The sequence below is a fragment of the Macrosteles quadrilineatus genome, unplaced genomic scaffold (genome assembly GCF_028750875.1).
Source record: "Macrosteles quadrilineatus isolate MER2022 unplaced genomic scaffold, UCM_ALF_1.0 Scaffold_2__2_contigs__length_208266976, whole genome shotgun sequence".
NCBI lineage: Eukaryota > Metazoa > Arthropoda > Insecta > Hemiptera > Cicadellidae > Macrosteles > Macrosteles quadrilineatus.
Genome location: NW_026542595.1, coordinates 123,986,885 through 124,047,832, shown reverse-complemented (window position 1 = coordinate 124,047,832; position 60,948 = coordinate 123,986,885). Strand labels below are relative to the sequence as shown.

Genomic DNA, 60,948 nt, shown 5'->3' with positions numbered 1-60,948 from the left:
GGTCTAGCACCTTCCGTTCATTTTAATTACACCCAAGAACCCATTTTCTATAAATTTAATTATGTTCCTGCTACTTATATAAGGACTAGTGTTTGGATTTAGTACACACAATACATTTAGTAGATCAGTGAATTTAGTAGAAATCAGGTATCTGCCACAAATAGATAGTGTAGGAAGGGAATGATCTAAACGTTACAAACAGATAACCCTGGAATGGTAGAGGGTTTCATCTTCGCAAATGTCTGTTGTATTACAGCATTTTGTTCATCATACAGATCATTCTACTTTAATCCTTATACTGCAATATAAGTATATACAGTTCATGTAATGGAATTGTTTACTATGTATTCATTATATTTCATAGGAATCCAACAACGTAAGGTATGATTATTGAAGGTCTATTTAGTTGTGACCGATGATTAGTTACCACTCATAACCATTGAATTAAAATGACATTTAATTTTTATTATTCGTTTAAAATTTAGCCAGGAATTGTGTTCCAGATGACTTCAGGTTAAGTCTAGAAGGGAATCGTGGCATTTGCACTCGATAAAATCCATAATAGTCCAGTCAATAAAGGGATTGTAGAGGACATGGAGAGGGGGAAATTTTTTTTCTGCGGGAATGTGTTCGGGGTAGTTAGAAGATAAAAATACCAAAAGTCCCCGCCCCTGGCCCTGCTGCTTCAGCGGGGGGAGGGGGGGGGGGAAAGACCCCATTTTTTAGTTTTTTACTTCTACACTGAAAACCGTTCATCGTACGGAAAAAATGTAAATTATAAAAAGAAAGATGATGAAATTCTCTGCAAGAATGGTCATATTCATTTCTTCCGTATATGCATTGGTTTAAAGGATATTCTCAAAATAATATAAAAATTCTTAAATAAATTGATTTTCACGCGTTTTTTATCAAATAAGTTTATATAATCCATTAGCCTGTTGTTGTTTCACATCAATCAGGATAGAAAACAGGTTTTCGAACACTAACCTATATAATATAATATATCAATCGTATATATTGTGTTAAAAATAGTTTATATAAATTTAAATAATTCATGTATATTTGTCATGGAAACAAGTAATTTTGGCATAATTATTACACTAAAAATTAAAAAGATTATGTTTGTAGCTATATTTGTCCAGGTTTATTTATAACAATTACCGAAACCAATATTATTGTTCATGGTCTGGCTCACTTGGGACGAGAGGGTCCGACTTCTGTCCCAAAAACTGGTGCCATCTGGAACTGAAAACCACCATCTAGGACATCTCCATCATTCAATTCTTGTTTATTAGACTCAATATTGGCTATCGAAGTGAGAATTCGGTGTAGGCCTGTATATTCTTTCTGTGGATTTGTATAAGTTAAAAAAATTATCAAGATTTAAAGGATTGTTAACGATTCTCACGCATAAGGTTATTTGGCAAAGGGGATCTTGAGTGCGATATGTGATGGATAAGTGAGGTACGTGGATACATATTACCTTGTAAGGTAATTCATTGTTGTTTTTGACGGATATAGCAATTCAGAAAACAACATGAAGATGACAGACCAAGAAAGACGCTACAGATTGAAAAAGTCAGTAGTAGTGGTGGTCCCAGGATTTAATTTCCGGGGGGGGGGCCTCCGGTGGTTAACCCCCCCCCCCCGGAAAAAATGTGGAATTTGAAGCACAATAACGTATTTTTATATGCATTTGAGCTCTAAAATATCTTTAAGCTAATAGTATTTTTGTTAGCTAGTAAAATATTTTGGAGAGGATATATACCTCCCCCCCCACTAAGGGACCGCCACTGGTTAGTAGATATTCATTTGAACAGAGGAACCGATATTATAGTAACCAGGAACAGTCAATCAAGTATTTTGCAAATGTACTAAAGATTATAACAGTGCCAGATGTGCAAGTTGTGCATGCAAGAAAATGTCCAATAATTGTTCTCCGTTATGCCAGAACTGCTAAGGGAACTTTTTACATGAAATGCCTATTCTGATGAATGAGGAAGATGAAGAGTATACAGGCCTACACCGAATTCTCACTTCGATAGCCAATATTGAGTCTAATAAACAAGAATTGAATGATGGAGATGTCCTAGATGGTGGTTTTCAGTTCCAGATGGCACCAGTTTTTTGGACAGAAGTCGGACCCTCTCGTCCCAAGTGAGCCAGACCATGAACAATAATATTGGTTTCGGTAATTGTTATAAATAAACCTGGACAAATATAGCTACAAACATAATCTTTTTAATTTTTAGTGTAATAATTATGCCAAAATTACTTGTTTCCATGACAAATATACATGACTTATTTAAATTTATATAAACTATTTTTAACACAATATATACGATTGATATATTATATTATATAGGTTAGTGTTCGAAAACCTGTTTTCTATCCTGATTGATGTGAAACAACAACAGGCTAATGGATTATATAAACTTATTTGATAAAAAAACGCGTAAAAATCAATTTATTTAAGAATTTTTATATTATTTTGAGAATATCTTTTAAAACCAATGCATATACGGAAGAAATGAATATGACCATTCTTGTAGAGAATTTCATCATCTTTCTTTTTATCATTTACATTTTTTCCGTACGATGAACGGTTTTCAGTGTAGAAGTAAAAAACAAAAAAATGGGGTCTTTCCCCCCCTCCCCCCGCTGAAGCAGCAGGGCCAGGGGCGGGGACTTTTGGTATTTTTATCTTCTAACTACCCCGAACACATTCCCGCAGAAAAAAAAATTCCCCCTCTCCATGTCCTCTACACCCCCCTTTTGAGCATTCATTGACTGGACTATAAGTGATTGGCGGGATTTGAACCCAGGACTTCAGGGACCAAAATCCCGCGCTCTTCCACTAGACCAACTCGCTCATTCAATAGTGAAAAAGTGGTTATCGTGTTTCATTCAGAGCTGGTGGAATTTAAATTGTGAACATCAGCTCTGACAAACAGCTTCATTACTGTAAGGAGCTTAAACAATCGACGTGGCGCTTTTGTGTTTGTGCTATTGTTTATTTTGATTAATTGTTTTGTATCCTTTCACAAAAGTACTTTTCAAAAGATTATTACCGATTTAAAGAAAGATGAGGTGCTTTCTGTGGATATTATATTCTTACTGCAATGGTTATTGCTAGTTGACACGCTAAGGAAAGTGGTTTTAGATTTTGCATTTTTTTTAGAATTTAAATAGTCACTAAACATGTCATGATAAGACCTAAATCCAGAACGTATTTATTTTTTCGTTTTTATTCCTCCAGAGGTAAAAAAACAATCCGTTAAAATCTATATTTATTAATAGGCAAATACCACTCACTCATTGATCACTATGTCTCATAAACTACAAATCGTAAAAACTCAGAAATAGGCATGGAGATTCCACTTAAACTCTAGATGTGCAATATGAGGACAGGCAAAACATTTAGTTAAATATACCATGTAAAACCACAGTTTTGGACTAACTGGTTATGCGTAAAGTATAACCGATACGAAAGTTAAAACACTTAAACATGGATTATTACTAAATTACATAATGCTTAAAAGAAAAAAAATTATGAATAATAATATTTTTGTCAATAAAACTAATCTTGGGAAACTATTCTTACATTTGGTTCGAATTGTTCTTGAACGATATAAAATATCCATAAAAAACATGTTTCTCATTTAACTGTATTTCATGGCTTCTGATTTTTAACAACCATTAAACATTAAAAGTATAGTTCTATACGATTACACGAATAATGTAACACATAAGATAAACAGTCAAGTTAAATCAATGTATACGATACAGATTGTAGTCAAATATACAACTATCATGTAATGGCTGCAAATAATCGAGTTGAAATCGATGGTCTCTGTACATGACATCGAGGTGGTGAAATATGTTGGTGACGCTAAGTTATAAATGGATATTTTATATTTGCACACTTATTGCATATGTGCTAAAGATTATCTATCACCTATATATATATAAAGTATCCTGGATTTTAGGATGATAAATATAGTTTATTTACGTATTAGACTACAACGATTTTCTAAATGTAGGATTTGAAAAGTGTGACCTTGACTAAAGTTAAACATTGTTATTGTAATAGGTAATCCATTACAATACTTTATATTGCTCAAATTAAAGAACCTCTATTGGTGATGTATTCATGGGTTTACCTTGAATTTATTTCCTATAAATGTTAACGTATTTTAACATGTTATATTTGTTAAATGTTTTGTTAAAGAAAGGTTTATTATGTAACTTTAACACGTACTATATCATAACACAATTTTTATCAGATAACATTTTAAATTTTACCTTTTGTTAATACACTAGTAAAAACATTTTTCATCTGGGCAAAATCCTGACTTGAATTAAAAACTAGCAACGTTCAGAATTGAAAGTGAACACACTAACTATTCGGTATAAAGTGGCGAAAAGACAGTTATAATAATAATTGACAGCCTTCACAGTTAATAAAAACAATGTAAAATTGTACAAATGAGTTTCAATCACGTGTTGCCAATCTATCAATTTAATGTTAAGGTAAATACATCTTGGTTTACACTATAAAATAATATTAAAATACAAGTACAAACATGGTGACTGGTTTTCGTCCCTCAATCATTATATTTGTTTCACTATAAAAGTTTAAGAAATATTATAGGCATTTACACTACTACATAAAACTAATTTAAATAGACAACTGAAATACTATTTTCAAACCATTAGGTAATTTATAATAAACAAAACAACAACTTAAATAATGTAACAGGTATTCACGTTCGAGATATATTTGGTTTCAAAATAGTCTTATTTTCTTATCCCGGACCTGTTTAACCCTGTTGTAAATATAGTCAATGTTTTCTCTGTCAATTCCGTACCATATGAGCCTTACAAGCTGTCGTATCATTCCAGGACTTGGTTTTACATCTGAAAAAGGAAGATAAGGGATAAAAATACACGAAGCCACATTTGTAAACGTTTTATTCGCTATTATGAATACATAATGGACTCACGTCTATTATCAAGAGCCTTTTAGCGTTAAGTTCTTACCTTACGTGAAATTATTTGTTAGTTAAAAAAAGTTTTTTTTTTACTTTAAGCATACTGAAAGACTTCAATAAAGCTAGCCTAGAACTCAAAATTTTTTGCTATCCTGATCAATCTTGTGCATGAACTATATATAAAAAAGAAATTTATTAAATCATGGCATCCTCTAATACAAGGCCGTAGCGAGACAAAAGTGGCAACGTTGCAGCCCAGGCCTACCTAAACAGCTGTTGCACTAACTCATAAGATCATCTGCACAATGTTTTTGTTTACACGTTTGTATTACCATGGTAATAGACCGGCCTTTGCGACGTTGCCACACACCAACACCACGGACTTGTATTCCAGAAGGCTATGTTACACTTTGTCAAAGTGTTTGCTTATACATTAAGGGATCAATGGTAAAATTGCAGTTTTAACATAAAATACACATTATGTGACGTCTAATAAAATCCTATAAATCTATTATTTGTGTGGATACAGTTTCACTTGGTTCAGTTTCACTAGGTTCGGGGTCGAAAATCTTTTCTAATTTTAAAGGAGTGTCTCTAATCTGCACAACCTCATAATCTTTCTTGATGTACTTCTTTTTTACACCGAGATAAATAAGTTTCTGTAACGTCTTGACTGTTTTATCGGCTGGTTTCTTTACTGAAATATGAATTATGTATTAAACATACAAGGAACAAGTACCTACTTATATCCTATTCCGCCAGCTAATAGGCGAATGACAAGAGCCTTGAATGGCGTCCATACTTATATCCTTAGGATATAAGTAGGGACGCCATTCAAGATTCTTCTCATTCGGGTATTATCCTCTGGGTAATAATATGATGATTTGAGTGTCCAATCGAAATCGATCACCACTTACCATCTTTTAAATATATTTACCTTCTTGTGTGTTAACAGTATGAGCGTAAATATATGTTTCAAGTGTTATTAGACGTAGCTTTTATTTACTTTCCGGAATTTTTATGTTCTAATTATTACAAATACATTATGGGATAACTTAATGTTTTGGGACCTGAATTCGGTTCGTGTTGGGCTACCACATGGGGATATGGTTTATACGCCTTTAAAAACACAAATACAGCTAAATACCACAAACAGAAACTCCAAAATGCCATTTTAGTGTACACCTATCATAGTAACAGTGTCTACCGGTCGTACACGTTCGTATTTAAATATGAAAATTGGAACAACATTTGTCAAAGCGAACGTGTTAAATCACAATCCCGTCTGACTGCTGACGGCTGTCACTGACAGAGAAATATTGCATGAATGACAGTTATCACTATATTGTCACTCGCTCTACTATTCGCAGAATACTAAGTACATGTCACAAAAAAATGTGGCATCACAGAGTTTATTTTTCGTAATGTTGTTATATAAGGGTATTGGGGTAGTTGTAGTTGCAGGTAGGTTTATAATTCCTACCATACTATAGTGATTAAATTTAAAACGGTTTACTTGAAGTGTTCAATAAACAAAGAAAAACTACTGTTAGTCGGTAAATAGATACGTTAGTAGTTTTCCCGTACAAGAATATGATGCCAACGCTAACAATCTCAAGTATGAGAAACTACTCAAACCTCTTTGTATATGGCTATTACTTTGTGTTAGGATAGTTAGGTAACTTATGATACTTTGTAACTTTATACTTACCCAAGTAGTTTCCAATAAATGCTACATCATACTTGTTTCCCCACTCTAAAGTGTAAGGCAGTGTTTTTTCAGACGTGACATCCCATCCTCGCCCTTCGTAAATCTCTTCGTTTGGAGATATCAAGAAACTGTAAAAAGAGTTGTACAATATAAAGGTCGTTGCAATGGATTGTAAATTGCACAAATTTGTGTGGTTTTGGAAAACTATAAAATTAAATCTATTATTTCGTAAAATTTAAACAATTTTTGTTTTGTAAAAGGGTTATTATTGCAAATTGTTTTATGAAAACATACTTTGACAACACATACTAAGGCTACAGAAATAATTATAAGTTTCAATACAATATTAACCAATTATTGTCCAATTATTCTTTACTTCGATGGTTTTAGTTGCTGCAAATAAAACGAAATAAATATAACTTACGATACTACAATACAAGAATCGTTTCTCTTTACACTAAATGTATGTAACACAAAAATGTATACTAAATACAACCAAAATGTCTTAAAACTTTTTATATACATAATATATCTTAGTAAATTTGCTTTTATGAAAATAGATTATTCATTGAGTATTAAACACAGTACCATTACCTTTATACTATGTACGAATATTTATTCTATACTACCTTATTTATTATTATCTTTATACTAATATTCAGTATATATTTAGTGTGATGAAACAATATTGAACACCGAAATATAGATGGATTTTATTAAAATATTTGGGTACGTCAATAATTGTAAAAATAATAAATTTAGAATTAAACTTTTTGTAAATAGTTTGTTTAATGATTTAAGGTGATAAATATGAAAAATGTGGTTTTCCAAAACAAAAGCTATCATAGGTACCTACCCAAATAAAAGAGTTGGTGACAACCTAACGGGAGAGAAAATATGTGCCCAATTGCTGATATCGTTTATTAATCATAGTGCCGCAAAGTTGTCACTGCAGCCTTAAGAAATACAGGGTGTTGAAAATGTCTGGAACCAACATTATATCTGGTGAGTGGTTAAAGAAAAACAACTGATATTTTGTGTACGGATATACTATGGTTTTACCTATCTTTTAGTGCCTTGTACAATTTTTTACCACTTATAGGGAACGTCCTGTGGAGGATGCAGTAAAAAGTTGTAATGGAAGCCTATGGTAAATGATACATCATTTTAAAGGCAATTTTTTTCTGAGTAAGGAGCCACAAGTTTCATCTCAAAAGGACCACCTTAGCAAAAATGGCGACTGTTTGAAATTTAAAAACCCACTTATAGGGAACGTCCTGTGGAGGATGCAGTAAAAGGTTTCAATGGAAGCCTATGGTAAATTATACATCTTTTTAAAGGCCATTTTTTTCTGAGTAAGGAGCCACAAGTTTCATCTCAAAAGGACCACCCTAGGAAAAATGGCGACTGTTTGAAATTTAAAAACATTGCTATTTAAATGTTCCTTATTTGTTTCCTTTAAATGCTATTACAAGCCAGTTACGAAGTACAGTAGTTTATCACGTGATGAACTGAAAAATGACTTTTAAAGTGTTGAATAAGATTTAAAATTCTAATTATTAAATTTGTATGTAGAAACAGATAAATAAAACAATGACTTACAGATTTGTAAATGAAGTATGGAAATTCCAGTTCCAAAGTGTTTTACAAAATTAAAGCAAATGTTCAAAATGTTTTCCTTCCACAGTCTGACAATGTGCACTTCGAGTGTAGAAATCTGATACAGCATTGTGAAAAGCTTCTTCAGAAATTTTGCGTGTTTCTTCCATAATTCGCTGCCTCAGATCATCTAAGTCACGTGGTTGTGTTTTGTAAACATTATCTTTCAAATGCCCCCAAAAGAAATAGTCTAGTGGGGACAAATCAGGAGATCTTGGAGGCCATTCAACTGCTCCCCTTCGACCAATCCATTGTTGAGGGAATTTTTCATTCAAGTACTGTCGTACTTGTATTCCATAGTGAGGAGGTGCTCCGTCCTGCTGAAACCAGACGGTAGGCAGCTTTTGGCCAAATAGATTCTCAATAGCAGGAAGTATTTGATTCTGGAGCATATTTCGATAAATCTCAGAGTTTAAATTATCATTTTTATAAAGAAAGGCCAAATTACTTGGCGTCCACATATGCCAGCCCAGACATTTAATTTTTGAGGATGCTGGGTATGAGAATCTACCATCCAGTGAGGATTTTCACTTGCCCAATACCTACAGTTGTGCCTATTTACGTGCCCATTCAGGGTAAATGAGGCCTCGTCAGAAAAAAACTGAACAATTTAAAAAATCACGATTTTCATCACACTTCCTCATCATTATTTCGCAAAACTCCATTCTCCTATCAAAATCATCTTCATTTAGTTCTTGTAATAAATGGATTTTATATGGCTTAAAATTGTTATTCTTCAAAACATTGCGCACTGAAGTGAAATGTACATCCTGCTCTTGGGCTACCTTTCTGAGGGAAGTATGTGGATTTTCTACAAAACTCTGCAAGGTATTCAGGGAATGTTCGTCGTCTGTCGCACTTTTTGGTCTTCCAGATTTTGGACGGTTCTTTACACTACCGGTCTCTTCAAACCGTTGAACAGTTTTTATGACTGTTGCGTGAGGTATTGGATTCCTATCTGGAAATAAATCACTAAACAAGTCTCGCACTTCACAAAAGGGCCTGACACGGTCACCATAGCCTCGCATCATTAATAGCGTCACGCGTTCACGTTCTGTTAATTACATTGCAGTATACAACAACAAAGCAGAAGAACACACTATTACCTGGTCTGAACTCCACTCAGGAACAGACTGAAAAGTATATCTAACGACTTTGGAAAACCCTACTTCCCAAAACAAGCAACACTTTTTGTTAAGAGAAAGCGGCTGCTATCAGAACTTTGACCTGTTATTCTCATTCTACAACCTAATGTAATCCATTTACAAACAAATAATACAGTTATAAAACATAATTGTCTTCCTGTACATTTAATAAACACTTACTGAAAAAAAGTTTAACTAAATTGTTTGTGATGTTTTACTAAACTTATTTTTAACAGAAATGCCAATTAAGCTTTCAATTATTTTCAAAAACTTCAAACAGTCGCCATTTTCGCAAGGGTGGTCCTTTTGAGATGAAACTTGTGGCTCCTTTCTCAGAAAAAAATGGCCTTTAAAATGATGTTTCATTTACCATAGGCTTCCATTAAAACTTTTTACTGCATCCTCCACAGGAGGTTCCCTATAAGTGGTAAAAAATTTCATAAGGCACCAAAAGATAGGTAAAACCATAGTATATCCGTACACAAAATATCAGTTGTTTTTCTTTAACCACTCACCAGATATAATGTTGGTTCCCGACATTTTCAACACCCTGTATATTAGGATTGCAGCTAGGAGCATGGGCTACTTAGGCACAAGCTGGTGTCGTGGGTTTTAGGGATTTTCATCCAATAGTTATTGGGAATATTGAGTTCACAGCAGTCTTAGATTATGGACAACGTTCCAATCAGTGTAAAAAAATAAAATATTAAATCCTCCTAAAAAAAAACTACCTTAACATACTGAGAGATTATGGATACCAAATTAACTCTCTAATAACCTCTTTTACGCGGTAACTACACGTTAACTCTTTTAGTCTTACCTGAACGGAATGTCTGCGAGTTTCCTCTCTTTCACCGCTCTTCTCTGTAGCTTCTTGACGTAATCCTTGCAGGTGTTTTGGCTGAAGCAGCCCCTACTCCCTGTGTAGAAGTGGACCACAACATACTGTACTGGTGGTATGACAGGTAGAAGTCCTACCACGTACTTCTTGGCACCCCAGTCCTTCCGCCTTATCACCTGCAGCGGTTCTTCAAGCATTCCTCTGGAAATCAGTTAAATTTTTTAGGTTCTCTTTCCATACATAGTATACGGAGAAAGTATTGTATTCGTCACAATTGTCGAGTATGATTTTTGGTATAAATATCAGTTTTGGATCCCACTAAAAAAGTGGGTTTCTTAGTAATGACTGTGGTAGTATCGTAGGCAAAGTTTTAGAAATATAAGAGAGTTAATGGGGTAATAAACGTATTTTGGGTCCGAAAACATGTGAATTAACGTTTAAGATTATTATTTTTTTTTTTTTTATAGACGTATGCATAGTAAGGACCCATGAGCCTGATAGATAGGATTTCTGGTTTAAGGCTTCGTTACTAGGTGAAAGATTACTGTTCCTTTACTCGGGATCATTTATTTCTAAACGCTACATGTTTATTATAAACGGGCGTACAATTAGTAATTGAATAATAGCTCTCTAGCATTGGAACTCTTTTATACATTTTAACTTTATTTGAATTATATTATTTAAATGCTGATTTTACAAATCTTTCTTACTTTAATAATATTCAACTAGACAGAATTCAGTTTATTTTTGAAGCCAATATATTGATCACCAACTTATCAATTTTATTTTAACTTGGAAAATTATGGCACAGATTGATTTCAGTAAACAAGCACTTGTCAAGAATCTTATATAATAAATAACGATAACTCCTTCCTCATATCGCCAATAACACACTACAGATGCTACCAATGAATGTTAAGAACATGTCAATCGCCATTTTCTATAAATTAAATATTTCCAGGACATGTAATAAAACATAAAACCAGAAAATCCACGCTTGCGTAATAATGATTATATGGAATCTTTATATAGTAAAATTATATAGTAAGACTGGCTCCAACCAAAGTCATGAATGTTTTACTTCAGGTCCATCACATAGTCATAAAAGTAGCCACATAAACTGTACATCATAAAATGGCATTATTATTACCTTTCAAATTTTATCTAGGGGCTCCTTTCAAACTAGTCCATTTATACAGGGCGATTGGTAGTCAGTTTGACATAGATATTTTGGTGTAAGTACAAAGTAAACTAAGTGTCATGATGCACATAAGAGGTTCCAAGTCAAAAAATTAGCTTCCCAAAGAATTATTTTAAGTTTTTAAGTGGACAAATGTGATAAAAAATGCGCCATTTTATAAGCTTTCACATCATATGCTACATTATTCAGATAAAGGTCTGCTTATGTACGCTTTAATGGTTTGAAGACTACAAAACATGGTTGTCTTTAATATTAAAAACATAGAAAGTCGGCATGTATTAAGCAAAAGTTGTATTTTTCTTTCAGTTTGAACAGTAGACAGTAAAAAAGTTCCCTGTTTTCTAGGATTCAAACCTCTAAAACAAACAAAAGCATATCTAAACCTCAATAATGTAGCATATCGTTGGAAAGCTTATAACATGGCACAGTTTTTAACGTATTTGACCACATTCTTGTATACAGGGTGTAGAAAAATGCAGTAGACCAATGCTTTTTTTATCAAACACCTTAATTTTTATCTTTGGATCTATTAACAATGGAGTTTTTACTATTGATCCTCCACCATTTTCTATTATTGTCATTATTCAAAGTTTAATGCAGAACACGAAAATGTCATAATCTACTCAAATCCATTAACAGGTATTTGATAAATTGCTGTATACAGTTAAAAACATGGTTATTTTAGAAACATTTGAAATTATTCTTTGGGAAGCTAATATTTTGTCTTAAAACCTCTTACATGCATCGACACACTTTGTACACCAAAAACCTTTTGTCACACTGACTACCAATCACCCAGTATAATGTAATGACTCTGTACCTTTGATCAGATATGGTTATTTTAAAATATACAAAGTATATATTATATCTTCAATAAGAGGACAATAACTGAAGATTTACCTTTACAGCCAGTGCAATGTCTTCATAACTATAACATTATACGTATCTGCAGAATACTGATAGGTTATGAGTCCACTGTACTTTCAAGCTGACTATCTGATGTCGTTGAGACACTAAGAAAGCTGTAAATTGTGAACATTTACAAAGATAACACTGAAATATGTCGGAGATAGGATATCGTATTGCTTTTGAATCACTAACTGTGATACAGTATAACGGTAAGAAGAAGCGTTTTTGAAATATAATCGAACTTAATAAAAAGAAGAGGATTTGTGTTCATTTTAGTTATGAGTAGATGAAATAATCTTGCGATATCATAAAAGCAGGTTAATCAATTTCCTGTACTATTGACTGGACAGTTCTTTACGGTAACTTTTATATTGTAAATTTAAAGTTAATTTAATTGAGGTTTACTTTTTACTATATTCTAAAAGTATACTAAAAATATAATACTAACTATCTTCATCAATGGGTTCCGTACTTATGTTTGGGTAAATTAATATATAAGTGTTAGTTCTGTATTAAATGTCCTCGAAATTAAAATATTTAATCTGCAATATTTGCCTTTTTAAAATTTTTACGTCATAACGATTACTGTAAAAAAATATTTTGTTATCACTTTAAGTTAGCTATTAGGATATTTAATAAGTTACTTACAATTAAGTTTACTTTATGTGAAAGGAAGAAGGTGAGCCAATCATAGCAAATTTCTAGATACATAATAGCAAAATACTTGATATTTTGTTAGGTTGGAGTTGAATTCCTTAAGTATTACAATCCTATAATCTCTTTATGTTTGATAACACGAGTATTGTCTTATTTTCTTATTAACTGGTTTCAGAGTTGGGAGAAAGGGTAACCAAAACTTACCACTTTTAATTTATATTTGGTGTTCAGTAAAAGGCCAGCTGACCATATGAGCATAATCCCCACATGTCAACAACAATACAATAATAAAATTTTTTAAATGTAAACATTCCAAGGTAAACATTCTGGTTCAAAAAGTGCAATTATTTTTCTCTCTTGTAATATCGTTTCTTTGTGTAACATAATTCATTTCTCTCTCCTTTTATTTTGACTTATTTCATTTACCTTTTCCTTTTGTGTTCATTAAATAAACCCTTTTTAATTTGACTCTAAATTCTGTGTACCTACTGTGAGAACATTTGGACATTCATGAAACATATCTTCTCGACTAGAGACAACATTCGACCAGATCTTCTTTCAAGACCTTAATAACGTCAAAGTGGTAACATTACTATAGTTCTGTGTTAAAAATTATACCAAAAGTCCAATATTTTCTGTTGTCAAAATTAAATTAATAACCCATATACAGTCCACTTTATTATTTCTACAATAACCTTTTGATTACGCTACATCTTTGGTCCTTCGAGCCGGATTGTTGATTAACCAATTGATTGAACTAATTATGTGGACTTTTGGTGAAGATTAAAGACGAACATTACCTCATAAACTCTCAATATTGTCGTTCCCGCATATTGTGTACTCTCCCTCTACCTCTATCTCTCTCACTCTCTAGATCACAGTAGCCTAATTCACCTTAGCCTATCTTGGCCTACTCCAATGACTGAAAGACTCTGTGACATTATAGTCATTTTGTAAACATTATACCAATCCTTCAGTGTTTATATTTTATGTTGATTGGTTCCGAGTTTTAGGCCCACAAACTATTTAAGTTGAACTAGCCTAATTCATTTTTTTATGTAACGAAGTGAAATAACTTTTTGTGTCTTGTGTATTTTGACTGTATTTTTGTTCAATTATGGCCCCTGTGAACCTAGCCCCGATTAAGGTTTGTACTTATAAAAGACTAACCAAACAATTCAAAGTTAGGCTTGGAAAAATTCAAGAAAATATAGATTATATTAATGAAAGTGCTAAAGCAAACAACCTATCCTCTGTGCAAATAAAATCACTTCATAACTATTTAGATGAAATCAGGAAAAAGCGAGACGACTTTGAACTAAATTTCAGGCGCGTTTTAGAACATTGTTCTGACGAAGAACTCGATGACATTATTCTAAATGATGATGAAAACACTATTGGTGAATTATGTATACATCTTTGTAGTACTATAGAGTCACTAATCCCTATTGACGAACCTCAATCTCCCCCTCAAGAAATGGTGAATGATTCCAACTGTAATGATTTCATGCAACCTGTTCGCCTACCGCAACTTGACTTGAAAACCTTCTCGGGAAACTCAGCCGAGTGGATTAATTTCATCAATCTTTTTGATAGCGCTGTACACCTCAACACATCTCTGTCTCCAGTATCAAAATTTCAATACCTACTAAGCTGTCTAACTGAAGAACCTCTAAATTTAATTAAAAACTTAAACATCAGTGCATCAAACTACGAAATCGCATACAATTTGTTGCGCGATCGATACCACAATCACAGACGCCTAACTTCTTTGCATTTAAATGCTATATTGGATCTTCCCATTGCCACTTCTGAAAATACAAAATCGATACGTGAATTTCTAAATCATTTCCTGGAACATACACAATCACTTAGTGCTTTAGAAAGTGACATCACTACAAATGACAATCCGTTGTTGTCAGCTCATTTGCTCCGTAGACTTGATAGAAATTTACGGCAAAAACTTGAACATTACCGCTCATTCAAATCATGTGAAACTCATTCGTTACCATCTGTGGACGAAATCATTAAATTTCTCAATGAAGAATGCTCAAACAGTGAAGATGCCAACCTACACTCTTCAACTTTTTGTCACAAGGCTAATTCAAAGCCTGCCCTCACATCTAGTAAAAATTACTCCAAACCAAGCACCCGCTATACTGCACTTGTAAGCTCGGGTGATCACTCCACTTCTGTAAAGACATTTCCATCATGCTTTGCCTGTCAACAAACCGATCACAAAATCTACATGTGTAAGGTTTTTGCTAAGAAATCTCCAAACGAGCGTTACAAACTTGTAAAGGAGCAAAATAAATGTATTTCATGTCTTGGCAATCACACACTCAAAGATTGTCGCTCAACAGGCACATGTCTTAAATGTAAACAAAAACACCACACCTTGTTACATTTCGAAAATGTTGTAAAGTCGGTGCAGCCTCCTCCTGTAGCCAAACCCTCAAAACCTTCAACTGCTACACCTTCTGTAGTCGCTTCTGCTCAACCAGAAATGTCGCTCTCGATTTCTCAGCCTGCAACTACGGTACTGCTAGGCACCGCTCTCATTAAAATTACCGCTACTAATGGAATCTCTCATGTCTTTCGATGTCTGCTCGACAGTGGAAGTCAACTCAACTTCATGACAGAGAGGGCAGCACAGCTATTAAACGTCTCTCGTCACCGCTCTACTCACACAATCGTGGGAATCTCTGCATCGCAATCCTCGACAAAGGGACATGCACTCCTAGAACTATCCACACTAGGCAGTGAAGTAATTGCTTCAAATCAACCTTTCCATATTCTAGATAAAATTTCCGCTCCTTTACCTCGTACTCAACTCTCTTTTGAGGTTTACGAACTGGTAAAACCTTTTGTCCTCGCAGATCCGACCTTTCATATTCCTCAGAATATTGACATTCTCATAGGAGGTGCTTTGTTTCCAGAACTTCTTACTCATCAATCCTACCCATTGGGCTCAAACCTTCCATTCGTTATTGGAACACGATTGGGATTTGTGTTAATGGGCAATGCACCAACTTTGTCTAACTCTTCTCCCACCTCGTGCCATTCGTCTCTACTCTCCACTACGGACGAACTACATAATACTCTACTTTGCTTTTGGCAACAAGAAGAGATACCGCAGTGCAATCTTATCTCTGAAGACGATCGCATCGCTGAAGATCACTTCAAATCAACTCACTCCCGCTCTCCAGATGGAACATATGTGGTTCGACTCCCTTTCAAGAACCAACATCAACCACTGGGCACTTCAAAATCTGCTGCTGAACATAGACTTCACTCAATTGAACGAAAGTTTGAATCCAACTCTAATTTCAAGGAATTGTATACACAGTTTATGACTGAATATGGACATCTCGGACACATGGTCAAAGCATCCCCTTCCGATCTTTCGCAGCCACACTACTATTTGCCTCATCACGGTGTACTGAAAGAAACCAGTAGTACAACGAAACTTCGTACAGTTTTTGATGGTAGTTGCAAAACCAGTACCGGTGTCTCACTAAATGATATTCTTTTAACCGGTCGCAAACTTCAAATTGACATTTGTGACATTTTGTTGAATTTTCGTTCGCATAATTATGTGTTCAGTTGCGATATAAGGAAAATGTATCGTTGCATTCAAGTTCATCCTGACGACCAGAAGTATCAGTTAATTTTATGGCGTGATCCAAAGACTCAAGAAATCTCCACATACAAATTAACGACAGTTACATACGGTCTAAGCAGTTCACCTTTCCATGCCATCAGAACGTTACATCAACTTGCTGACGACGAAGGAGGGTCGTTCCCAGCAGCAGCCAAAGTTTTACGGGATAATACGTATGTGGATGACATCATCTGTGGAGCTCATACACTCAACGAAGCTAAGCAACTACGAGATCAGCTGATTGAACTTCTTGCACGTGGTGGTTTTGAGCTAAGAAAATGGACATCCAATCGCCCAGAAATACTCCAAGATTTGCCTCAAGATCATCTAGAAACACCAGTCTTTTTGGAAGCCACTAATCACCCTCATTTTGCCATTCTTGGACTACATTGGTCACCCATTTCAGATTGTTTCACTTACAACTTAAGTCTCCCTGATGGTCCTCCTACAAAACGATCAGTGCTGAGCATTATAGCACGCATTTTCGACCCTACCGGATTTTTGTCACCCGTGACCATGTGGGCAAAAACCCTCATGCAAATACTCTGGTCACAGGGTATCCAATGGGATGACACTCTTCCAAATGAACTCGCCGAAAAATGGCACATTTTCGTTGATGAAACCTCTCTCCTTTCAAGTATTAAGATCCCTCGCTCGTTCCATTTCACTACCACATGTTCCTTACAACACCATGGATTTTCAGATGCCTCCGAAGTAGGATACTCAGCAGTTTTATACTTCCGCTGTGAGTTTTCAACTGGAGAAATCATCACTCGTCAGATTCTCGAAAAAACACGTGTAGCTCCTTTGAAACGTGTTACTCTACCCCGCTTGGAACTATGTGGTGCACACTTACTTGCAAAACTCACAACTTACTGTTGTACAATTTTCAAAGAAAAGATTGACCTTTCTCAAACTACATTGTGGTGTGATTCATCAGTAACCCTCACTTGGTTACACACCCCCTCATATCGACTTAAAACGTATGTTGCCAACAGAGTTGCTCAAGTCCAAGAATTGATCCCCTCTCACTCCTGGCGCTACGTTCCCTCAACAGACAACCCCGCTGATTGTGCGTCACGTGGTTTGCTTCCCGCTCAACTCATTGATCATCCTCTATGGTGGAATGGCCCTCCATGGTTAATTCTTTCAGATGATCATTGGCCATCTAATCGCTTCGTTCCCATAAACTTGCAAGACACTCAAGAATGTAAAACTACTCCTCTAAATGTCCTAGTTGCAACCCAACCTCCAGAATGGGATCTTCTCTCCAAGTACTCATCGTGGTCCAGACTACTTAGAGTAACAAGCTATGTCTTGCGGTTTATCCACAATGCACGTAGCTCTGACCGAAGACATGGGCATCTCACCGTCTCTGAACTTAAGAACTCAGAGCGTACGGTCATCAAGTGTGTACAAGCTACAAGTTTTACGAATGAATTGGTTCTACTTCACAAAAACAAACCCAGTACCTCTAATCTTCAACGTTTAGACCCTTTTCTGGATGCTTCCGGCATAATTCGTGTGGGAGGCCGGCTTAAGAAGCTATCGCTGAAATTCAACGTCAAACACCCAATAGTACTTCCAAAGAAGCACCATATCGTTGATCTTCTCATAGACTTTGTCCACACTACTCACTTACATTCCGGACCACAACTGACCCAAGCAATCCTTTGCCAAAACTATTGGATTCTTTCGGCTCGTCGAGTTATACGGACACGTATTCACGTATAAATGTGTAAAATGTTTTAAAGTGAAACCAAAGAAAATCACCCCACTCATGGGATATCTTCCTACCGCAAGAGTAACTCCAGCTCGACCATTCACTACCAGTGGCGTTGACCCCTTTGATGTGAAAATTGTTAAAGTGTTCCCTCTCCCTCAAAACTAAGCCATAAAACTTAGAAAGACCTCTAAATAGTTGTAAATAATATCCAAAATATTCTTCAGTGCTCCGTTTTTGTACAATTTTGTGTTCATTGTTATAAAACTATCGTTTTATGGAGGCCGGTATGTTCAGTAAAAGGCCAGCTGACCATATGAGCATAATCCCCACATGTCAACAACAATACAATAATAAAATTTTTAAAATGTAAACATTCCAAGGTAAACATTCTGGTTCAAAAAGTGCAATTATTTTTCTCTCTTGTAATATCGTTTCTTTGTGTAACATAATTCATTTCTCTCTCCTTTTATTTTGACTTATTTCATTTACCTTTTCCTTTTGTGTTCATTAAATAAACCCTTTTTAATTTGACTCTAAATTCTGTGTACCTACTGTGAGAACATTTGGACATTCATGAAACATATCTTCTCGACTAGAGACAACATTCGACCAGATCTTCTTTCAAGACCTTAATAACGTCAAAGTGGTAACATTACTATAGTTCTGTGTTAAAAATTATACCAAAAGTCCAATATTTTCTGTTGTCAAAATTAAATTAATAACCCATATACAGTCCACTTTATTATTTCTACAATAACCTTTTGATTACGCTACATTTGGCGAATGTAAATGTATGCTATTTGCGAATGAAATTTACTTCTAAATTTTGAGAAACGTTTCCACTTTGAATTGACTTCGTTGCTTATGAAAAATTAATAGTGCGAAGCTCAGCAGAAGGCTTTTTTAGACTACGTAAACAAGTTAATTTAGTTACCTTTTCTTTATTGGATCTGAATTAGGATATAGGCGAATCTTTGTGCAGAGCTGTTTATGACTTAAATACTTTATAGATTTTTCCGAGTAATAATTGATTTGGTTGTTACCAATATAAAAAAAAAATGTTTCAACGACGTAAAGCAGCATTTTCCGGCGAGAAGAATATTTATTGAAAGACAACAAGCAGAGAATATATAGCTTTCTGGGCGGAGTGTGACAACATAAAATTTACAGTCGACTAGAAATTGGCAGTTTTGCTAAAACAGGTCACAGATTTGATCAAACAGCGAGATTACGTCTGTACACATTCTTTGTGATGTAGTTTAACATAAAAAGTCCAGACAATACTTAAGGTGTTTTTCTAAGTCTCGTTAGAATTGATTTTTACATGTACTGGAGACAGTTCCACTACCAAAATAAAATACTAGATTTTAAAATTACTATGCGAAATATTAATGTATTTATTTCAAATATTCTAGAAGATAGAAATACATTCAGTTTTAATGGTACATAATCTATTGGAAATTACTGATGTTAAAGATACATATCTTTATATCTGTTGTAGTTGACTTACTGTTGTATTTAGCTTGTACGTTATCATTTTATTAGTAATCTTCGAGGCTTCTTTTGCTTAATACTAGACCCTACAAAGGGGTTTAGAAGTATGATCAATAATAAAATAAACATATAGGCTAATATATATATTGTAATATCGTATTAAAAAAAATCCCACTTTAAATTAAAATTGTTTAGGTAGTTATGAATATAGCGTGATTATAAGCTGTCATAAACACAAATGCCATTATGTAAAAGCATAGCTCGAGAGGTAAGAATGCTAATACAATGCACATGCAAATGGTTTGAACAACCATTGACGTGTTAAAGATGAGTATTGAGATCTCACCATTGAAGGGTTCTGTCGGAAACATGTATCTCAGCAATACATACTGTATTGAATACAACACTGTATTGAACACTGTTGATTGCTTACATGTCATACTGAATACATGTTCATTGTATTGTCGCTCCTTAGATACTACATGACATATGTATACGATAGAAAATTATATTTGTTGATGGATTGAATTTTAACTGTGTTGTTTAAGTCCAATTGTATTTTAGGAAATAGATTTACACACTTATACGGTACATAAATTATAGTACTATGAAATCAAAGGATTTTTTGTCTTTTGTGTAAAATGTAAATTATTTTACGAGTCAGATTTAAATAGTTTCTGTAACTGTTATATTGAGCTTGGACGTTGGGTTTTTTTTTATTTTTTTACAGTGTATAAGGATATTAACTCTGTTATATATATTATTGTGATTAGGGCTACTAATATACATTTGAAAACATTATAAAAACATTAGTACTCTTTTAACTCATGTTAATTATCAACGACTAGTTTCTACACTAAGGTCATAGCCATGTTTTATATTATGTTTATGCACTTTGCTATGGTTTATTCATGGTAATGGATCAGGCATTAGTCAGTTAGATTATGCGACAAAATATATTTTATCTATGAGGAAACCATTGCAACAAAAGGGGTATCTACCATGATTTTGTGTTTACTAAGTATGTTCCTAAATCGAAATTACAATATACCATAATTGTATTATAATTTTGTTCCCACTGTAAATGAAATATTCACAAAAGTTTTGACACACAAATAAATAGTTTCAAAAGCTATTTTACTCTGATTTTGAATTCAGTTACTAGGTCAAAGATGTTATATTCTGCTAGAAAACGTAGCAGAAGTATACTACCTAGCTGACAGGGTTAATAGAGTTTTTACGACCACACAATTCCAAACATGTGGCATAAAGAAGGACGGCTCAGAAGGGACTCATAGAGCAGACAAATCCATTAGGAAACCTCTCATGACTGCTTGCTGTTATATTGCAGAGCTTATGTGTGGTTTGTGAACATATATTAAACGTTATTAATTGACCCTGCTCGTTGTATTTGCTTTGCACTGATCATCTGTTCTAATTTAGTCATTAGATGAAAATATATCCTTGTAAAAACAATTCTTGGATGTTCTTTGTTTTTTGAGTAAGTAGTGTCCTACAATGTTCATATCTTACAATATTAATCAGTGAGTAAAGTATGAAACAATTTTCTCCTTTTCTATTATCAATAATACATTTCAAAAGCTAAATATGTCTTTAAAAGAATTATGATGACATTTTATGGACCTAGTTTTAAGATGTAAATTAGCTATAATTATAAAACCAATTCATATAATCAAAACACATAGTCGTCCATTATAGGGGTTGTATAACATAAATTCAGTGTTAAAAGATGATTTCTTAGCAGAAAACACTAACTGTTGTTTTAGTTTGTTTACACAAAAATTTACTCAGAGTGAAACATTGAAGGGATAAACACGTATTGGGCCTAAATTTTTTAAGTATATTAAATAAGATATAAATACAGAATGTTTGAAATGGTTGTTTACAGGATGTGAAAGAACACTGTATAAAACCAAGATAAAGGAAAAAATATAACACATGTCTCACAATATTACTAATTTAAACAAAACTCGGTTTAAATTTTAATTAATATTTTACAAATAATTTTTTAAAATACTTACTAAAACAGATTATGGGTGAAAAGAAAACTTAAGTCGTATGACTGAATTTGATTACGAGCGTTGTAAATAAAACAATTCAAAACTATAGTTAGAGCTTTTAGATTTTAAGCCTTACGACTTCCGAAAAGCTCTATTACTGATATTTACTGGGTAGTCTTGTGTATTTAAAGTCCCCTTGAGGCCCATCAATTCGTGCTGCGAGGAATATTGCTAAGTTAAATGTGTAGGAAGAGGTTCACGTTGCTATGAAACACCAGTCCCGAATACATTTATGTCTTCAACGATCTACAGGGAGCGGCAAAATGATCTGACGGTTTTCTTTGCCGCCCTGTCGAGCGAATGAGTGGCGTAGGGTGGTGGGAATAGGGGCGTTACAAAGCCAACGAGTGGACATTTTTAGTAGCCATGGAGCTGTGGGATAGCTGAGCAACATGTATTTGTAGTAGAAGTGTTTTTAAAAGTGGAAATTCCTGTGTAGCTGTTCAGTACACGTTTCAATGTGGGTCAAAGAAGAAAAGTCCCAACTCGAAACACTATTTTGCTGTAGGTGGGTAACTTTAGAGCTACTAGTTCAGCATTGAAACTAAAATCTGACTACGTGGTGTGAAACTAAAGAGAGTGAGGAAGACTGTATGTTGTGGTTGAAAGTGTGATTCGTCGCTCATAATGAAAATGTTGTTACAAGCTTGAAAATCAATCACTACTTGTTCTGAAAAAGAGATGCACTTTGCATAACCCCTGGGTTTCAACTGTTGCACAATTGCCATTTTGTATGAATGGAAATGCAGGTCGTATTGAAATACTCTTCTGCTGAGCGGCCAGACAAGTACAGAGCTGCAGCTTAACGTTTAGGCCACTGAGGACTAACTTCCACAGCTTCTCTTACTCTCTCAGCGTTCTCTGGCGTCCGGGCTGACCTTGGACTTGGACAGCCTGTTGGCTTTTTTCAATGCTGAACTAGTAGCTCTAAAGTTACCCACCTACAGCAAAATAGTGTTTCGAGTTGGGACTTTTCTTCTTTGACCCACATTGAAACGTGTACTGAACCGCTACACAGGGATTTCCACTTTTAAAAATACTTCTACTACAAATACATGTTTCTCAGCTATCCCACGGCTCCATGGCTACTAAAAATGTCCAAACGTTGGCTTTGTAACGCCCCTATTCCCACCACCCTACGCCACTCATTCGCTCGACAGGGCGGCAAAGAAAACCGTCAGATCATTTTGCCGCTCCCTGTATAACTTAGGTTAAATTATGAATCCAATGAACAGTTCTCGATTTCAATGTGAAAAAAGTTTTGTTCAAAGGACAACGCTTATTTGAGTAGAAAAATATAAATTCATCTCCTTCTAAAAGTGTAATTTTTTTATCATAGCAAAATACATCTACATAGTTTGTCTGTTTTTTTAACTGTTCTTTCCAGAGTTTAATAACTTAGATGATAAAATATACGTAAACCTGGCTATAGTGAATAAAAGAATTGAGTTTTGTGAGAAAGTACAATACAATACCACAATACAATAGTATATGATGAAGGGGTGAGAGCTAGCATAGGGGTTAGAGCATGGGACTTTGGTCCCCAAGGTATCGGGTTCAAATTCTGCCAATCACGGATGGATATTGTGATAATGTCTCAACCTTAAAGTCTAGCCCAAAGTAATGTAAAAACCGATCCCTGGCTGGAGTCTGACGTCCTGGGATATGAAAGTGGGATATAAAAAACAAACTAAAAATATAATAAAGGGAAAGTAATAAATTGGCCACGTTCTCTCAACGTTTCAAGCAAAAGTGTTAAACGAGTAATAAATATTCGAGTCAAATACGATGGTCAAATTATTTGAGAATTGTGTTAAGAAATAATTCCTCTAGAATCAAGCTTACAGCAAACTTTTGAAATACAAGACAAAGAAAACGTCGAGACTGCTTTTGCTAATGATCCGATTGAGATAAGTCTGTTCGGTTGTTGGATTAAATTAGTTGATTCTTTTGCCTCTTCTAAGTTTGTTATTTAAACTTTATTGAAAGAGAATTTTCAATTTCATCTGAAGCAGTATGCTTTATTTGTAAGAATCATTGTACTGATATATGTGTGATTATATTTTAATTGTAGAATCGATAAAGTTTGTTACAATAAAAACTGTATTAATTATGATTATTGTATAATACTTCTGTAAATGGTGTTTAAGTATATGTAAGTCTACTTTTATTTAATGATGACCTAACCAATACAACTTGTATGTATTGTTAATTCTTGATCAATAAACGATTTTATTAAATTTAAACTAATAATAGTTTGTTAATTGTTTCTGTTTGTAGTCAAATCAATTATTAATAAAGTGAATGTATGGGAATAACTTGATTAAAATAAAAACATATTTCGTTTATATAATACCAATACACAACATTTTCTGCATTCAATTATGTTAGATAGGTCGCTAGCGTCTCGGGCTCTCGTGTGAAAATGACGGGTTCCATTTCAGCATATCAAACTAGTTTATATACTGTATTTCTTGCCGAACTTCACTAGCTAAACATAAAGTAACGTTTGAGTTAATTTTAAAGCAGAATTGATCCAACTTCATACATAATTAACTATGTTCTTAATACTACGTGCCTATAATTGGCTGGTGAAAATCGTTAAAGATATTTTTGCCAGTCATCGTAGTTGTATTGCATGTTTTAATCAATACCGGATTTACGAAACAATACGGTGGACTCTTAACAATTCTAAGTTTTTGAAAATACAATAATTCAAGTTCATGGATTAGTATCGACTGATAAAGTATGTTTTAATTGGTGTAATAAGCTGTAGATATTAACTTTTTATGATAGAATATTGTTAACAAGCATTGAACTAATAATAGAAACTTCATCAAACATTATTTTACCGCATAATGTATATATAACAAATATGTTATACATTATGAGGTAATATAAAAAGGTATGGTTGTTGATAGAAGTCTTAACCCTAGAATTTATGTAAATATTAGTTTTCGGAATAAAGCGAATATTTTAACCAAATCTGTATCGATTAATTTGAAGACATTCAGTTGCAATAAATCAAACGTGTTTTTCTGAGAGAATCTTAACATTCAAATGTTTCAAACTCAAAATGACTTTAGCAAAGTCACTGTTTTGAATTTCTGTTCTTCTGTAACTCGTTATTCATTGCAATTATTCCGTTTTACATTATCACGTGATTGAACTTGTAAAGTTGTATGATGAACATGTCTTTTGGCATAACCAGCATTGACATTTAGGTTTGCAAGAATCAAACATACCATTGAAAACTACCAGCTTTTGACTTCCTCTAGACCTAGTAGTAATGTGGAAAACGATTCCGGGCTAAAACTATGAGGAATAAAAACAAAAACCTTAAGGTGGGCTGCGATGAAACGGTCAGCTAACGGTTTTCATGGCAAAACATTTTTGTTTAGCAGGAACTGAACTCGTGCCTCCAGGAGATGTTTCACACATTAGACACTTAACTAGTTTTTTTTTGTCTTAGGACGCTAGGCACGACCCCAGAATAATTTTTCACGTTACTTCAGGCTAGACCTAGGGGTTACAGCATTATCACTTGGATAAAATCCATTGGAGATTTGGTGAGATTCGAACCCGGGAACCCAAGAACCGGAGTCCCGCGCTCTAACCTCTAGACCAGCCCGCTCCCCGGACACTTAACCAGTAGTATGTGTTCAAACAAAAAACTAAACTCAGTCTAAGTACCTGCTAGCCGTAGCCTCAAGTGATCCATTGCACGACCCACCCTCACTGAGATAGTAGTTATCTTAAGCGGTTAAGCTACTTTGTCTGTTTACAGCTGGTGATTTATCATGTTGCGATCATGATAAATAGGCTACTTTAAGTGTAAAAAATGTAAAAGGTTATTAAGAGTCAAAAACCCGCTTTATATTTTATCAGGTATAAAGTGTGTTTTTGCCGAGGAAAAATGTGTATTTAAATGAATTTCTTTAAAGCTATGGATAAATAAATATAGTGTGGATGGATTAGTTTAATAATACAGTTTTAAACAAAAATAGATTTGAATATGTTATTGTGGATCACTGTTATTTAATTGGAAATTATTTTTCGTTTAAAAGTGTTTGGATGTATCAAAATACCATGATTTCAGTCTAAAATATTGTTTTAGTTAAATGTACATGACGAAATAGCATCAGTGGTGTTTAGATTAATTTTTTAAACGAGTAATCCAAAAGTAAACGTAAAAATGTTGTTAGAATAGGTGATAAAGTATCGTCTGAAAAATGGCAACACGATCTGTAAAATTCATTTTGGAACCAGCAGGCTTTGCATTTGAAGGTGAGAGTACCCTAACCAATATAATTACTGAGTTAAGAAAAAAAAATAAAATAATAAGATTTTCCACTAGAGTCCTGTACATTAGTTAAACCAAGTCTTTGACGTCTTTTATACATTATTTTATGAAACTTTATGTATTTACATGTAATTCACTGGGTAACTTTATTTGATCTATAATCGTACGATTTTAGGTGGTGTCTATATGTAACTATCATAAATCTATCAAACAATTGTAAAAGAAAATTATTACAAAATAAAATATTCAAGCAAGTACTAAATACCAAGAAACACAAGTAATTATGGTATTTATTGAAATAATGGTATTTTTTACCAAAATCTAATTTGGATAACATATTATATGAGATTATCTCATTTTTTACCAATTGAACTAGCCTAAATGCTGTACGAGGTCGATTTTTCACTTTGATGCATTTTTCACTTTTAAAGCAGGTTTTTTTCTAGCATTTCATCTAGGTCTTGAAACCCTGGATATTTTCTCCAATTTACATCCTCGTGATTTTCCAAAAAGCACTCCGGTCCCACACAACCATCCCCTTTGTTGAAGATACTTTGGCTCTTGCCTAGCGGTGTCAGATGGAACTGGTTGGTTAAGTATTCATATTCCACTAGCATTTGGATCAGGCTGGCACACGTTCGGTAAATCCTTTTTAAAGGCACTTTATCTGAAATCGTACATGAATAAAAGGTAACAGCAATAAAACATACACTTTCTTTCATTAGCTTGTCAACAACCCTTATCATTGGAAAGGGGTGGAAGTAACTATGGTATTTTATGGGGAATATAACATAACTTGTTAATGACTTGTTGTTGTTAATGACTTCTGTAAACGGTATTGTTTACATCTTGCCCAAACATCTTTTGAAATAACACTCACACTTTCATTTTCTCTAAAGATTCCAATGGCGTAAATAAGAACAAACAACAAATCTTTAGGTACCTATAAAAAAGGATTACAATACTCGTATTATTATAATCTCTTTGAAACGTCCAAAGCTTTTGAACGCTTGACTAATCTTATTAATTTCTAGATTTTTCATCTCAGCGTCTTTCCTTGGTAGAAGCGAACTTTACGTCTGTAATTGGGAAAGTTGGAAAAAAATTTTTGCAAAAACTGTTTGCTATGTTTAGAGATATTTCACTTTCGCTCGTGTAGCCATACAGCAACGATTGGCTAGATTATCTGAAATACGATTTTAAACTACGCGAAATAGGCCAAACAAATTGTCCTAGTTCTGAGTTAGTGTGATAATTATTCCTTGAAGCTTTATGTTCACCATTCTACTCGCCTAAAAGGAAATTGAAGCATAGATTTAGCAAACTATCTTAACCTAAAACTAAATCGTCAAGTGAAACATGACAAAAACATTCCGCAATGTCCTCCCCGTGATTTTGCGCAACATTTGAAAATCGCAAGATAAGTTTGCCGTAAAATGTTTATAGAAAATCTTTATGTTCATGTTTTCTGTTGAAAATTTTATGTTTAACTTTTAGATGTTTTCAACACTTATGAACCAGGTATCACAAATCTCAAATCAGAACAAATTGAGGTTATAGGAAATAAATACCTGAAAAGTCCCCAATGTATGCGATGTCTAAGCTTTTGCCCTTCAGGTCCATATGTTGTTTGTCCTTGTGGGCGTGGTACAACAGCCCTCGACCTTCATAAACAACCCCATCCCCGCCTATCAGGAAACTGACATATCAAACTACTTTTAGTTCAAATCTATTCATACCTTTACTGGAGGAAGGAAGGTTACTGTTGGATGGAAAAATGAATATGCATAGCATGAGATCAAATGCGTTTGTCGATATTTAATTACCGCTAGCTTATACAATTTGGTTGTTAATGTTCAAAATAATTATCCTGCCTGGTATGTAACTGAAAAAGGTCATTACAAAACTAGCATAATATTATCAATCCAGTAAATGCAAACAAAAGAGTAAATTAAAAGATTTGAGTGAATTATTAAAGGCACGTATGTATCATGCACTTGAATACTATAATTTAACCTAGACGTTAATATAAAGGGGTACTAAATATTTCGAAATGGTTAAAATAGAGCTGTTAAAAATTCGTGGTTGAATATAATATTTTCAGTTTTATACACTTTTTGATACAAATACATAGAAGAAAGCGTTACTAATATACATTTTTTGTATATAATATGTGTAAATATTATGTTGGTTTGGATTTTATTTTTGACTTAAGTTAAGTTCATGTAATATGAAATTCGTTCGTAAATAAAGGCTTTTTTATTTACTAATCTATACATAAATAAAATGTATTAAAATCCGTATATAAATGAACTGGCGGTATTTCTATCTGCACATTTTAATACCAAAGAGTAATTTAATTTGCTAAGATGGTCTGTCATATTTAAATAATGGATTTAAAAAAAATGGATTTTATTTAAAGCATGGTAAGTTTCAAAATTTATTCCCCGGACAAGAAGTTAAATTATTTACCCAGATGGAATCTTAGTCGACATTTATTATGACTCAGGGGTAGTTTATCTACACAATGTCTCCACAAATAGTTTACTTATCTCTTAAGCTCTAAATTTTGAAACTGATTTATTCAGAACATTTGAAACTATCCGACTGTGACTTTATTTCATACCTGTTTACGAGTCATTGTACAATTTTAATTCAAAAAAACTACAAGGCGTTATAGTAATGACTAGTAATAATACTAGTAACCCACCATGATCCAATATGACTCAAATATTCGTCCTATCCCAACAGCTGATTTGTCACAATCAGTTTAATATCTTTTAAGTTGAAAATCTAAAAACTAGTTCATTCAGAATATTTGAAGACTACATAAATATGGATTTAAGTTGAGTATTTACCTCCTTTCCCCAATTCATGTCAAATAGTTAAATTGAAAGACGAAACTAAACTAGGAAGATAATGTTATATATTTACTAGGAGTTAACTTTCTTCTTCCGGCCTTAAACACTAAATGTGTTTTTTTACAACAAAAATACTACAATAAGTATTTGTTTATATACAAATGGTCTAATCCTTAAAATTTAGTAAGGGAAATGGAATTTGCTTAGTCTGCACATTCCTGGGGTTATAATATTTTTTAAACGTATCATTCAATCGCAGTGTTTTGTATTAGTTGATCTTCGTGACTCACTTGTATTGAATATCTGCTAGACCTCTGCCTTGAATGTCTCGCCGTTGTATTAGATCCACTGCGTCTAGACATTCGTGATTCGTCAGACATTCATCCGTTCCAGTGAACGTAATCAACACCTATAAGGATTAAACACTTCAACAACTGTTTCGTAATACTATAAAATAAAAAATATCTATCTTAGTAGAATTGTCATCCTTATGGTACAGCTGAAGAAAATTTTATTTAACACAGTGTACTGTAGAGGTCCTGTTTTTGTTTACAATGTGTTTCTTGTTATTTCAGTCATTTAAAACCTCGTTTGACCAAATAAATCGATCTAATCATAAACAATAAGTCCCTTAGTTATATAACCAAACAGTACAGCACAAATCAATAAATTAATCCTAAAGTAATAGAAACTAAATTACATCGACACTAGCGCCCAGTGGAATTGTACATGAACAAGACACGAAAAACGAGCTTCAACGTTTACAATGGGAGAAGTCTACCTGTGTTGGTGTTGGTTAGTGTATAGTTATACTATCTAATTAGTATACGATGGATGCATTGGTTATATTACTTTAATAAATCGTAGTTTTTTCATGTGGTCGAAGTTTTTTCATGTGTGGGGCCGTCGACTCCCCTCACTTCTGTGCATTACTTTCATATTTATTAATATTTATGGTATATCTTGTTGTTACCTTTATTGTCAAGTTTTTAAATTTTCTTCAAAGCTTATCGTACCTTTTGCACACTGTTCTCTTCTGTAAATTTGCTGTTTTTGCCTCCATACTATGTATTATTTTGTAGTGTTTCATAATTTTGGGTTTGCTTATTGTGAGTCTCTACTTCGTTAATATTTATTGTATTATTGTTCCTGCATGTTAACTAGTCTTTATTGCCACTTGCTGTGATATTTATCGTATATTTATTTTCTAAACTATGTTTTGTAATTCTAAGTGTACGTAGTAGATAGCTGTAATGGTAACATGCATGTATTACTATGTCATCTTTTATTGGTTATCTGTAAAAAAATTGCAATGTAAAATGTAAAATAGTGTTTGCCGTATATAAATAAATAAATAAATAAAAACAAATAAATAAGCATTGCCTCTTATAATACATGACAAAGTGCCAACACCGCAACCCTCGCATATTAAAATTTATTTAAATACATTTTAACCATACAGCAATTTTTAAAGGGTGATAAACGCTCACAAATGAATGGTTTTATCTGTTAGTTCTACCTAGTTTAGTGTGTTTGGTTTTCATTTTGTTAGACCTATTTGATAATATATATATTCAATATTTTGAAAGTGGCTGATTCCCCTAAACATCGTCTTCTTAAAATAGCCTGGTTACAGCTAGGATGTTTGGTTTATATTTTATATTTAGGAATAGATTGTGAAGTTCTATAGTTATTTGTGCAACTAGTGAGAAAAGTGAGCAATTGACTCACTCGAGAGAAATCCTTACTCACGAGCCTTAGGCGAGTGAGGAATGGTTTCTCGAGTGAGGCAATTGTACTTTGAACTCGAGTTGCACATTATACTTTTCCTACAGTTACCATAAAACAAATAAATTTGTGAAGAAACATAACCTATTCTTACACAGAAGTGAACTTTTAATATAACATTTAATGTGAAGTGACAAATACAACAGTATAACAGCTGACCAGCTGATTTACAGCCAGTGCTGCCAACGTATTTCGTGCGCATACGACGTTGCCTGCATGTTACGCGCTCACTATTTCGTGCCTTCACGTTGCAAATCTGGAGTGAGACAAAGTAATTAGAGTGAGACAATGTTAACATTGTCTCACTGATGAGCGAATTGGCCACTTTGCTTTCTCAAATCAGTGAGAGAACATGTACATTGTTAGGTAACTGTAGGAAAACAATCTTAAAATTATATAAACTATTCCAAATTTACCATGATTTAACAGTGACAACTGCGTTAAATACATTTTGAATGGTTCACAACATCCGCAAAAACGATTTCATTTACAGTTATTTTTTTTTTAACGTATTCTCTTAAAAGATAGTTAAAAACAGATCGATTTTCTTTTTACCTCTTCCATTGGTAGTTTTAGCTCTTCCATTTCTCCACGCGGGGCCTGAGCCCCCCATGAGCTACGGTATATTACAGTAGGGTGTGGAAGTCGGACTTCTGAACTATTGCAGGAGCAAAACAAATACAAATAAGACCATATAGTTTGAACAACTTAAAAAACCCGTCGTTATAAAAATGTATTTCATCAAAATATCTCTAAATACTAAGCCCTTTTAAAAATACTAAAATAATGGTTACTATAAATTGTGCTTATAATTTGAAATAAAAACCTTTAAGTTAAAAAATCTGCTGGCAGTAAAAAATATAAAACAATTACCTGTTTTAACCCCTCTCCAAGTTTTCAAAGTGATTTATAAGATATGAAATCCAATATAAAAAACAAGAAATAAACAACAAACTGCGGATTCTTAAGAGCTTTAATATTATCTAATAAAATTAGAAAAAAACTTTAATTACCAAGCTATACTTAAATATTAGACTTTATCAAATTCTCAAAACATGTAATTTACAAAGCAATCTCACTTTTACAAAAAATCTTTTGACCTAAAAGATTTATCATAATTATGTTTAGCTTAAAGGAATTACTAGTATTTTGTAAAATGAACAATTTCGTAGGACCACTGTCATAGACGTAAAACCCATAGAAAACAACAATTATTTACTAAAATCCAGCCATAATCTTTTTTTATTGTAGACCATTAACAAAATCTTATTCTAGAAAATGTTAATCTTAACTGTCAGTTTAATTAATAACAGACTTTTTTATTATTACAACTTTCTTGTTAATAATTTGAAAGAGATCCAGACAAGCGGTTAGTGTATTGCTACCATATAAGGTAAAGAAAAAAAAATCAGGTACAAAAATAATAAGGATTGGAAACGGCCTAATGGATTTGCAAATTTATAAATGCAAAACTAGTTCTAATTATACACTTTTCGGCTTCAGAAAAAATGCTATAACAAGTGTTTGTAATTGAAATACCAAAATAATGTACCTATATTATAAAAAGTATTTTTTAACTTACCTCATTGGCTCATCATCATCCAATGGTGGAGGTGGTATGTCTTCATCTTCTTTTTGAATTTGGGTGTTTTCGGTGTTCTGTAGTGAAACCTCTTCATTTTTCTGATCACTTCCCGACTAAAATTGAAGTCATCGGTTAACTGTCGTAATACAAATTGAGTATTTAATTTGAAATGAAATTGCGATGTTAAAATTAGGCTATAGAATGTAGGCTTTAAATTGGTCAATGCATGTTTAACCGTTGATGCATATCTAAGTCTGTAAAGTGACTTAGTAATAACTAAAAAAATAAGTTTACTTCTACTATGTCTTACCATTCACTGATATTCTTCAAAGTCTTGAGGTTAGACTCATATCTAGACGTTTATTGGTCGATTCATCATTATTGATAACCACTCAGTTATCTTAATCTTTCTTGATATTGGCTCTCAAACGTATTTGTTATTTAAACATTGTTAATTAACAGTAAATTAAGAAGAAGAATGTAGTGTTTTTTTTATCTAATGCAGGAACTAACAGTATTTTTAATATTAAAGTTATTTCGCGTAATTTGTTTTAAAGTATACATCTAAAATCAGATTTAGTAAGAAATATTTACAACTGATTGATACTCTCTAACGAGATGTTTCCTTCATACCAATTCGGTATTTCGATTTCTAAAATCCACAGATTGTCAATTTTTTATTGGTTTTTATTTTATTTTTTGTATATTATAGTCTCATTATTTTTTTGCAGGAGTCATCCAAAGCTCTGGTAAAATATTGCGAATACATTATAGAATGAATGTTTAAAGATCTTTAAAAGAATTGTATGTTCTGTTCCTATTTCTAGAAATCGGTATTGCAATATGAATAGGCAATTTAACAGTAAACAAGAATTTCTACAAGCCTGTATATTTTACAGCCAATGATTTGTTTACTATTATGCTAAGTAATAGTTAAAATATGGTCAAACATCCATTAACATCTACTCGTCCTCTTGTTGATATAGTTTTATGTTTATTATGCTTTATTTAATCCTCACTAAAACAAAAAAAATGTTTATTTCAATTAAAATTAAAATGTACTACCAAATTAAAAAAACCTACGATAAGATCTGTTGACGTGTGTACAACAAATCGTATTATAGGTTTTTAATTTGGAAGTATACTATCTTAGAAACATTTTATTAAAAGTAATTGAGTGCGTATATTAATTGAAATTTTTACGTTACCATTATAACAGTCTCCAAATACAATTCAAGAACAACTTCACATAAAAACGTCAATTAAAAAATCTAATTGATCGAATTTTTATCTGTTAGTGATGCTTTTTAACACTGGCATTTAAACTTTTCGTAATAACATCTTTTATCAGACAACCCAGATGTATTGGTGGGTCGGTAGCGTCTCGGACTTCGGGCCGAAAGCAGCGATATCATGTGTTCAAATCTTGGTATCTGCCTCTACTTTTCATCGGTACAATTTATTCTTGTACTTTGTCGGCTCACTTCTTGCTTTTTTGGATACGTTCCACGCACTGGCGTTTGTGGCCCATGAGGACGGGCAAATGAAAGGTAAAAAGAGGCGGTCAATTTTTTTTATGAATGAAAATTGTGGCTATGTACGTGTAATACGTCACAAACAGAACTTATTATATTTTAAAAACAGAATAACAATCATAGAGGGAGCAAATTTTATTATATCACCATAGGTTTAAAATATTATCTTCCACTTTGAGTTCGCCTCTAGGTGCGATATCGTCGCGATATTTATTGTATCTTTCGCGGATATCGGCGCAAACGTCTGGTCCCGGTACTGGTTCCTTCTGTCCAAATGGAATTAGCTTAAACTCATCCTTCACTACACTATGTCCTACGACGAACCTCATAACTTTTTCAGCGACTTTATAGAACTTCTCTGGCGGTGGTGTTTCTAAAACAAAACAAGAAATTAGAAAGTTTAAAAATAAAATACCAACTATGTAATTTTTATCGAAAAAAAAACACTGGGATGTTTTGCTTGATAATATTTCAACATTTGGCTCCTCAGTAGAATTATTTTAAAAATTAAGTTTGTTCAATGATTGTAAAATTTTATTGATTTTGAAAATCAACTGTAGGGTTAGTTAAATTTCCGTTGGAGCAAAACACCATGTTTATACTATTTAACATGAAAACTTTGCTTGTAATGTTTTATTTTTGATGTTGTAATGTGCAAGGATGTTTTATTCCGAGGGTTGAGAAACTAAATGTCCATTTTAAAAAGCAACGTGTACTCCACTGATTTTACAATTAAAATAAGACTAAACATTTTATGAAATCAATTCTTCACATTTTTACTCCAAGCTAAATCCTGAGATTTTAATTTCTTTAGGTATCGTAAATGTATTTTGTAATACATTATAAGTTACTAGGACTTGTCTATACTGGTTTATTTTCAAATAGACTATTTTTAGCTGACTGTGAAAAAACACCTACGATCGCCTGTGATCTTTCACACATTACATTGATATAAAACCAAAACTAATAACTACAAAAACATATACAGACCTGAAAAGTCTCCTATGTAGGCTATATCAATACTGTTCTTGTCCATATATGCAAACTCGGGGTCTCTTGAGGAGTTTATTAGCCAACCTCTTCCTTCATAAATTTCTAAATTGCTTCCTATGTAGTAGCTGTCAACATGCAAAGTAAGTTATACAAGTTTGACAATACTGTAGTAACTTTAAGTATTTTCTTGTAAATTTGATTTGACTTAGACAATAATATATTACAAAATGTGTGTCTAATTAAGAGTTCTCCTACAAAATTTTAAAATGCTGTGTTTAAGATGTTTGCATTTTGTTATTTAAATGTTGGGTTGTACGCCTGCAAGTGAATTAGACGCTGAAGACGCTTCCTCGGGTACTTAAGACGGCAAGGAAAGCACTCCAGCGACGTAATGGAGTAATAACGGGCTAATTGGCTAATTGTCCCTTGTGAACTTGTCAAACCATAACTGGAGGCACATTTGCTCCTGTGTTTTGCAACAGCGAGTGCTGCAGGGTTTGTACCCATTGCCTTCAGGCCATTCAAGTCGGATATGTATTAATCTTTGTTCTTTACTTTTTATATATAAAATAATAATCGAATATCGAAATTGAATTTTTATTCTTTCAAAATATGATTTCATTTAAGTTTTTTTTTTATTTGATGTACACCTCGAGATAGGAATTGTTGACTATTACATGATTGGTATTTTAAAATCAGCTGATTGTCTCTTTAATTTAAAACTGATATGCAGAATGGCTAATAGGGTTCCGTAACCATACAGGGTTATGATATAGGTTTTTTGCTTTTAAACCCACTAGTTTATATAGTGTATTCGTATAAAAGGGCTATTTTTTAGGATATTTTAACCATCGTTCGCAATGTTTCCATAAAACTCGTTATCAGAAGATTCTGAAATTGTCCTAGCATTCAATATTTTTTTCTGAACATAAATTACCATAATATATGGACTAATATCCGTCATAAATAACTAAATTTAAAAAAAAATTCTTGTAACAATTTGGAATTTCGTTAGATGAAGGTTTGTATTGTTAAGAGCAAGTTATCACGTAGTGTGCGAGTTTTGTAGTATTGCCTTTACACAATAACTTGATCTGCTGACCTGTTATTTTCCATTATTTGAAATACTGAATGGTAGAGAATTTAATCAATGGTTCCGTTTATGAAAGGAACTATTTGGGACAGGTTTCTGTAGGTAGAAATAAAAAAAGTTGCCTAGCCTTAGTTGGGTAACACTTTTAAAATATCGGAATGTGAAAGTTCCAAGTTTGAATTTTGTTAAAGCAATTATTAACACACTTCAGAGTGGAGGGCAAGTTGGTATGGTGGCAGAGTTTCAAGTTTCAGTCCACGACGTTTCGGCTTTGAATTCCGCTAACTAGCAATTGCTTATAAGCATGTAATAACTCCGCAAACATCTAGGCCTGAAGTTAAGTGTAACATGGTTCTGGGCTAGAGTCATTGGCGTCTAAGGACGTGATGATTGGGCATGTTAAAAGTCTTTTTGAAACTGCTTTACCTTTGGTTTATTATCTGTAGCCTCGTATAAATCATTTTTTCATGTACGAATTCTGTTATGCAAGATATTTTCCTATATTTGATTCCAAAATTGATTACCAAAGCATTTGGGTAGAACTTACAGGGCGACAAAAATGGTGACCCATAAAGCGTTCACTTAAACAAAAGATGAATCATGCACATAACCTCCCTCAATGCATACTTCATCAAAACCAAATTAACATCTAAGATAACTAGATGTCAACCTACTTGTGTTTGATGTCCAGCAGTTTGTTCTGCACTATATCTTTCCTCTGCAACTCTTGCATCAGTTGGAAGCATTCCAGATGGCTGTGACAGCCTCTACTGCGTGTGTGTGTTATGGTCACATATTCCATGGGGAATATGTTCCATTCTTCCTTCGTCAGGTCTACCGCTTCTGCACGCCACTCGGTCTTCTCCCATATTTTTATGTTTCTCTTTTCGAGTTCCCTGTGTCATTTATTACGTAAGATAAGACTAATAAAAAAAAAAAATTAGGTCCACTTTTATGATAAAAAAATTTAAATACTAGTTTAATTTGTCTAATAACCAAGGCTGATTGTTTGTTGGAGGTGTATTTCCCTCTATGTTTCACTAATTTTCAATTGATTTTGTTTAACCTCGTTTATGGTAAGTTTAAAAACCACTTTTCTAAAGGAACTATCCAAAATTTTGAGAATTTTAAATTCTATAAGACAAAATTTAATTACTGTTGACTAATAACACTATAAAAAAAATATTTTAGATAATCTAACATTAATTATTCATACTTTTACCATATAATTAGTTTTAGTTTTTTTTTAAATAATTAATCAATAAACATTGTACAGGATAAACATAGATGAAAGGAACATTTTCTACGTGAACATGCACATTGTGGTTTACTACTTGCGTCAAAAGCACATAATAACCATTTTAAGGTTGGTTTTTACACATATTTAGGGTCAAAACTAAATACAGTTTTTCTATAATACAGCAATTACAACTATAGCTTACCTTTTCTCATTTTCAGGCCACTGTCTGTCCCTCGCTTCTTCCAGCCAATCTTTATAAACGACCATTTTCTGCAGAGGATAGTTGAAAATTTATAACCAATTACAATTAGCTAAAACTTTTATTTTTCGTAAGATCCAAGTCTTTATTGGCTTAAAGTCTTTATTGGGTTCAATAAAGTGATTTGCATTGCGAGGATGTTTCTTCATTTTTTTACACTACATTCTTAAAAAGCTTCACTTGGTTACCACTTTATGCACCAAAACAAACAAAAACAGAGTAGTTATCTTATCGGTGTCAGATTTTGAATGGAATAGGCATTTTGAAATGTTCTTGGTGATTATCTCAGTTCAGTAAACGAATCATTACTTATATCAGTAGATGTGTTTCTATACACAGATCTAGTTATTTGTGGCGTTTAAAAATAATAATGACATAATTTTTTTCAGGGATAAATGCATTTTTAACTATTTTTATAATTCATATTTGAATTTCAGAGCAGGTATGTTATTTGTCTATTAGTATCAAAATTATATTTTGATATAAAAATATTTCCTACAAATATCGACACCGAGCAGCTTTGTCCATACTAAATAAACCCTCATACATTGAATCTGTTTATTTGAATCATAACTTAGCTTCTTATATAGATTATAAAAATATAGATTAATATAGGAATAATATAGATGATCAATTCGACTTCTAACACACAAAACTGAAATGATTACAGAAACGCATTTATTCAAAAATCACCTTTTGGAGTAAAATTATAATCAAAGGTCGTATAAGTAACATAAATAGCTACAAACATAAGTATTTTTTTTTAATATCAATTAATATAACTCTGAATTTGACAACGTATTCATCTAGTGTATAAAATAAAACTCTTAGTCTTCATACTAAACTGAATTCAATAAGAGAAAAATGGTTATACAAAATCCCATAGAACTTATTTTTAACTCTATTGCTATTTGAAATCTTGGTGGTCCTGCCACAAAATCATATATTTTGTTCTCCTTGTGCTAGGCTCTCCGGAGTAGTTATCCAGATTACTTCGGGATGGGCTTAATAACTACTTTACGACATCAGCACTTATATAAAATCTATTGGTACTTTAGCTGGATTCGAACCTGAGACCACAGGGACCGAAGTCTCGTGCTCTACCATTAGACCAGCTTTCTTCCCCATCATAGTGTATATATGTGTAAATAAAATAACTAAAAGAGGAATATATTTTCCATTGTCCTATTTAGACACTTGGAAAAAAGCTTTATTAAAAAAATTACACAAAAAATTAAACTTCTAGTTGGGTTTATGAAATAGCTTATTTATTTAATTTTATTATTATAATTATTATGTCTTTGCTTGTCGAAAGTGGTCAGAAAGGTTTATTTTTATGGACGTAGTGGATCGTATAGGGCAAAAGTTGACGATTGTATTAATGTAACCACGTACAGTGCCTTCGCCTAGAACGTTGAGAGCTGTTTTTAACATTTTGGTCGGTGGCATTTTTCCTGAAATCAGATGAAAACCAAAACATCAGTTTGTAAATAATGTTTCTCGTTGCAGTAAAATTCCCAACAGGATTACAAAGTACATACTTTTACCGATAGTAAAGACGACAATTCGTATGGTTTTTTCTTGAGATAATTTTTATGTATAGAATACACTGTAGTATAATAATTAATTAATACGTTTATAGGCGTTATGTTATTTAGTTTCTCGTGTCTTCCCTATGTAGCAACTGCTAAACATGTAAGTTAGAATGTTGCGTTAACAAAATATTTAAAGGAATTAAATTAATTAAGTCTCGTATGAACTTTCAAAAATATATTTCAAGTTTCTGTAGTTAAGCTGAGAGTAAAATGGTGTAGCATTTTTAAACAGTTTACTTTCTAAAGTAAATTATTATTTAATACGTTACAAATTTACAAGGGTGAATCAAATTGAATGTAAACGTCTGTCAAAACCATAAATCATCGGTTTATTGGCATTAGTAACGAAATAGATTCTATTACATCCCACAAAAGTATTTTGAACAACTATGAATCATTTGACTTTTTGACTACAAAATGATTCCTAAAATTTATCGTGATTGGGCGGACTCGTCGGACTGGGACGAAATTTAACGTTTCTTTTAAATAATTTCCGTCGATCCCTTCGTTGATTATTGATAGAGCCACCATTGTCATATCTTTATTTGGTATTCTGTCTGAAATCATGTATTACATAATTTAGTTAGTTGGTCAAATAAGGAAAGAAATAATAAAGCTTTGATACTAATGATTAGAGCAGTTTTGACATTTCCACAGCTTTGGTAAACGTCTAAGGTTGTAGTATAGCAGACAAGATTTGGAAAAGTTTTATAATACAAATACAATATACTTAACACAGTATTTATTTTCTTTTGGTTAAGGTGTTTTTTCTAAACCATTACATATCTGCTTTTATCAACTGCAGTATTTTTGCGAAATAAAACGTTAATCCATCCAGTGGAACCTGACCAAACTTTATGGCATAATTAACTATTGACAATTCTTTAAAGCAGTTAAAGTAATTACTGAAAAGGTAAGGCGACTGTATGGCTAAATTAATCAACATTTTAATCACCCTCTGCCACTTAAAATCTATAAAATAGTATTTGCTTTTAGGATCCCATAAATCAATAATTTATAACAGAAAGTAAGGATAAACTACAAATAACATTGTTTAACTCTATTTTGGAAGCATATATTTCATATAGTTTGCAAAATCTATTGCTATAGATTGATGGGTATGCAGACGACAAAAGTTTACAACAGGTTTAACCATTTTAGCATTAATGCCATCCCCAACCATAGTAAGTGCTGCTTTTACCATACCTGCGGGTGGGTCTTTATCTGAAATAAAAATTCAGTGTACTTTTTGAGCCTCAGTTTTGGAAATATTTTTTAGAAGCAAACAATAAGTAATGCAAGCTAACAAATAAAAGTTTTGTTTTGACTTGTTGAAGATGAATTTGCACATGCTCAATTACAAACTATTGAAATCTATCCAATATATTTTTTATATATAGTTATATTTAACAATACATATAGCTATACTGTATAACACGATTAAATGCAACCTTGATGTAGTGCAGTTTAGTATTATTCACTGGTTTGTATCATATTCCACCGCAAGTTTTATAGCATATACACAATATATACTTATGCTAATTACCAAAGTGTATAGTACCTGTTGATGAGCAGAAAATATTATATATTCAGTTTCAAAAATTTATGCAATTTGAAGGATACCCACCACTTTTATTCGTTAAATGTATGTTGAAGCTAATTTACGGGTTAAATAAATGTTTTGTATAACCTCAGCTGTTGAGTAATTGTTAAAGGTAGGGTGAAAAGGAAAGGGTAAATTTCTTCCCCTAAAACTGCCTAAATTTGGAAAATGATTATAATACAACTATTTATATGTTATTCTATTCCGTAGAATCTTATGTTTCGTCTTTTACTGCTATGGATAAAAAGTGCCCGTGACTGATGATTCGTATTAAATTATGTATTTACTTTGTAAATGCTTAAGGGAATTATCAACTATTTTAGTCCTGTAAGATAAGCTATTGTGCCGAAGAAAGAGAAATAAATGGGTGGAAAGGTCGACTCCATTGCAGAGTAATGGAGCAAGTAAGAACAAGTGTCTAGGTTTGTTCTAGTGGAGTTTATCTTCATGATGCTTTGTTGAGCGAACTGCTTATAAACGTAGTTAATACTCTTTTGGACTTAATCTCCATTTCTTGCAAAATGCATCAAAGTTATCCGCTGGTTTCGTTATACATTTAGTGCATTTGGAAATTATGGGTTGTAAGATAACGACATAAAATTTGTTTTAAGTGTTTAAAATGTAAAATGATTGCTTTTTGTAAACTATCATTTAAAGTTATCAACTTTATTAGACATTTGTGATTGTTTTCAGATGGTTAAATTTCCATGTGATAGTTTATCTTTTTCAGACCTACCTGGATAGCTACGACTTATAATTTTAGGAGTTAGGTTAGGTTAGGAGGTCTTTTTTTTTTGATTCTCATGCTGAAAGTATACTTTCTATTTAAATTAATATTTTTATTATTATTTTTAATGCAGCCTGCTAAATCATTTAATTGGATCGAAAATAGGGAGTGTGGTTCTTTGATGGTGCTTTTAAGATTTCTAAGTCCCACTCAGCTACTTCATGTCCATTAGTTGCCAGCGACTCTCATCCTCGTGTGCACTTAACGTTGTTAGCGGTTACTGAGCACGTTTTGCACGTTTTAGTTTGCTGAGGTGTGTCAAAGCGAATAATAGAACCATGAGCTTAATTCACAAAAGGGTACGTGGTGTTTTAACGATAAAAAGGTGTCCAAGACGAATCTTTGTGGAAAGTAATTTTGTAATTAGTTTAAAAACTGAAAAAGTGTACAAAATAATTCAACTTTTTCACAGATTTTTTAAATCGTGATATTGAAAGGAATCAAGCCATCGATCAGAAAAAAGAATATCCAAGATAAAAAAATATTAAACTTAGTATTTTCATTAATATTTTAGGTAAGTTAAGATAATTTGTAGGCTGCTTTGGTCTCTAATCAAGGTCGTAAATCATTTTTAAGGTTAGGATCTAGGCTAATTAGAACTTAACTGAGTCTTAGAAAAATCAACCAATTGCACAAATAAATCACCATGTGACTTTGGCTCATTTTTATTTTCCCATCCCTACCCCATAATAGACGAATGTGTTGAGTAAAGTACGCAAAGTAACATTTACAGTGAGCTTAAAGACAGGAATTAGTCACCACTTGACGTAATAACCACCACCAACGCGAAGAATAAACATATTACAGAAAAGTGCTACTGGTATTGAAACAATAAAACCTTTACGAGCGCCTAAACTCTGAAATTGGTTCTTTACATGACCAATAACATACAGCGGTTGGTTATGACAACTTAATGGTGTACTTACTTGTAAAATCACCTATGAAACAAATGTCAAGACTTCTTCCGTCATAGTGCTTGTAGAGTAGGTCCTTAGTCGCGCTACGGTGCCATCCCCGTCCTTCATACACTGTGTTGTCACTGGTTACCATGAAACTAGGAAACAATTGAAATATACAGTTACATGATAATAATATATTTCACTACTAGTCACGAAAATGATCTTCGGGATTGTGTGGGAAACACTATCGAGCCCCAAAATGGGACTTTCGTGACGAGTATTGAACGATACCTTTTATCACGATGAAAAAAACTACTTCATCATACTTTAAAAATGATCCGATATTTCGTATTCTAATAATTTTTCTAATCTGCACAATACGGTTGTACAATTTATTTTTCCTACAGTCACCCGACAAAGTTGGCTTACTTGTACCGTTTATAGTACAGAAAGCTGCTAATTGCTGCATATTTATACTTTGCCGTACGGTTTATACTTTGTGGTACGGTTTATACTTTGCCGCACATCAGGATTCCAACGAAACAACACTAAACAGCGTGGTTCTATTATGCACGTAATCCGTGTACGCTTGGAAATAGGTTGGCAACACTTAAAGATAATAATACTATGAGCAGCTGATTGACTATTATAACTACGATTTAACCTGTCATTTCGTGTTTATAGTTTCGGTATTTCTGAACTTTCTGGACTTTTCTTTTAAACGTTTTTAAAACATTCCTACGATCTTAATAAACAAGAAAATACATTTAAAGCATTTTTTTAGGCACGGAAACCACTTTAAATTACAAAAACATACGGAACTATATTCTCAAAACGCGGAGCACATTTCTTGCCGAGGATAAATAGCGGAGTGATACGGACCGTGGGTACTACTTTCTCTAGGGCACCTATTTGTGTTGCCAGCTGAACCTAAACACGTGTTGTATAGTGTTTGAAATACTAATTATGTATATGCTTTATAGTGACTGTAGGAAAAATATAATGTGTAACACGAGTGAAAAAGGCTTTTGCTGCACTCGAGATCATTCCGCACTCGCCTGCGGCTCGTGCGTAAACATTGCTCTCGTGTGCAGCAAAGTGCCACTTTCACCACTAGTTACACAAATAACTATTAGTGTAAAATTCAGCTGATTTTTACTTTGTTGATGTCAGGCAAAGTATTATTTGTGTAGCGAAAGTAATGTTTATGTCAGGAAGTCAGCTGATTACTATTTGTTTTTGGTGTATGGAAATTGAAGATTTTTGAAGATCTCAGCTGTATAGAAATAAGCTTTTTTTTAATACGGAGTGATGAAAAAATATTGGTGTACTAGTTTGGATGAATGTAATGTAGTTTAGCTAAGGAGTTGTGTCTAATCTTCATCTAGTCATTTTGCATTTAAGTAAAAAATGCACCTAGATTTTAAATTATAAACGACGAAGTTTTAAGGTGGTTAAATATTTGAGTGGTTAAAGAATAGAAGAGTATGTTTAAAGCATTAATTAGTATAAAGTGCCATGTCTTAAAGAGAATATATTGACATAATGAGCACTTAACAGTTTGTAAAGTTATGCAACAACTCGTCAGATTGTAAGTTGTATATAAAATAATGAAATAAAGCAGCATACTATCACCCACTATTTAGTTAAATATAAAATCCATTCGTTGAAAATTAAAACTTTCGACCAATTTAACACTTTTGTTGGGATTCAGTTAACAACAACTATAATAATTCTCTGATAACTGCAACCTTTGATTATAAAGGTTCTGAGGTGAATCCTTTACCAACATTTCATACAAGTGAAACCTTATATTAAACCAAACAAGTTTAACTATGCTGGTTTATGTTTAAAGGGGATAGAAAATCTAGTTAAGTCCTTTGACTACAAAAAAGCTAGAGAAGATCGAATGGCCTGAGATTGTGATCGATTATTAGTTTCATTTCACACGTGGTATTGTTAAATGAGGAATTTAAAATAAAAGATAATATTATAAATAAAAATAACCCAAAAAGGTACCTTAAAGTATACATTTCAAAGGTGTTATGGCAAATTTTTGAAAATATATAATTGCATTAAAAGGGGGACGAAACCAGTTACGTGTTAGCCCAAATATGAGTGAAATCTTAATGTAAAATGTAGTGATACTTATGTTGCGTTTTTACTTATACATTTCTGGGCCAAGGACATCAAGTGTTTTGGTAAATAGCAAAATTAGCACACACTTAGGTTGCAACTAGTTACGGGATAATAAATATATCTTACTTATACTGTATATCCGGCATCCCTCTCTCATACATGTGTTTCCTCTGGAGTTGCTGTAATCTCTCCGTACATTCCATGATATTATGACACTCCTCAGTTCCCGGACCTGTGTGAAGGAAGATGACGCTGTCTATTGGATGCACTAGTGGTGGAGCAGGTGGGTCCTTGGGGGGCAGAGCCCCCCACCCCCCTCGGTATATCACGGTAGCTCGAGGAACACTGAAACACAAGGTTTAGAAATATGATCTTTAGGTTTTATGTTTTTTCGATGGATCTTTAGATTTGACAAGGGAAGCCAAAATGATCTTAAATAAAGTTTTCGTAGACACACTCTAACAAAATTCTACCTTATGTATTTAAAACTATATAAAAGATGTAACAATATTGTGTTGAACTAAACTTGGAGAATAATTTTTATTGTAACCCCACAAGTGATATTCTCTTTAAATTTACTTATACATAAATACAACTATTCAAATTTAGTCAGATGTAACTATACAATATGGTACTCTAGAGAAACCAATATAGTAAAGATTTTTTAATGCTTACCTTTCATTCACACCGTCTGGAGGTCTGAAAAAGATGAGAAAATATTAATAATTCCACAACATACACTGTTGTTATGTAATTCTGAAATCATAACGCACCAAGTAAAAGGAAAGTGCCTGTTAGCGGTTTTTATGTATTTAATCTTCAAACAGTTGTTTATTTTTAAATGTTTAGCTTTTTTACCTACACTTCAGGTTGAGGTGGTGGTGGTGGAGTTATAGGGCGTGCTTCTAAATCGTAAACGATCTTTTCTTTATCCCTGTAAATCAATACAAAACAAAATTTTACGTTTGGTAAATTACTATTAATAAACAAGAAGGTTGAATAAATTAACATAGAATTATTTTTCAATAATACCATTCAATCTATTAACAATAATAATAACGTTAACTAAAAAAATAGAGCCAAGTCCAGTGGTTTTAAAAACGAAAACTTGACCTGTATTAGTAGGTTTTTTATGAGGTCATACACATGTTAAAGGACTCACAATAAATATTACTTCAGTGTTAGATAGCGAACACCTTCCTGTTCAATAAAATATTCAGTGAGAATTAAGTAAGTTAGACTGTTGTCAACATTTGTAGACTTTTTGCATCATTGTATATAATAATAAACTTTTACTGAAATAAAGAATTCATTCATTCATTCATATGACCGTTTTGAGGATACATTATATCTCACTATAATTAGAAAATGGAATGGCTGTCTATTTGGTATTATACATTATAGCATAGCTGTAGGGAGTAGATTTTAGCCCCCAATCAATATGGGATATGATTCTCCTTTGAAGTGTTTCTCAAGGCTATTTAATGGTCCGTTTGTGTAGTACACAGCACAAACAGACCTAAATAGCATTAGGGAAACACTTCAAACTGTTATTATAATAGGAGACTGCATCTCAATAGCATATATACCCTTGTATACATCCTACTAAAGCAAATTAAATACGTTAATTATTTTTAGAAATTGGATAGTAAAAGTGCAATTTTTAATAATGTAACGAAAATGTGATTATGCTTTTAACATGTCTTTGAATTATATATAATAATAATCGAAGGAATACTTACACCAAAGGTCGTAACTCATCAACAGCATCATCTAAAGGCTGGTCGGCGTTTTCAGGTTGCCTAGAAAAAACACTTAAAATTAGTATTTGGCAAAACTCATTAACTCATTACTTTTATATTTCTTTAAATCACCTATACGAAACTTACTGTTTAGCTGTGTTGTACACAACACTAAGTTATTTCCAATTTTAGTTAATCTTTTGTGACATCTGGAGTTGTGAGGACTACACTTCTTTTTTCCATTCTAGATTCTCTCATTGTCATTTTATTTCTTACCTTCTGCATGCTTTGCTGTACAATGATCTTAATGAACATAAAATGAAAAAAAAAAACAAAAAAAAACATTAAATACATTTACCCTGTTGAGAGGTACATAAAAGTCTCTTCGATCTTCTAAAATTACCAGGTTATATTAAATGACAATATGAATTGTAACCTGGTAGAAATAAGAAGTCTCTTGAAATATAACTCAACTTAAATAAATGCTTGAATGCTTTAAAACTGTTCTTTTTAAACTTATCTTACGTTTGGTGATATTTATAGATTGATTGTTTGACCGTTGGTATAAATAAATAAATAAAAATATAGTTGATCTTACCCATCACTCTGGTTTGAAGTTGAAGGTGAACCTGGATCAAACGTTTGCGTGAAGTCTTCTGCTTTAATATCACTAAAACGGAAGATCAATATTATTTATCCTAGAACTGGTTGGAAAATCGGAGACAACAATGCATAAATAAATTTTGTATCCAAACTTTATTCTTTTGATTCATTAGAAGCCTGATACTTGTAGTTTAATAGAAAAAATGCCCAAATTCATTGTTTATCATAAAAGAAACAAAATATTTACCAAAGTTTTATACCATCTAAATTTGTTCACAGGTAACGTTGTTGAACATAGGCTAATAATTTAGGCAATTTTATATGCCTTTTGTCAGCGTTAACGCAGTACATGCTTTTCAGACCGTCTTAAAAAATAAATGCAAACTCCAAACAATATAGCCAATGTAATCCTAAAACACAGCTGTTTGTACGTAACAACTGGACTTACGTATCGTATATGTCATAGCTATCGTTTACATTTCTCGGTTGAGATTCAGTTATCGATTTACTACTCTCACTTTCATCACTTTGTTTGTTTTCTTCAGCCATTGAACATTTGTAATATCGATAAAATAAGTTTGTAAACTATATTAAATCAAATATTTAGTTACGTTTCGATATGTCATGTAATTGTGTAACAATGTGTTAGATAACTTGGTGTAATCTATACGGGAAGTCTCATTAAGTAGTGCAGCTTGTGAGATATCACTTGGATCTTATAGTCCATCGGTATCACTCATCTAACTTATATGAAATCCCACATATGGATAGTTTGAATAAAGTGATATTTTGGAACATAATGCAAAGAAATGTTAGTGCTCTTTTCTTAATATTCTTTTAGTATATTACTATGAACTACACAGTATGAACTACATATGTTCATTTATGAAAGTTTTAAGTTTTAATTTCAAATATTTCTGACGACATAAGTTATTTAAAATACCAGATTTATACAAAACAATCTTTCGTTTGTTTCGCAAAATTATACAGGTTTGTTTAGTTTTCCAGTTGCACTATTTTGTTTAGAATTATAAGCACAATAAAGATGAATTTCAATCAGAATTGGTTTTATAGAAAAATGCATTTTTCCGTTTGTTTGTAGGATTTTATGGGAAAATAACATGAGTTACAATAACCTTTAAATCGTAATTTTACATCAATGGGGGGTTGCAATATTTTGTTAAGAACTATATGGACCATCACATACTAATATCAATAAAAACAAGTTTTTTTTTTAAATACGATTTTCTCACATTTTATTAGTCTTTTATGAGAAAATAACATAATTTACAATAACTTTTGAACCGTAATTGTTACAGTAATGAGAGTTATATAGTTTTTTTTTTAATTTAAAGGTCTACAACATATGAAATTGATATAGAAATTCGCTCAGGCAAATATGAGAAAATCCAATGTTTCCGCTATTTTATCGGTTTTTATGGAAAAATCATTATCAAAAATAAAAATTTCAAAAACATTAACAAGATACCTGGAGATAAAATGGATTAGTACCTACATACCAAATTTCATCAAAATCTGACCACAGGTGTAGTCTGTAGCTCTGTACACATCCACACATATGGACACACACATAGACATCACTTCGAAATCCTCTTTTTTGGGTCCGGGGGACCCAACACGGATATATCCACTCAAAACTCAAACTTGAACTCGAAAATATAGAAGAAAAAAATACTTTCTCCATATACTATGAATAAGGGGAGGAAGTAAAAACCACCCTGTATATTTGCAAAAACGTTCCTAAGAGACAAAGAAGTTTGTTGAAGTATAAACAACGATGTCAATTACGGTACATAAAGCCAGCTAAATAAACCCCGTTAACTCAAGAATGAATCTCAAGTCGGCGGAATTGGTTTTGTTTTCAAACTTGTCACGAAGTGGTTTCCAATTCCAGACCTGGTTGAAGCTAACTAAGTTGGATCCAACTTAATCCTACTCAGTTTATGCGCAGTTGGCCCTTTCCTGCTTCTCTAAATGGTCGTTTAATGTCCAGTCCTTCAAACAAAAGTCAAATGGGATTGTAGCTAAGCTATGTTATTTTGGTCTGCAATTTTAAACTGATGGGTTTGTACTTTCTATTTTGAACTGTTATCATGTCAGTTCCTTAAAAATTAATAAAGAAATATATTGTTTTGGGTTTACTGGTTAATCAATCGAAACTCCATTTCATAAAAACCTAACTACCGTTTATCTCATATGATTCATAACTCTATTGTTGTTTTTGGAAAGTTCTATGACCCTCATTAGTAGGTTCGTTAAATCTAAAATTGTATAAATTTTTCTGTCATTGTAATTATTAGTAAATGTCGATATTGGTTGATTTACTTGCTTGGAGAATCAGTTAATCAAAATGACAAATGGGTGTAAAGAATAAGTCAGTAAACATGTTTTAACATGTATATTGATCGAGACAGCTCGTCAAACACAGGTTCCTGAATTCGGTGTCAATCAAGTCGTTTTCCATTCCATAAAGAACAAAAGACTTTCTAACATCGAGCACACTCTGGTTTGGATAATTTTCTGAAACAGGTTGAAATTCAATTAATCGTTATTTGTGGACTGTTCATGAATGCATTCTGTTTATGTATGTATGTAAGGTTAGATAAGGTTAGGTTTGGTTTAGGTAAGGTAAGGTTAGGTTAGATTGGGGCTCGAATGAATACCAAGTAAACCCAAAAAAATATAAATTTATTTTAGTACCCTTTAAGAAACTTACATGTATGTAAGGTTATAAACAAATGGAGCAGTTTGATTAATTATTGTATACTTAAGGCTATATCTTTCAATGAACACCATTCACCATCATTCAGTGAAACGTATCAGTAGTATAGGGAGGGTGCATTTGGGGCAACAGGTGTTGCCCCCCGCAAAGCCATACCTTGTTTATTGTTTACAATCCTTGACCCCTGACCTCCAGTAATCAGCCGATAGCGCCAATCAAACGTTTAACCCCAATTGACCCCAATTAAAAAAACAATTAGATAAAAGATATCGCATTCCGGCGTTATCCGTTATCGGGGAATCCCCGACCCGCGGGTCGCCGCGTCTGTTTACATCGTCCGCCATTGTTGTTTACACTTCTTTATCTCCTTTTGCGCGCGCTTTTGGCTCCGTCGATTCAGTTTCCTAGTATCTTCAGCTCTCCTGATACTTGTTCGAATTTTCTTTCAAATCTATTTAATTTGGAGTTGATTTTTTTTTAAACAGAGACTTTCTTCAATTATGGTTCTTACTAATCTCCGCTCTCCTGCTACTTAAGTTTTTGCAATTTATAGAATTTTGCGGAATATTCTAACATGCAGTGGACTGTGAACTGTGAACCTAGGTACCACGTGTTTTCTTTGAATCATGTCTGTGATAATCACTCATTTACATCAATTTAAAATAGTGATATGGCATTTTGTAAACTTAAGTGGAAAGGGTTTATAATCCTTTTTTATTCTCACCTAATAAATTCAACTTGCCATATCTTAAGTTGGATATTTTGCATCTTTTACTCAGATATATTTCTGAGATAAATCTTTCATTCACTATCATTATTTAATATCCAGCTTTGGATGTTTTGATGTGGTCTGACCTTCTCATGTTCAACGACACAATAAATGTGACTTTTCAAATTGTCTAAAGGACTGTTGAAAATACTTTTGATATCTTAATACTGTAGTTGCATGGAATTGCATTTTTAGGCATATACCTAAAAGCATGCCTTTTAAGCTTGTTACATTATGGTGTGATTATCTGTTCTTGTTGTTTAAAAAACTCTTTTTATTATAATCAATAGTAGTATGTATGCAACTAAAAAATTAAGTTCTGCAGATGTTTAAAAACAGTATTGATGAATTATATGCCATTTAAGGATTACAATGATTGTTTGGAAAATTGAATTGTTCAAAAGAGAAAAAATAGGATTTTTAGATCTAAAAAACATATTGTTCATACTGTAGTAGTCAACAGAATTGTGTTGAGTACTGATAAAAAACATAACCATAATTTTTAATGATGGATACAACAACAATGGCACTTGTGCCTTATGGTCAGTACCTAGTTGTAACCTCATCCAGACTTGTGTATATTTTTTTGTATAAACCCAAATTTTGATATGTGTTACAACTAAGAGGACAATAATGGTTAAGGTAGGGATATAATAATGAAAATAAAGTAATATAAAATTGTTTTATTAATCATATATTACATTATTTTTCGTACAGAACCAGACAGCGGTAAATATTGAACCAAAGCATCATGTATAATTAAACAGTAAGCTGATGTGTTAGCAGGCATGTCATCTTAAGTTTGAAAATCAATTCTAATATCTAAGGATCCAGTTTTAATTGTTTCAGTCTGCTTTGAACAATCTATTACAAACAGTGGTGCCTTATTAATAAAGGTTTCCTTGTTAAGGCATGGTTGATCGTCAATTCCATTATAATAAGAAGAATGGAATGATGAGTAAAAGTTAAACATTAGAGATTTGTTTTCGTTAACATTATCATAAGGATAGTATTTTGCATTTAAATATAGTTTGACATTTTCCAGCTTACACATATCAAAATGAGCTGCATTTTTATTTGACTTATCTTTTCTATCGGTTTGAAAACCTAAAATTACATATCGTGGTTTTTCCATCATTGAGCTTGTTTTGACTGTCCAAGAATGTAGTTTTGATACTGGGAGAGTTGGGTATTCGTACAGTTGCCATCTTCTAAAAGGCATAGATATAGGTTGATCCCTATCGGTTATTTTTAAGAGAGAAAGTCTTGTATTGTCTTCAACTTGGACATAGGATATTTTCCATATGACCTTGTCTAGGATTATATTGACATCGTGAAGAGCTGTAGCAGCTTGAAAAATTGCATTTTTATCTGTTGAAGACCTTAAAAGAATCAATTCTTGTTTAACATTTAACAAAATGTGATTATAGTCTTCTGCAAACCCTAAGAGTAATTTCAGTGGTATGCAAAATTAAAAATTAGTTTTTTCATCTAGCACTGCTACTGTGGTAACTTTCCAGCCAGCATTTTCCATCCAATTTTGATCAGAAGAGCGGGAAGTCAATATGTTCTTCATTGTAGTTGTAATTCCAACATTTTTTACTCTATCAACTTCTGTTCCACATAACTCATATCTAATTTCATCAAACAAAAAAGACATGGCATTGGTAATCAATTCAGTCGTAGTATCATCTTTCTTATCGGCGGCCTTTACAATTTTCCCCTCGATTACTAAAAAACTCTTACTAGGCAGTGTATAGACATCTTGTTGATGAACTGGGATTCGTATTTCATCGCTGTTCTTTAGTGAATTGGAAGAGTATGGTGTGTGGCTGTGATATTCTATATTGTATATGGTATCATCATAGTTCACATTTTCACTAATCTTCAGGATGTCATTCATCTTTTTTTTCTGGTAAAACCCTAGTGATTTTAAGAATAAACGGTTCTTCAGTGTTAACTGTTTAACCTCTCATTTGTGTGAAACATTTCAATATTTTTCAATCTGTTTTCATCAGCATTTGAGTTCTATCATAAACTTAATAGCACTATTTAAAGCTATTGCCTAACCACATAAGATAACATAGGTTTCAATATCAATTTATGAGGATCAAAATTAATTTAGTAGCAATTTATTAAAACAATCAAACATACCAGACACTGAATGTAGGAAACGGACGAGATTGGAAAATTAATATTATTTAAAGTGATAAAGTCATACTCGAGATATACGTCGTTGGTAAACACTCAATAAAGTTCACACAAAACCTGCTTAAAATAGTGTCTTAAGTCTCTTATGTCATATTTCAGTCTAAGCACAATAAATAATATCCAAATTAAAGCAATTGCAAACTATTGCAGGCGTTATTTCAAAATGAATAACAGTTATAATTTACGATGACAGTCAACTTAAAGGTAGTGTAATCAATCCAGTGTAACTGAAAATAAACTCACTCTGAAAACTGACGCTCATGTGTATCATGTGTTTACTATGAACAGCCGTAGTAATTAATACAACCTAGAGACCCAAGCTGCCCTGCAGCGTTAAAATAAATATAATATCTGAGAAATAATCAAATTTATGATTTTTAATTAAATAATACATTATCTTGAGCTAAACTAATTTAAACGATTAATAGCTCAAATCGACATCTATAATTTATTGACTATTTTGAGTCTATAAAATATAGAAACATGAACAATACTGGAGCTGTTGATTTTTAATCATATCAACACCTAATGAAAAATAATTTTTATGTTGATTGTTCACCTCGCGTTTACTTGAAACTCATCCGATTTGAATAACTAATAGCTTAAATGAAAGCCAGTATTTCACTGAAGGTTCTTAGACTAATATATAAAATTATAACCTTAAGATTAATTATAATCTTAGATTATAAAATTATAACTGACAAAGGCGCATTTTAAATTTAAGTAAGAATTAGAAAATGTAAATATCTATCGATGCTTTATGTGCAAATTTGATGCGTATGCCTTCAATTTGAGACCTCAATCAATCAAATTGGTTGGGTAGAAGAGCCAAACGAAATTGGAAAAGTAATACATGGAAGCAAATTTCGTTAACATGTAAGCCAAGTGGGATGATAGATAAATATATGTCGATGCTTGATGACAAATCTGTGCGTGCATACCTTAAATTTGAGACCTCTATCATGAAAATCGGTCCAGTAGAAAAGCCAAAGGAACTTGAAAAAGACCAACCAAATTTAACTCCCAAAAGAAATACATGGGGAGTAAATTTCGCTTTCATATACACCGAGTGGGATTATAGACAAATATATACCAATGCTTGATGGCAAATCTGTGCATGCATACATTCAATTTGAGACCTCAATCATGAAAATTGGTTAGGTAGAGGAGCCAAACAAACTCAGAAAATAAAAACGAAACTTTTTTTAATATATAAGATTATTTGTCTGGTTAAGTAAACAAAATATTTTTTTCGTAAGAAATACACTAGGATTTTGATGGCTTGAGGGTCATTTTGACATATCATTTGTAAAAATCTGTTTATTATTAATGAAGGAGTACTGTTTTGTAGAAAACATCTTTATGTAAACTGATAAAGTAAAATCTCACTAAAACTCGACTTTAGTGTTGATTGTCAATAGAGATTGAGATTTAGTTAGATAAATATTCATGAAAAGTATCAGCTGATAAATTCAGCAGTAGTGGTGTAATATAATACATGTTTTACGATGGTGACTATCAAAGTCACTCTGAAACTTCATGAACATGTAAAAACTGTTTGATTTGTTGCAGTTGTTGTTAGATAATATGTAATTATATCAAAAAGATTTGTATACATTTGTATACGTAGGAAAATCTTTCCTTGTTGCAGTAATACCACTTGTTTATTTGTAGTAGACAAAAAATATCATGTTATATTTTTTGAAAACAACCGTGTTTGACAGTTTTATGATGTGTACATGGTGCAACTGAAATGTTTGTTTAACTTTATTGTCTAATTACAGCTATCTAGTTGTGATATAATTTCATCTATGCAATAAATTATAAGTTTAGAATCTTGTCTTTCTAAAGGTATACAAATTATCCCATTTTACGATTGTTTTATTTGGATTTAACTAAAACCGTATTATAGTTGCTGTCATTACAGTTGGGCTGCTAGTTAGAGAGTTATAGTAAAAAAAATACCCACCCATTTTTGGATTATTTGTAGATAGAGAGCTAATTAATATAACCTTATTTGATGTTTTAAGCAATTGGTAAACATAGGTTTCAATATCAATTTATGAGGATCAAAATTAGTTTAGTAGCAATTTATCAAAACAATCGAACATACCAGACACCGAATCTAGGAAATGGGTGAGATTGGAAAATTATTCAGGCTGTCTGTAGAAAGAGGTGGTAAATGCTGCCAACACCTGTTAATTACATGTTTAACTAAAATTATATTACCAACCCAGTTGTTTCAATCATTATGTGAGTCCTCTTGGGTTAATAACCCAAAAAATCTATTTATATACAACATTTAAATATATATGATTATATTCAAACATCTCACACAGTTATGTTAATGGCTTCAATTCATGTGAGTAAGTTGATTCTAAATAAACAACATTTTTTTAGTTAATAGTTTTAAGGTTTCAGTAGGCTACATAAATTACCGTTTGAAATGTTTGTTTTACTATCAATTGAGCTAAAACATGAATGAGGTAGTGGATGAAAGATTTGTTTCAGAAATGCCTCAGAGTAAAGGATGTGAAACATTACTTATGTGCAAGTGTTTTGTTGTACTTATCTGTTATTTAGCATAATGTATTTTTCGATAGAATCGTAATAATTTAAACACATTTTTTTATTGTACGGGGTAGTATTTAAATTATTGTATTTTTATTGACTGTTACCTTTCAATACACTTAGAAATTGAGTTGCACTAGGCTATGTTTTGTTATGAATGTCTTGTTCTCCTACGATTCCCCACACATAAGATTTGAGGTTGAACAAAAACATGTCAAATAATACTAATTGATTAGTACTCAATTTCATGTTTGGTCAGAAAAGTGGCAGTGGCTAATGATAAGACCATGGTCAGTTCAAGGTTATGTGATTAGCTCCTCTTTATCTTTAACTATTATTAGTTTTGAATCAAAGTATTTAAAGACATACAAATTGGCATACTATTTTTCAACAGAATAACTAAATCAGTGAATGGTTTTTGCTTTACAAATACGTCAGTAGAGTTGTTATTCTTAAAATTAAGCTACACTACATATTTCATCTTAGGCAATACTGGATATGCTTTCCGTTTTAACGAATTCCCCCAATAGACAAGTAGCTATTACCGTAGGTGAAATGGTAAAACATAGGCCCTTGTTGAACAATTAACTTTTTCGATTTGATGTCCACAGAGGTCAAAAACACCATTTATTAAAATTTTTATATAATTCATTTATATGTGTATTCGTAAAAGCGATAACTTGAATAGTTTGTGTCTGATTTTGATGAAACTTAGTTTAAAGGTATAAAGTAAGATAAACTTGAATAAGTTTGCAAACCAGAATAATCGGACCTTGGGAACAGAGTTTTACGGGGGGTTTTATGAGGTAAATATTGGGCTTTCTAATTTTTGACCCTCAAAACACAAAATTTTCCTATTTATCCGTGTACCTTTTTAAAGAGCTTAAAACAAATAATTTTGTATATAAAAGTGTTTTCATACGGTCATTGGTAACAGAGAAAATAAAAAAAAATATACATTTTAAATTCCCATATTATTCTCATGGAGAATATTATAGAATGTTGTAGTGTCATTCTTTATTGATATATTTTGAAAAAAAAAACTTATATATATTTTACTAAAAACCCACTTTATTAGTTTCCTTTAGGCAGAAAAACTCTGATGCAATTTAGCCTAAGTATATTTAATTGAAAATCGATTCAGACAAATGGAAATTTGCATATTCGGTAGGTTTGCTGTGGCGAATATATTTTTTATACTACGATTGTATTTCTAAATAGTGCTTATAACCACTATCAAAATATTTTTCAGTATTAAATTTTCTAAAATTTGATACCCAAAAAGATATTTTTACTAAAGTTAAAATTTTTAAAGCTTTTTATAGATGGTAGGATGTATATTTTTAGTATGTTGATTAGAAGCATAATACCCACCATTCCCAGCAAGAATAATTTGTGTTGCAATTAGTTCCACCTTAAGGTATATTTTCCATTATTCCTACTGCACTACAAATGAAAACAGTAGTACATACTAAACTAAAACAGTAGGTATTTGAATGCCATGTTAAATTCTATATTAATTTATCCTTTAAGTACTGGAATATCACTAAATATTCCAGTGATAAGTGTTTACAAAAAATAGTATTTTTAAAAATCAATAAAAAAGACTGATATTTTTACCCTTTTTATCGTAGTTAGAAGAATTATCGTAAACATTTAAAGCATCCATCGATAATGGGATTAACGGGTTATTAACGGGTTTCTCCTAGTTAATAATAATTCAAAAGTCTCGTATAAGAATGCGTTTTTAAACAAAAATATTTAGTCTATATAATATGTTTAAGTATCACTATCAGTATTTTAAAACCATCCATGTGCTTATTAAATTAAGTTGATCAAAAATGAACACTTAACATGCTTATTGGTTATATTATTATTTGTATTCTTAGCCAATTAATTCAAACTCTCTGCATTTTATGTTTGTCATTATCTATTAATTAATTACTAGGAATAAAATCCTTTCAAAGATTGTCACAATAAATTGGAAATTATTACCTCTTAATGTTCCTGTAAATTGGTCTGCACTCTTTATTTCACAACAACTGTCACATCTTGATTCACAACAACTACCATATATATAAAATGATTAAAATACAAATAACGATTACTCAGTATTGCCTAAGAAAGTTTGTTTCATCTATAGTATTGTATTTTAACTAGAAAGTGTAGAGATGAAACAGTGACCAGTTTGAGGTCACACAATATATCTATCAACTGGTTCCTTATCTTTAAGTTTATCGTCATATCGAACATAAACTTTCTTTCTCTTTCTTTAGTTTGTGGTTAAAAAAAATATAGATGGTTTTGAATTAGACTACTACAGATTTTTGTATTTTTATACTATTTACCAAGTTTAAAAATCACCCGAAGTAGTATGGTAGTAAACGGCTCATAAGTATATCTTTTACAAATCTAGTCAGATCTAGTGTGGCCACATCATTCCCTAAAACGTATTATTCTTTAATATACTTCCTGCACTAAATTATTTCTGACTCCTGTTAGGTACATCATTAATATAGAGCTCATTAATTTAGTTTAAGAAAAAAAACTCCATCATTACAAGTATGGCATTTAAACTAGCCAATCTAAATAAGATGATTGGTCCACTAGGTGGACACTGGTCCACTCAGCTCTATTTTAGGTCCACTCTTGGTTTTTTAGTGGGATTGCAAAAAGCAAATTTTGTGCTATAGTTGATAAGTGATATTAACATCTTAAAGAGTATAAGAGAATAACTTAAAAAACAATATAATCGGTTTTATACATTTTATTATTCAAATTTACAATCGGATGAAACCTTCTGGTGTTCTTCTGCAGGCTTGTCATCAAGACCCAAATGATCTAAGACAACACCACACTTGATGCATGAAACTGGATGCAGTTTTAATCATATATTCAATACTCGGATATAATTTTGGCCATATAATAAGCTTTTCTGTCATTATATTTTCAATAGACTTTTTGTGGTTAAAATCTATACTATTATAAAGAAGAGGTGGTGTCTGTGTGTGTGTTTGTATGAGCTAATCTCAAAAACTACTGAACCTATTGGGCTCAAATTGCACACACATGAAGCTACAGTTCCGAGGATACATATAGAACTATTCCCGCTTCAATATTGACCTCGGGCTCTGCCCCGTGGGCTTTCAAAAATCGGAGGTGAGAGATTTAAAAGTAAATTTTGATTGATGGTATCCATGACAACAAAGAACAAACCTACAAAGTTTAAAAATGTAAACAAGCAGTACTAACTGTCAAATTAATTTTGATTTCACAATTCCATACAGCTGGTTCAAACATTCATTTAAATACTGCATGAATATTAGAACAGAGAGGGTAAGGATCATATTTAAAATAATGATGTCACTATTCTGAATGTAAACATTATTTAACATTACTTAAATGGAGCTGTCAAACCATACGCTAATGTCACTTTATACTTACATGCCAACCCCGTACGAAGGACGGGTACTCTGCTAGTAGTTAATATAGTAATCTTCAGCATATTCACTCATTTTACACTTGGGGTTTAATACTTTATGAAGAAAGTTCAAGTATCGTAATGATAATCTTTCACTGCCCGACTGCCAACCACACTCATAACATATTACTTGTTCATAACATTTTGTCCTGTAGAATCCTTATTTTACAAGATCCTCGTTCCGCACATTAAAAGTATCAATAGAAGATTTCTGGGGTGATGGTGGAGTTATAGATGTGACTAATGAGGCATCCATTGATGCTGGCTGGTGATTGAATCTTCTGTAAAACTCTTGGTCCACATCACTGATTGATTTCTTAAATTCCGTCCACTTGTCAACATCCAGCGAAACACTTTCTCTCCCATTTGGTGTGTATACAATAATGAAAATTTTTGTTTCCAATTGGTCATTTTTGAATTGAATTTTCATATCATTTGTTATATTAAATTCTTCGTGAAATTCCATATTTACTGCTATGGACATTTCCACACAGTCGGATATCAAAGTAGACTGAAACCATACGAGCTTGAAACATGACTTTTATACCAAAAATTCTGTCTAAACAAACAAAATCCTCAATTGGTTTTCAACTATATCACTCTGGCTGTTAGTCACTTTTGAAACTTGGATGGGACGATTAACAACGTTTGAGCTAGCATCGCTAGATTGAGCTTTGTACCACCTGTCATCTCCACTCGTCCAAGTAGATGATGACACGAACCCACTCTGTTCACGATTCCTATCTCCAGCCATGCGTTCATAATTGCGTTGATGTGGTCTGGAAAAATCCAAAGTAAGGTTGGCTCTGTTGGGATTTGAAGAGCCAAGAGATGAATTTGGCTGTTCTTGATTAGGTCCAGACATTGTACTAGATCGATGGCTACACTAAGACTGAATTTATTGGGTTAGCTATATGACATAAAAATACAAGGCAGTCTGTAGAAGTCATGCTGGCTCAGTGGTAACGTCTTAGCTTTGTAAATAGTGAGTGATAGGGAAACTAAAAAATCCCATTGAGGCAGCATGACTTCTTTTTTGCTACACTTTTAAATCACAAAAATTACAAAACTCTAGTATTTCATCTAGTTCACTGTTTTACCAACAGATAGAGCGCGAATAGCTGTTAGCACACATCGACAGACTTGATCGCGCGCGCAAAAGGAGATAAAGAAGTGTAAACAACAATGGCGGAAAGTTGACTGTCATCGTAAATTATAACTGTTATTCATTTTGAAATAACGCCTGCAATAGTTTGCAATTGCTTTAATTTGGATATTATTTATTGTGCTTAGACTGAAATATGACATAAGAGACTTAAGACACTATTTTTAGCAGGTTTTGTGTGAACTTTATTGAGTGTTTACCAACGACGTATATCTCGAGTATGACTTTATCACTTTAAATAATATTAATTTTCCAATCTCGTCCGTTTCCTACATTCAGTGTCTGGTATGTTTGATTGTTTTAATAAATTGCTACTAAATTAATTTTGATCCTCATAAATTGATATTGAAACCTATGTTATCTTATGTGGTTAGGCAATAGCTTTAAATAGTGTTATTAAGTTTATGATAGAACTCAAATGCTGATGAAAACAGATTGAAAAATATTGAAATGTTTCACACAAATAAGAGGTTAGTCACCTTTTCAAAACCTCTTGACACTACATTTTACTTTTCTGACTATGAAGATCGGAAATGCACCAGTTTGTTGGATAGAGATCGTTTTAAGCGAAGGATTAGTCAAGTTGAAATTGTTTTACAAAACTATCTCATGCTTAAGGTACATCATGTTAGTCTCTTCTCTCTTGATGATCATTCTATGTGTTATAAATTCTTAGTAAAATAAGGAAACTAACTCATCTGTTGTGCACAGTGTAATACACACTAACTTGTCAATTGGTGTCTAAACAATCCAACATTAATTTATATAATGGCCCTGCAGGGAGGTGGATGACATTAAATGAGTGGAAACTAAAATCTTCTTCTGCTAAACATCTTACTGATGGAGACTTCATCTGGATGCTTAGCTAAAAGGATACCACTAAGTGCGTTTATTGTGGAGT

The 60,948-nt window shown here is 32.5% G+C and overlaps 3 protein-coding genes across 5 annotated transcripts; all 3 read right to left on the bottom strand.

Moving 5' to 3' along the window:
• Window positions 1-4,772: 4,772 nt before the first annotated feature.
• LOC128986248 (peptidoglycan-recognition protein SB2-like) lies at window positions 4,773-33,003 on the bottom strand. Of its 3 annotated transcripts, none has more exons than XM_054406504.1 (7): window positions 32,930-33,003; window positions 32,617-32,732; window positions 31,590-31,692; window positions 29,537-29,655; window positions 10,330-10,551; window positions 6,706-6,833; window positions 4,773-4,920 (listed from the first exon to the last, which is right to left on the bottom strand). In XM_054406504.1, exons 1-7 carry the CDS (start codon window positions 32,930-32,932, stop codon window positions 4,790-4,792), a joined length of 822 nt encoding a protein of 273 aa, XP_054262479.1. In that variant the 5' UTR covers window positions 32,933-33,003; the 3' UTR covers window positions 4,773-4,789. The 3 variants fall into 3 exon arrangements, with proteins under 3 accessions (XP_054262479.1, XP_054262478.1, XP_054262480.1); XM_054406503.1 differs by lacking the exon at window positions 4,773-4,920 and adding an exon at window positions 4,984-5,691; XM_054406505.1 differs by lacking the exons at window positions 4,773-4,920; window positions 6,706-6,833; window positions 10,330-10,551 and adding exons at window positions 26,682-27,052; window positions 27,957-28,084.
• A 1,254-nt stretch (window positions 33,004-34,257) lies between these two features.
• LOC128987916 (peptidoglycan-recognition protein SD-like) lies at window positions 34,258-37,967 on the bottom strand. The gene is made up of 4 exons (XM_054409008.1): window positions 37,683-37,967; window positions 36,915-37,136; window positions 35,145-35,272; window positions 34,258-34,527 (listed from the first exon to the last, which is right to left on the bottom strand). The coding sequence occupies exons 1-4, from the start codon at window positions 37,745-37,747 to the stop codon at window positions 34,298-34,300; spliced, it is 645 nt and encodes a 214-aa protein (XP_054264983.1). The 5' UTR covers window positions 37,748-37,967; the 3' UTR covers window positions 34,258-34,297.
• A 1,675-nt stretch (window positions 37,968-39,642) lies between these two features.
• On the bottom strand, window positions 39,643-47,656 carry LOC128984848 (peptidoglycan-recognition protein 2-like). The gene is made up of 8 exons (XM_054404216.1): window positions 47,556-47,656; window positions 47,103-47,174; window positions 46,505-46,564; window positions 45,625-45,696; window positions 45,438-45,461; window positions 44,889-45,107; window positions 42,651-42,778; window positions 39,643-39,891 (listed from the first exon to the last, which is right to left on the bottom strand). The coding sequence occupies exons 1-8, from the start codon at window positions 47,654-47,656 to the stop codon at window positions 39,722-39,724; spliced, it is 846 nt and encodes a 281-aa protein (XP_054260191.1). The 3' UTR covers window positions 39,643-39,721.
• Window positions 47,657-60,948: the final 13,292 nt, after the last annotated feature.

Excerpts from the sequence above, each read along its gene's own strand:
- LOC128987916 (XM_054409008.1), bottom strand. The coding sequence starts at position 37,747 with ATGGTCGTTTATAAAGATTGGCTGGAAGAAGCGAGGGACAGACAGTGG. Across the intron at positions 37,137-37,682 it reads TGGCCTGAAAATGAGAAAAG|GGAACTCGAAAAGAGAAACA; the intron begins GTAAGCTATAGT and ends TAAATGACACAG. Across the intron at positions 34,528-35,144 it reads CTACATAGGAGACTTTTCAG|AAACACCACCGCCAGAGAAG; the intron begins GTCTGTATATGT and ends GTTTTGTTTTAG.
- LOC128984848 (XM_054404216.1), bottom strand. The coding sequence starts at position 47,656 with ATGGCTGAAGAAAACAAACAAAGTGATGAAAGTGAGAGTAGTAAATCG. Across the intron at positions 46,565-47,102 it reads ACTTCAAACCAGAGTGATGG|GCAACCTGAAAACGCCGACC; the intron begins GTAAGATCAACT and ends TGTTTTTTCTAG. Across the intron at positions 39,892-42,650 it reads TTTCATAGGTGATTTTACAA|ACAGAATACCAAATAAAGAT; the intron begins GTAAGTACACCA and ends ACATGATTTCAG.
- LOC128986248 (XM_054406503.1), bottom strand. Across the intron at positions 10,552-29,536 it reads CTAGCAGATATTCAATACAA|AGGAATGCTTGAAGAACCGC; the intron begins GTGAGTCACGAA and ends ACTGATTTCCAG. Across the intron at positions 5,692-6,705 it reads ATTTATTGGAAACTACTTGG|TAAAGAAACCAGCCGATAAA; the intron begins GTAAGTATAAAG and ends TTCATATTTCAG.